At 39.9% G+C, this 72,089-nt stretch overlaps 3 protein-coding genes, 2 long non-coding RNA genes and 1 pseudogene across 5 annotated transcripts; 2 read left to right on the top strand and 4 right to left on the bottom strand.

The window, feature by feature from the left end:
* Positions 1–12,423: 12,423 nt before the first annotated feature.
* LOC133997273 (uncharacterized) lies at positions 12,424–12,872 on the bottom strand. Its single transcript, XR_009927274.1, has 3 exons — positions 12,772–12,872; positions 12,655–12,686; positions 12,424–12,569 (listed from the first exon to the last, which is right to left on the bottom strand). It is a non-coding gene; the product is annotated as an uncharacterized LOC133997273 (long non-coding RNA).
* Positions 12,873–17,421: 4,549 nt separating this feature from the next.
* LOC133997274 (uncharacterized) lies at positions 17,422–17,870 on the bottom strand. Its single transcript, XR_009927275.1, has 3 exons — positions 17,770–17,870; positions 17,653–17,684; positions 17,422–17,567 (listed from the first exon to the last, which is right to left on the bottom strand). It is a non-coding gene; the product is annotated as an uncharacterized LOC133997274 (long non-coding RNA).
* A 20,102-nt stretch (positions 17,871–37,972) lies between these two features.
* Positions 37,973–54,413, top strand: unc93a (unc-93 homolog A). The gene is made up of 8 exons (XM_062436816.1): positions 37,973–38,199; positions 41,984–42,165; positions 43,848–44,077; positions 48,128–48,256; positions 49,331–49,542; positions 50,203–50,338; positions 50,427–50,558; positions 52,274–54,413. Exons 1-8 carry the CDS (start codon positions 38,110–38,112, stop codon positions 52,555–52,557), a joined length of 1,395 nt encoding a protein of 464 aa, XP_062292800.1. The 5' UTR covers positions 37,973–38,109; the 3' UTR covers positions 52,558–54,413.
* A 3,162-nt stretch (positions 54,414–57,575) lies between these two features.
* Positions 57,576–59,320, bottom strand: LOC133997241 (tripartite motif-containing protein 16-like). Its single transcript, XM_062436814.1, has one exon. It carries the CDS (start codon positions 59,318–59,320, stop codon positions 57,647–57,649), a length of 1,674 nt encoding a protein of 557 aa, XP_062292798.1. The 3' UTR covers positions 57,576–57,646.
* Positions 59,321–60,623: 1,303 nt separating this feature from the next.
* Positions 60,624–61,767, bottom strand: LOC133998004 (tripartite motif-containing protein 16-like; annotated as a pseudogene).
* A 2,021-nt stretch (positions 61,768–63,788) lies between these two features.
* Positions 63,789–66,662, top strand: ptrhd1 (peptidyl-tRNA hydrolase domain containing 1). The gene is made up of 2 exons (XM_062436842.1): positions 63,789–64,007; positions 66,165–66,662. Exons 1-2 carry the CDS (start codon positions 63,795–63,797, stop codon positions 66,333–66,335), a joined length of 384 nt encoding a protein of 127 aa, XP_062292826.1. The 5' UTR covers positions 63,789–63,794; the 3' UTR covers positions 66,336–66,662.
* Positions 66,663–72,089: the final 5,427 nt, after the last annotated feature.

Here is a 72,089-nt window from a genome sequence, read left to right as displayed (position 1 = left end):
GGCGCTATTGAGCTGTTTTGCAACGCTCATTGCAGCAAGCCATAAAATATAAACAAATGTTGCCAGGTCTGATGTGTTCACAACTGTCGCTAATGTTTAACTACCGTACCGTGCACATGTGTAGTATCATTACAGCAAACTATAAAAATAAAACTAGAGTGAACTTTGCTCGAGTGGTGCAGCTCATGACTGTTTCAACTCGTAACTGCTTTTAGTAAACATTTATCACTAGATGCTTTAGATTTAGCTGTTTTTATTACTGGATAAACTCACATTTTGACCAGTTGATGACTTAACCCTCCTGTTGTCCTCGAGTCAAGGAAGGAAGGGAGGGAGGGAGAGAAGAAGGAAGGAAGGGAGGGATGAAGGAAGAAGGAAGGGAGGGAAGAGGAAGGAAGGAAGTGAGGAAGGAATAAGGAAGGGAGGGAGGGAGGAAGGATGGAAGGGAGGAAGGAATAAGGAAGAAAGGAAGGGTAGAACAAGGAAAGGAGGGAGGAAGGAAGGAGGGAAGGAAGAAGGAAGGAAGGAGGGAGGAAGGAATGGAGGAAAGGAAAGAATGAAGGGAGGAACGAAGGACGGAGGAAAAAAGAAGGAAGGAAGGTAGGAGGGAGGGAGGAAAGTAGGAAAGAGGGAGAGAGGGAGAAAGGAAGGGAGAAGGTAAATGTGTATAAAGGGTTTTTTACGGCTCTCAAATGTCAAAATGGGTCAAATGAACAGCATGTAAATGGTTAATTATGTGCATTTTAAGTCCGATCATATTCAGTATAAACCAAAGAGAGAGTGTCTGTGTCTTTTAGGGACTCTCATCTCACTCATTTGTCGTCTACTGTAAATAGAGGAGAGAAAAAAATAAACTTTTCCACAATGATTATTTGAATTATTGTCTCAACTAATTACTGATTACAGCTGTTCTGTTTGTGTTGGACTTATTGGCTGGATGTCTCCTTTATTTAGGGGTTGGAACAATAAGCATTAATAATAAGTTTATTAAAAATCTGATGTGAATCATATGGTGCTGATTGATTGATTACATGATTATATAACAAATATTTCATTGGTTTTAATGGAAGCCTGTAGAATTATATTCAATTATAATGATACATTTAACCCTCCTGTTGTCCTCGAGTCAAGGAAGGAAGGGAGGAAGAAGGGAGGAAGGAAGGGAGGAAGGGAGGAAGGAAGGGAGGAAGAAGGGAGGAAGAAGGAAGGAAAGGAGGAAGGAAGGGAGGAAGATGGGAAGAAGGAAGGAAAGGAGGAAGGAAAGTAGGAAGGAAGGGAGGAAGAAGGAAGGAAAGGAGGAAGTTAAGGGAGGAAGAAGGAAGGAAAGGAGGGAGGGAGGGAGGGAGGAATAAGGAAGGAAAGGAGGAAGGAAGGGAGGAAAAAGGAAGGAAAGTAGAAAGGAAGGGAGGAGGAAGGAAGAAGGAAGGAAAGGAGGAAGTTAAGGGAGGAAGGAAGGGAGGAAAGGAGGGAGGGAGGAAATAAGTAAGGAAGGAAGGTAGGAGGGAGGGAAGAAAGAAGGAAGGGAGAAAGGAAAAGAGGAAGGGAGGAAGGTAGGGGGGAGGAAAGAAAGAGAGAAGGAGGGAGGGAGGAAAGAAAGAAGGGAGGAAGGACAGGAAAGAAGGAAGGGAGGAAGGTAGGGTGGAGGAAATAAAGAGAGAAGGAGGGAGTGAGGAAAGAAGGAAGGGAGGAAGGAAAGGAAGGAAGGAAAGAGGGAGGCAGGGAGGGAGGAAGGAAGGACAGAAGGAAGGAAGAAAGAGAGAAGGAGGGAGGGAGGAAGGACAGACGGAAGGAAGGAAGGAAGGAAGGAGGGAGGAAGGAAAGAAGGAACAGTCAAAACAGACAGGGTCAATTTGACCCGGAAGGACGACACAAAGGTTAACTCTTTTTCTGCATGACTACTATTGGGTTTAAACTGAATTTATTTGTCTTAAAAAGGCTCAGATTTACAGATATGGACGCTGTCAGCATCTTCAACCCTTCAAGGATCAGATATCGTCTCAGTCTTTAAAAAAAAAACACACACACTCAACTAATATCAGTCAGACCGCAGTCGGGTTCACACACAGGTCTGAGATTCCAGGAGGGATTTGTGGCGAGAGAGCCTGAGGATTGGGTGAGAAAAGAGAGTTTGGAAGGGAAGGGGAGGACAGTGTGTGTGTGTGCGTGTGTGTGTGTGTGTGTGTGTGTGTGTGTGAGTGTGCGTGTGTGTGTGTGTGAGTCAGAGAGGTTTTTTCCCAGGCCTGTGCAGCAGTCAGACAGGTAGGGGTCTCGGGATTAGACAGTGTGACCCAGCTCAATCTGTAATAATGAATTCTTCCTTCACAGCTCTCACCGGCCTACATGAAGCATTAGTCCCACAGAAACATCAAAAGAAAGAGTAAAAAACCTCATAATATTCTCCTCGTTTTCCAATTTTCATGCTCGTGTTTAAGTCGTAACCTGCAGCATTTTTATAAAAACGTCTGATATGATACGAAAGAGCTACAACACAGATGTGATTTAATGTATAATACGGTTTATAAGATGTTTTAAAATATCTGATAACTAGTTTATTTTGTCAGAAATAGTCATGAGTGGCTCCACAAACTGAGAAAAGAGCTCCACCTGCAGATAGTTGAACAGAAAACTTCTACCACCACTGACAGTAACAGTGTTAAACAGGAGCCTGTTTGAGTTTTCACAGAGGGGATAAAAAGGCCAGTTTGACAGTAACTGGAAGGGCTGGAGAATGGGTCCTGACAGTTCAGATAAAGGAGTTTAGGGTGAACCCATAGACTGTATATAAGAAATGGACGTAACATCCGTGACGTCACCCATTGGTCAATGGACTGCTGCTCGGAGGCCAATAGTATCGGATCTGGTGCATGCTGGGAAAAATAAAAACAGTGATTCTACTTATATGGGTATCAGGAGGAGCATGAGGCGCCCTCCTGAACCTGTGAACCAATCAACCTGTCAATCACCACGTAGCCACGCCCTAATGCATACCCTGCTTTATCATCACATATAAAATCAGGGAGGCCAAAATGTCCCAAATGAACATCATACTGCATTGAAGAAGGCTTTAAACTAGCGATTGAGACCATAAACACATTTTGAAAACGTTTACTGAGGTTAGAAATCAAGTGAGAAGTTGGTGAATTCTCCATTGACTTGTATAGAGACGGAAGTCCTTTTGACACCAAAACGGTCGCCCCCTGGTGGCCTTTTGATAGAATGCAGTTTTAAGTTACTTCCGCATTAGCATCATTTCACCCCACCTGGGTGAACCAGTTATTTTGGTTGATTAGTTATGCAGGAGTTTATTATGAGTTTGGAGGTGAAGAGACTATAGATTCAGTTAGTTTTCTTCTTTATTGTGGCTGAAACAGTGCCCTGTAAGAAAATAGGGGGTTAGGGTTAAAATGTCCTTTTCTCAGCAGGTGGTGCTCAGCATGCTGAGCTCTCTGACACACAGAGTCGATGTGCTGGGAAAAGCATAAGGTATTTAAATGATTGAACTTGTTCTACCAGCGAGGCTTTGATAGTGAGAGCTTTAAAGTGTCATTCCTTCACTGCTGCAGGAGATGACTGAGAAGAGCTTTTCTTGGGGTGGGGGGTACTGTGTTTAAAATCAACTTACTGGATTGAAAACAACAATAATATACAAAAAAAACTTCCATAAAAGCAGCGTCAGGTTGATGTGCAGTCATGTGTGTGGGGGGGGGTTGGGGTGTGTTGAGTCCACCGGTCCTCCCGGGTCAAATTGACCCCATCTCTTTTGACTGTTCCTTCCTTCCTTCCTCCCTCCCTCTTTCTTTAATTGTTCTTTCATTCTTCCCTTCCTTCCCTCTTTCTTTGCTCCTTCCTCCTTCCATACTTCCTTCCTCCTTTCCTTCCTTCCTTCCTTCCTTCCTCCCTTCCTTCTTACTCCTTACCTTCTTTCCTTCCTGCCTTCCTTCTTCCTTTCCTTCCTTCCTTCTTTCCTCCTGTCCTTCCTTGACCTGAGGACAACAGGAGGGTTAAAATGGTGAGACTGGTCACTGCGCTTTAACTTGTAGGCAAACTGGACTGGATCCAGTCTCTCTCTCTGTGTATGTGTGTGTGTGTGTGTGTGTGTGTGTCACCAGGTTATTAACATGTGTGTTTTTAAGGACTGGGATTAGAGCTGAGTGCTTTTAACACTAACACACCTTCTTTTTATTCCTTTTGTGTGTAACAGAGTCCTCTAGTGGCGTACACTCTCTCCCACTGTCTCTACTATACACACACACACACACACAAACACACACACACACACACACACACACACACACACACACACACACACACAGACACAGACACACACACACACTTGCAAAGAGGTATATTATTGAAGTGCCCTAAGCCAGTCTGCTCACAGGGCTTTCAGCTCATATCTGAAGCAGAGCAGACATACCTATCTGTCTGCACTCTAATACCTGTAATTCTCTACCTCAGGGCCCAGCGGAGTGTGTGTTTGTTTTTACGTGTGTGTGTGTGTGTGTGTGTGTGTGTGTAGGTGTATTTCTTACTCCCTCATAGGTCCATTTATCCAGCCAATAAACACTCAGGTAGAGTAAACTGGTCACAGAAGTTAATTCAAACCAACCAATCAGACGCCTGCGTGGCTTTATGATCATATTTAACTGTATGCTTAGACTTTGTGTTTTAGTCATTTAGAAAGAATGTCACACACACACACACACACACACACACACACACACACACACACACACATACACACACACACACACACACACACACACACACACATACACACACACACACACACACACACACACACACACACACACACACACACACACACACACACACACAGCGGTATGTACAGTACATTATCTCTGTGAACTGTGAACTGCTGTTTCTCTCTCTCTCTCTCTCTCTCTCTCTCTCTCTCTCTCTGTGTGTGTGTGTGTGTGTGTGTGTGTATGTGTGCGTGTGTGTGTGTGTGTGTTTCTGTGTGTGTGAGTGTGTGTTTTTACAGTGACATGTCATTAATTGTATGAGATGAATAGATATCATACTGCTGTAATTAGAGTTAAAGTGACACGCGTCTACCTGTGAAAACAAGTTGCATAAAGTCTCCTGATGCTCTGGAGCTGTGTGAACTGTGATTAAAGGATACAACTGGGGATTGTCTTTGTCTTATTTTCAAGCAAATCTTCATGTTTGGAGCCAAAAAACGATTTACTTACAAGTATTGTTGTGTGTATCCAACACCCGGTGTGCAAATATCTCATTCCTCTGTGCTGTACACCTCAATTCAAGTCCAAGAACTACTGTATTAAAACACTGTCGATGTCTCAAAGGACTTTATTATGAAGCCAAGAGGTTGCTGTATGTAGTAGAAAAAGTACTGTCAATTAAAGAAGGGAGGAAGAAGGAAGGATGGAAGGGAGCAAGGAAGGAAGGATGGATGGATGGAAGAAAGGAATAAGGAAAGAAAAGAGGGAGGAAGGAAGGAAGGGAGGAAGAATGAAGGAAAGAAGTGAGGAAGAAGGAAGGAAAGGAGGGAGGAAGGAAGGGAGGAAAGGAAAGGAAAGGAAAGGAAGGAAGGAAGGAAGGTAGGAGGGAGGAAAGAAGGATGGAAGGGAGGAAGAAAGAAGGAAAGGAGGGAGGAAAGAAGGGAGGAAAGAAAAGAAGGAAGGGAGGAAGGAAGGATGGAAGGGGGGAAGAAAGGAAGGAAGGTAGGAGGGAGGGAGGGAGGGAGGGAGGGAGGGAGGGAGGGAGAAAGGAAAAGAGGAATCGAGGAAGGAAAGAAAGAAGGAAGGAAGGGAGGAAGTAAAGGAAGGAAGGAAGGAAGGAAAGAAGGAGGAAGGGAGGAAGGAAGGACAGGTGAAAAACACTGTCTCCTCCAATGTTTATAAATATATATATATATATATATATATTTTTTAAGCTTGGCATGTCTGCAGAGAAACACTGAAACCAGACAGACAGTTTCCCCTTTCTGCAGGTTGAGCAGCCTGCAGAAAGGAAGGAGGAGTTCCTGGGACGAGAAGAGACAAAATAATAAAAGAAAGAGACAGCGTGTGTGGGAGACAGAGATAGAAAGGGGAGCAAAAAAAAAAAAAAAAGAGGGAGTGTGGAGCGAGGGAGTTTGCAAAGCGCTGTGACGAAAGGCAGGTGGTAAAAAATAGAAATAAAAGGAATCTTTGGACGCAGCCTGGCTGTTCTTTCTTTTGTGGGTATAAAAAGGCAGCCGGAGATTGGAGGGTAACATTAAGCTGGAAATCACTCCTGGTGAGGTGAACTGAAATGTGTGTGTGTGTGTGTGTGTGTGTGTGTGTGTGTGTGTGTGTGTGTGTGTGTGTGTGTGTGTGTGTGTGGAGTACAAGTCTTGGTGAGGCGAAGGTATTACTCTTTATATAACACAGACATATCTAAATCCTCTGGAGCTCAATGTGTGTGTGTGTGTGTGTGTGTGTGTGTGTGTGTGTGTGTGTGTGTGTGTGTGTGTGTGCATGTGTGTGTGTGTGTGTGTGTGTGGGCAGATTTGAGCTCCTGGTACATACTTTTCTCCTTATGGAAGAACATTTGTTGGTAGAATATTGATAGGATTTTTGCAGGGTGACGTTTTTTGGGGGGAAGCTGCAGAGTTTCAACACTTCAACACTTTAAATGAGAGATACATCGTTCACTGCTCCGTCATCAGGGGCCGCACATGTTGATTCATGCAGTTTAAAGTTGGCATTTCACTCATGTTGTTTTACAGTGTTGGAACAGGTATTTAGTTTAGTTCGGTCATTGACCTTAAATACAATAAATAATCCTTGTTTTCTTCATCTCCCTAGAAATCTAGAAATAGAGACAAACCAAAAGGGAAAATAAAATAAAAAATAAAATAAATAAACAAATAAATATACAAATAAATAAATATATTAAATAAATAAATAAATACATTAATAAAAAGAATAAACAAATATATATAAATAAATAAATAAATAATTAGATTACAAAATGAATAAATGAATAAATAAATTAATAAAAATAATTTAAAAAAATATATAAATAAATAAATAAAAAATAGATTACAAAATGAATAAGTAAATAAATAAAAAAATTAATAAAAATAATATATACATTAATAAAAATAATAAAAGAATATAAAAATAAATCAATAAATAATTAGATTACAAAATGAATAAATAAATACATTAATAAAAATAATAAAAAAATATAAAAATACATAAATAAATAAATAGATTACAAAATGAATGAATAAATAAATAAATACATTAATTAAAATAATAAATACATTAATAAAAATAATAAAAAATATATAAAAATACATAAATAAATAGATCACAAAATGAATGAATGAATAAATTAATACATAAATAACACAGTTTAAAATTCTAGTTTTATCTATTGAGAACAGATAAACATGTGCAACAATATCCTTCAATGTAAATTAAAAGTTTGATTTAGGTAAAAATTCTACAAAGTGTCTGTGATCATTTTAAAGGGTGATGTTTCTGTTTGTTACAGCCTATTTAACACTAATTGTACCTGTTTTTCAGAACTGCTGGTCAGGAGAGATAATGTTGAACTTGTATTGCTTCCTGCAGTATTCAGGATTTCACCGATTGGGGTTAAACTTGATTCATGGACTCTACTGCCCCCTAGTGGCCACATGCATACCATACATGTGATGAGAGATGTGCTGTTCAGAGAATAACTTCAGGCCATTTAACAGTGAGAAAAATGTTTGATGGTTGGTGGTCCAAACTGTAGCACCACTTGATACAGCAGCAAAAAAATAAAAATAATAAAATAAAATAAATCTAAAAACAACACAACACACTATAATGTTCCCTGGTTTGTCCCATGTATAGTATATGGAGTAAGATTTGTTTCATAATGATGTGTGTGTGCTGATCGACAATCTGTGTGTAAATGTGTAATCTGTAAATATAAACACCTTCCACAAATACAAGCTCATAGAAAGACTGCGTGCTCTTACTTTGAAATGCAGAAATGACGTCATCAGTTGCTATCCGAAAATGGCCGAGTGATACGAGTTGATTTTCGTTCGGTCCGGCGGAAATGCTTTTTCATTTATCTGTTAATTAATTTAATGTATTCACAGATATTTTTTTTTATTTGTGGAATTTGTTTGTGTATTTGGAGATCCGTTTTATATTTGCAAAATATTTTATGAGTATGCAAATCTTTTGTTTGTATTTGTGGAAGGTGTTTATATTTACAGATTACACATTTACACACAGATTGTCGATCTGCACACACACACACACACACACACACAACATTATGAAACATCTCCATAAAAGAGAGACACCACCTATATTTTAGTTATTGTGTCTTCAGTCCTGATTTCACTGTAATCTGTTAGTTGTTGCAATACCTAAATATGACACTAGATGGCGCATTAAGCACTATACACTGCTCTGACTTATTTAACTTCTTATTTTAATAATGAAATGTACCCCAGATTAACTGTAATAGTCAAAGTTACTTCCATCATTTCTTATCCTGCATTTACGCATTTTAGTTTTTTCCTCTTCATAGTTATGTCTTTTATAAAGTATTTTTTAACACTTTACAATATTAATAAGAGGAATGCAGCTACTACCTGATATGGACTGAATCTATGTTCCTCTTCTGGAGCTTGGCATAAAGGAGGTCCAGATGTGGTGAAACAGCTGCAGAAAGAGCTCAGCAATGCTAAGTCTGCTAAAAACAACTTAGCTTCATGTTATTGTCTTGATGGCTGCAGCTACTTTAGTGTTTGCATTTTTCAGACGTTTCGGTGCTGATACTTTGAAACAGCAAACAGATAAAGCAATAAAAGGAATAACTCACACTGCATCCAGCTAGCCAGCTCTGTTTATCATAACAGCAGCGGAAGAAGCTCCGGGTCTCAGCTCCTCCATCACCTGCTGCTGCTGAAGCCGGTCCGGTCCAAACTGCTTTATCCTCTTTCTCTCTTCAAGTGAAAGTCTTGTGAAATTATGTTTTTGTAGATAAATTACCAAATAATCTTCTTTAATTTCCCGCGGCTCCACTTTAACGTCATCTCCTGAACCTACCGTCAACAGGTGTTTGAGTGACAGCAGCTGACGGGAGGGCGTGAATGACAGCCGGAACTGTCCAATCACAGTAGATTAAAAAACATGAAACAACAACAATTGGCTGCCAATAAAAGTGGGCGTGGGAAAACTGAAGGAGGCCAATCAGAAAGCAGTTTTTAACCCTTACTGTTCATATTCTACACCCTCATAGTATGTTCCAGTTTAATTTTGACCTGGTCTAAGAATCCCCTCATAAAAAGTGTCCATACCTAAATTTTGAACCACAGATCTGTTTAGAAAGCATCAATAGTCTGACTGATGAAAAAATGCAGCAGTTTTTGGTCTTGGAGCAAGTCGTCCAACTTGGCACAAGGTTACATCCATCGAAAGGATAAAGGTGGAGGCAGAGAGATGTGCTAAGGCAGTCTCACAGTCTAAACAGGGTTTAGTACAAGTGGCCTAGCTCCAAACTCACCTGGAGAGATCTGTGGAAGATGGAAAGAAGCTAAATCAGCTTCATCATCACGGCCACCTATGATGGTTTTCCGACACCCAGGAATCTACATCTGGGTTGGAGAAGATCCATCATGTCGCCTCTGCCAAACCCCAGCAACATCATAGCACATCCTACCGTCTCTCACATGGCCGCTACACCTGGAGGCACAACAGGGTCCTGCAACAACTGGACATTACCTCGGATTGAAAGATATCCACCACCAATGCCCTCCCTCCTCCGATGTCCGATTTCCCAAACACAATCTGCTTTGTGAAAGCTGGGCAACTTCTTGGAAAACCATCTGCAAAGGATGGAGTCGACCTCCTGGATGCTGCCCAGGACTGGAAAATGCAGGCTGACGTCGGCCAAAGGCTTATCTTTCCACCAGAGAACAACGAGGCTGGTCCTCCTGGTCGAGGTCAGCTGTAAAGGGGTTTATAGCCACGTCTAAGCTCCTGAAGAGGATGGGAGTTCGAGGCCAGGCCCGAGAGAGAGAGAGAGAGAGAGAGAGAGAGAGAGAGAGAGAGAGAGAGAGAGAGAGAGAGAAGCACATTGAAAATCAACATTGAAGTTAGAAGCTCCGGGGCAGGAATCTGTCATCCAGACGTCCACAGGCCCAGATTACCTGTGAGACGAGAAAGCACAGACAACTCTGGGGAAGAAGTTTAGGTTATTGAATGCATTAATAGTACATGAATGTTAATGAAGTCACATTTTAGTATCTACTTTAGTATCGGCTAGCTTAGAACCTCACCAGAGCAGATACCAAACCAAGTACCAGGTACTATCCCTAATGGAAATGGTCATTATGAGCACTTCTATGATTTTACACTGATGACAGGAGTTACCACACAGGGTGCCAACCATTAGGAGGAAACTAATCATTCATACAGATTTATACACCATGGGCACAGAAACAGGAGCGATTTGGTTTTAAGTATCTTGCCCAAGGACACATCAACATGTGGACCGGAGGAGCCGGGAATCGAACCACCAATCTTCCAATTGATTGATGACCGCTCTACCTCCTGAGCCACAGCTGCACCACAATGTGTCAAGCGACTCTATACTAAGACCACAACATACTTCCTTTCCACTTCTGCATTTCAAAGTACTTCCTTTTTTCTCACATCTTGTGCACAGGACATGTATTTACATTTATTGATTTCCTTCTAAAAAAAAACTTTCTTTAGCATCCCAATATTGGTTAAGACACATATCACATAACTGCAACATCTGACAAAGATCCTGTGAAACTGGGATGTAATCATGGATCACAAGGTAAAGAAATATGTTTCTGCATTCAGAGCAGCCATATTAAACTATATTAAGAATCAACAAGTGTACACTACCCTGGCAGGGTGTATTCGTGACAATGACGTGTTTGACCTCCTATTAATAAGAAGAGGAAGTTGAACGTGTGAAGATCGTTGCTCTCAACTTACAGAGTCTGTACAGTAGTTTGTGTTGTAGAGACATTCAGTCTGTTTTATTCTGTTTTCTGTCAGGTGTTGAATTCACTGTACATTGACAGAGTTCATCCCAATTTCATCCAAACTGTCTTTTTTAGCATTTCTGTCAATGACGTGTTTGACCTCATGAAAGGAAGAAGACGAGAACTGAGGAAGTTGAACGTGTGAAGATTGTTATTTAAGATAAATGTTTGCAGCAATGCAACTCTTCTTTTCTGTATATAGTTTATTAGAAAACAGACAGGATTCATGGTGATGTTTGACAGCACACATGAACAGACTGATGAAGAGTCAAACTTTGAGTCTAGATGCAACATGGTGATGCTGTAGCTGCTGGAAGGAACAGATGACATGATGTTTTAGTGGTTTGACACCTTTTAGTTCCTCATTTTATCTTTGCAGTTCATTTTTTCTGAGAAATGAGAGACGTGTGAAGTGTTTTGGTGAGAATGTGGAAACAACAGCAGCACAACACTGTTAGTACAAGAAATAAGTACAAAACACAGTAAAATTAAATGGTAAACATTTCTTTATTTGTATATTAAGTTGAAAAGAGATATGATAAAGAAAAGGCTGTTACTGACTGCAGGAAGACTCATTCAAACCAAATACATGTTAACAACAATGATAAATGAAAGTTACATTTTTTTCTTCTGTACACTTAAGCATGAAACTGAGCTGCAGCTGCTGCAACTTAAAACTTAAAAAGCTGCCAAGAAAGTCTAAATTAAGATTTCTCAGATTTAAGGGAGTTAAATGAGTGAAAACATAAGAAAAGTTAGAGACATAATGCAGAAAAATACATTTCATAAAACTTACACTATGCTTCTTACATAACTAAAAATAAAATCCAGATGTTAATATTCTTGTCAAACTAAAAAGTGTCTCAGGACACAAAACATATAAACATTTATCATTTACACTCCAGACAGCCTCCTTTGAACACAGTGCTACTAGTTAACTCACTACACCCCCTGCTGGACAAATGAAGCTATTACAACAATAAATCCTGAAAATCATCATAAAAACTGTCAAAATCTCAAAGTGATGTTATGATTCTTTCTTTATGTAAAGAATTCAACTACTCATGTAAAACTGAGAGGATATTAATGATATAACAGTCAGGGAGTCGTTTCTCTGGTGAGCTGATGTTGGTGTGGAAGTGGTTGATCAGTTCTCATAGTTCACCGCACAATCATCATATTCATCATCTTCATCATTCATCTCCTGTGAAAAACAACACAAAGAAACACAAAGTTGGACAAACTCATGCTGAAAACTAACAAATCACAACCCAACTTCTATGACCTATAGGTTTCTGCTGCTCCACATTCAGCACAATCAGAAATAATCTCACATATACAAATAAATGAATTTGAAAGAGTCTCAAACTCCCAGATTTTCCTCCCAGCTGACTGTTGAAGTTTTAAAACTGAACACAGGTCACAGTGGAGTCAGCAGACCCTGAACGCACCATCACATATTTACCTGACTGGCTGCTGGACCTGAACGCCTCGCTGTTCTGCTTCTTACTGAGTAAGAAACCTGCACAAACACAAACAGTGAGACATTCACAGTCCTGCATTACAGTAACATGGAAGTTATTAGTTGATTTTATACATCAACTCACAGTGTGGTCATCAGGTGGTCTCTGGTTCCCTGCTAAACAAATCAGAGGAACATTTCAGCTCTAAACTTACAGTTTGTGTTAATCAGACTGAACAAAGGTTGGTGAACATTTTCTCACCTCGAGCTCTGAAGTGACGAACAGTAACAACAGTGATGAGAACAGTAACAACAGTGATGAGGACGAATTCAACCACACGCATCACCAACATTATGTAGATCAGAGCAGAACAATCTGCACAAGCTGTAGAGTATTAATCACAGAAACAACATGAAAGTAAAGGAAGTTTGTACATGTTAAATATTTTGGCAGGTTGTCATATTTAAGAAGAAGGTTCATGTGTCTGTCACTTGAATTATATTTGAACAAATCTACTTATACAGGTGTATAATTGACATTCACAACTCCTGTTGATGAGTTAATGAACCAGTGTTAATAGATACAAATAAATAAAGCCACTTTAAACATTTACACATACTAACAAATAAAACAAAGTTTTTCTGTCTGTTATATTTCTGTTATGGACAATCTGTAAAGTGTTTGAACCTGCTTCTTACCTGTTTGTTCTGTTGTGTTTAAAGTTGATGGTTTCATCACATCAGTCGTTTGTGTCATTGGTGGTTTTGTTGCATCATTTCCTGGAAGAATGAACAAAAAAGAAATGAATAAAAAAAACTGCACAGTGACTAAACAAGGATGATTTTTTACCAAATGAAACCTCAAAATACTTCAACTACTTATTTGTCATATCAGAATAAAGTAATTTTAAACAGCTCATTATCTTCTCACCTGGTTTCTTACCTGACAACTGAGAGCTGAACTTATACAGCTGCACTTTTCCACTGCTGATATTTGTGACATTACACTGCAAAGGCTCATAATTTGATGTGTAAATAAAATGATCAGCCGACAACAACATAGTGGCTGAGCATGAAGACTGTGATGTCTTTACGTCTGTGGTATTTATGTCCCAGTCACTTCCTCTGTACAGCCACTTCACTGTGTGTCTGCACCGGCCATATGTCGACACAGAGCAGCCTAACTTCACCTTATCAGAGTCCTTATGTTCAGTCACTGGTAAAGATGGAGATATTGTGAGAGAAAGACAACAAGAGTAAAATTAACTTCATCACTGTGATCATAATTATTGTAATGTTTCAGTATATTATTTTAACAAGACAGTTTGAGCTGTAATGTTTCAGCATAGCCACTTAGCCGTTTGTCTAGCTCAACAATCAGGCTGCTTCCTCCCCTCCCAGTCTGTGATTGGCTGCTGGTTTTGTGGTTCATTTACATACACTGTGCCAACTAGAACGAGCGCACATGAAGTTTTGAGCGCTCATAGACGCATTCATAAATATAACATCATATGAACATATCAGTTGAAATTAACTTCATCACTGTAATCATAACTATTGTAATGTTTCAGTATATTGTTCTAACAAGACAGTTTGAGCTGAAAACGTTATGATGTAAATACTCACTGCTTACAACAGACAGTTCAACCACAGAGTCTTGACCTTGTTGTTGTCCTGATCTGTCGTACTGTCTGCAGAAGTAACGACCAACATCCTCAACTGTGACTTTCTTTATAACCAGAGAACAGTTCGCTGCAACACTCAGTCTGTCTGATTTAGCTTTGGCATTTTCACCAATCTGCCCAAGTCTAATTAGCTCTACTGCTGTGTTTCTTGAACCACTGAAGATCCACACAGTACTGTCACATTTATACTGATCAGTCATCACATTTTTACAGGACAAAGTGGCTTCATCTCCATCTCTGACAGTGATGCCGAGGAGACTTTGTCCAGTTACTGCTGTTGAGAATTTGAGAGAGAAATGTGATAAATGAACTGAAATAAGAATATGACTGAGTGTGAATGTTATAAATAAGTATCTTATTTGACTGTCTCAGTAAAATGAAGGTTAGTGAAGAGGATTTTTGTATCTTACCTGTAAACTGAAGCCCCAGAATCAGAAATAAAAACATTTTAATCCATCTGAGTTCAACCATCGTGCTTCTTTGTCTTTCTCTCTGTCTCGTTCTCTCACTCTCAACTCTCAAAATGCAGAAATAAACTATCTACTTCCTTTAATGAGCAAAGTGTCTCCTCCTCTTTGCGGCATCAGTCTTTTTTTCTCACTTGTAAATTAACAACTTTTTAGTCGGAGCATATTCACTTTAAATTGTAACGTTTTTGTAATTTACATGAAAGCTATCACTCACATCTGCAGTATCTTATATAATCTCCTATATCTATATAAGATCTTAAATTATAATCAGCCAAGAGTAAATACAAGAAGGATTAGATAGTGTAGAAGTTAAGGCTGTATGTGTCCATCCAATCACAACACACTTCCTCTACACTGCTGCATTTCAAATTACTTCCTGTTTTCTCACATCTTGTGCACAAGACATGTATTTACATTTATTGATTTCCTTCTAAAGAAACCCATTTTCTGTAGCATCCCAATATTGGTCAAGACACATATCACATAACTGCAACATCTGGCAAACATCCTGTGAAACTGGGATGTAATCATGGATCACAAGGTAAAGAAATATGTTTCTGCATTCAGAGCAGCCATTTTAAACTATATTAAGATTCAACAAGTGCACACTGTGTTCGGTACCAGGGTGTGTTTGTGACAATGACATGTTTGACTTCCTATTAATAAAAAGAGGAAGTTGAACGTGTGAAGATCGATGCTCTCAACTTACAGAGTCTGTACAGTAGTTTGTGTTGTAGAGACATTTAGTCTGTTTTATTCTGTTTTCTGTCAGGTGTTGAATTCACTGTAAGTTGACAGAGTTCATCCCAATTTCATCCAAACAGTCTTTTTATCAGCAAGAACAGAAGCTACAGACATGATGCCATGATGCATTTCTGTCAATGACGTGTTTGACCTCATGAAAGGAAGAAGACAAAAACTGAGGAAGTTGAACGTGTGAAGATTATTTTTTAAGATAAATGTTTGCAGCAATGCATCTCTTCTTTCTGTATATACTGTTTATTAGAAAACAGACAGGGTTCATGGTGATGTTTGACAGCACACATGAACAGACTGATGAAGAGTCAAACTTTGAGTCTAGATGCTCATAATGCAACATGGTGATGCTGTAGCTGCTGGAAAGAACAGATGAGATGATGTTTTAGTGGTTTGACACCTTTTAGTTCCTCATTTTATCTTTGCAGTTCATTTTTTCTGAGAAATGAGAGACGTGTGAAGTCTTTTGGTGAGAACCTGGAAACAACAGCAGCACAACACTGTTTGTACATGAAATAAGTACAAAACACATTAAAATTAAATGGTAAACATTACTTTATTTGTATATTAAGTTGAAAAGAGATATAATATAGAGAAGACTGTTACTGACTGCAGGAAGACTCATTCAAACCAAACACATGTTGGACTCCTGATAAACATGTTAACAACAATCATGAATGAAAGTTAAAATGATTTCTTCTGTACAATTAAACATGAAACTGAGCTTCAGCTGCTGCAACTTAAAAAGCAGCCAAAAAGTCTTAAAGTCAAAATTAAGGTCTAAATTCCTCCACTTGAAGCAGATTCAAGGAAGTTAAATGAGTGAAAACATGAGAAAAGATAGCGGCATAATGCAGCAAAAGACATTTCATAAAACTCACACTCTGCTTCTTACATAACTAGAAATAAAAGCCAGATGTTAATATTCTTGTCAAACTAAAAAGTGTCTCAGGACAGAAAACATATGAACATTTCTTATTTACACTCCAGACAGCCTCCTTTGAACACAGTGCTACTAGTTAACTCACTACACCCCCTGCTGGACAAATAAAGCTATTACAATAATAAATCCTGAAAATCATCATAAAAACGGTCAAAATCTCAAAGTGATCTTATGATTCTTTCTTTATGTAAAGAATTCAACTACTCATGTAAAACTGAGAGGATATTAATGATATAACAGTCAGGGAGTCGTTTCTCTGGTGAGCTGATGTTGGTGTGGAAGTTGTTGATCAGTTTTCAGAGTTCACCGCACAATCATCATATTCATCATCTTCATCATTCATCTCCTGTGAAAAACAACACAAAGAAACAAAAAGTCTGACACACTCATGCTGAAAACTAACAAATCACAACCCAACTTCTATGACCTTTAGGTTTCTGCTGCTGCACATTAAGCACAGGCGGGGAGTTCTGGTCCTCTGCAATGAGGCCAACGTGGAAGTAACTTAAAACTGCATTCTATCAAAAGGCCACCAGGGGGCGACTGTTTTGGTGTCAAAAGGACTTCCGTCTCTATACAAGTCAATGGAGAATTCACCAACTTCTCACTTGATTTCTAACCTCAGTAAACGTTTTCAAAATGTGTTTATGGTCTCAATCGCTAGTTTAAAGCCTTCTTCAATGCAGTATGATGTTCATTTGGGACATTTTGGCCTCCCTGATTTTATATGTGACGATAAAGCAGGGTATGCATTAGGGCGTGGCTACGTCATGTTTGACAGGTTGATTGGTTAACAGGTTCAGGAGGGCGCCTCATGCTCCTCCTGATGCCCATATAAGTAGAATCCGTGTTTTTATTTTTCCCAGCATGCACCTGACATTTTCAAAATGGCGCTGCTCAGATCCAATACTATTGGCTTCCGAGCAGCAGTCCACAAACCAATGGGTGACATCACGGATGTTTCATACATTTCTTATATACAGTCTATAATTCAGCACAATCAGAAATAATCTCACATATACAAATAAATGAATTTGAAAGAGCCTCGAACTCCCAGATTTTCCTCCCAGCTGACTGTTGAAGTTTTAAAAGTGAACACAGGTCACAGTGGAGTCAGCAGACCCTGAACGCACCATCAGATATTTACCTGACTGGCTGCTGGACCTGAACGCCTCGCTGTTCTGCTTCTTACTGAGTAAGAAACCTGCACAAACAAAAACAGTGAGACATTCACAGTCCTGCATTACAGTAACATGGACGTTATTAGTTGATTTTATACATCAACTCACAGTGTGGTCATCAGGTGGTCTCTGGTTCCCTGCTAAACAAATCAGAGGAACATTTCAGCTCTAAACTTACAGTTTGTGTTAATCAGACTGAACAAAGGTTGGTGAACATTTTCTCACCTCGAGCTCTGAAGTGACGAACAGTAACAACAGTGATGAGAACAGTAACAACAGTGATGAGGACGAATTCAACCACACGCATCACCAACATTATGTAGATCAGAGCAGAACAATCTGCACAAGCTGTAGAGTATTAATCACAGAAACAACATGAAAGTAAAGGAAGTTTGTACATGTGAAATATTTTGGCAGGTTGTCATATTTAAGAAGAAGGTTCATGTGTCTGTCACTTGAATTATATTTGAACAAATCTACTTATACAGGTGTATAATTTACATTCACAACTCCTGTTGATGAGTTAATGAACCAGTGTTAATAGATACAAATAAATAAAGCCACTTTAAACATTTACACATACTAACAAATAAAACAAAGATTTTCTGTCTGTTATATTTCTGTTATGGACAATCTGTAAAGGATTTGAACCTGCTTCTTACCTGTTTGTTCTGTTATGTTTAAAGTTGATGGTTTCATCACATCAGTCGTTTGTGTCATTGGTGGTTTTGTTGCATCATTTCCTGGAAGAATGAACAAAAAAGAAATGAATAAAAAAAACTGCACAGTGACTAAACAAGGATGAATTTTACCAAATTAAACCTCAAAATACTTCAACTACTTATTTGTCATATCAGAATAAAGTGATTTTAAACAGCTCATTATCTTCTCACCTGGTTTCTCACCTGACAACTGAGGACTGAACTTATACAGCTGCACTTCTATATTGCTACAATCTGTGACTTCACAATGCAAAGGCTTATAATTTGATGTGTAAATAAAATGAGAAGTCAACAAGGACATAGTGACTGAGCATGGAGACTGTGATGTCTTTACGTCTGTGGTATTTATGTCCCAGTCTCCTCCGTTAAACAGCCACTTCACTGTGTATATGCACTCATCATATATCGACACAAAGCAGCTTAATTTAACCTTATCAGAGTCCTTATGTTCAGTCACTGGTAAAGATGGAGATATTGTGAGAGAAAGACAACAAAAGTAAAATTGACTTCATCACTGTAATCATAATTATTGTAATGTTTCAGTATATTGTTCTAACAAGACAGTTTGAGCTGAAAACATTATGATGGAAATACTCACTGCTAACAACAGCCAGAACAACAAGGTCCAGACTCTGTTGTCTTCCTGATCTGTCGAACTGTATGCAGCTGTAAAGACCATCATCCTCAACTGTGACCTTCTTTATAACCAGAGAACAGTCCGCTGTAACACTCAGTCTGTCTGATTTAGCTTTGGCATTTTCACCAATCTGCCCAAGTTTTATCAGCTCTACTAATGCTGTGTTTCCTGAACCACTGAAGAGCCAGTCAGTACTATCACATTTATCCTGACCAGTCGTCACATTTTCACAGGACAAAGTGACTTCATCTCCATCTGTGACAGTGATGTCGAGGAGACTTTGTCCAGTTACTGCTGTTGAGAAATGTGATAAATGAAGTAAGAATATAACTGAGTGTCAATGTTACAAACAAACAGCTTATTTGACTGTCCCCATGTAGTAAAACAGTTATTAAATACAGTACCATTGGTCATGATGCAGATTTTTGTATCTTACCTGTAAACTGAAGCCCCAGAATCAGAAATAAAAACATTTTAATCCATCTGATTTCAACCATCGCGCTTCTCTGTCTTTCTCTGTGTCTCCTTCTCTCACTCTCAGCTCTCAAAATGAAGAAATAAACTATCTACTTCCCGTAATGAACAAAGTGTCTACTCCAATCTTTCTCAATTGTAAGTTACCAAACTTGTAACTTTTTGTAGGTGGAGCACATTAGCGTCCCTTTTCTATATATTCAATGTTTTTTTCCCCCATATTACAAGCAAGCATCTGTGGTATATTACATAACCTTATATCTTTATACATATAGGATTAGATAATAGAGGAGTTCAGGTTGAATGTCTCCAGTGACTTACCATTAAGACCACAACACACTTCCTTTCCACTGCTGCATTTCAAAATAATTCATTTAATGCCTTTTAAATATGAAAATATTGGTTTCTAACGTCCTGGCCACAGGACATGTATTTACATTTAAAGACAACTAAAATTTCTCTTTGACATTGTCTGTGGTGTCCCAATATTGGTTAAGACACATATCACATAACAGCAACATGTAATGAGCATAAAGTAGTTTAAAGGATGTTGTGTGTGTGCTGTATGTGGATTTAGTTTTGACTCAGGGGAAAAGAAAGCAGACATGTCCAAAAGCACCTGAGAGGTCTGGGATATGGCTTTTGAAAATCAGGTCTGAGTCCAGGACTACACCAAGATTTCTGGATTGCTTTGTGGTTTTTAACATTACAGAGTGAAGCTGAGCACTGACTTTTAATTGTTCTTCTCTGGATCCAAAAACAATTACTTAGGTTTTAAATGTGTTTAACTGGAGAAGATTCTGGCACACCCAATCATTGATGTGTTCAATGCATTCACTCAGTGCCTGTATTGGACTGAAGTCCCTTGGAAATATAGTTATATAAATCTGTGTGTTCTCTGCATAATTATCAGACACTCCATGATTTCACAAATGTTCAGATCACAACTATTAACATAAATAAATAATTTGACCAATCATCGTCATTTCCTGCAAGAGGTTGTGCCATGAACTCACTTCCTTACTATGCATTGTTAGTAATAATGTTGATATAGTTTATCACATAGGGACAGGTTAGCTGTTTGCATGATAATCTGATCTCTATGTGTGCAACTTTTAATCACGAGAGGTCCGCCGACATAAGTTAACTGCTAGCACAACCATTTAAAGCTAAACAAAGTGCAAGTGAAACACCGAGCAACTGACTGCGAGTAGCAACAAGTGTCCTCCGTCTAAGCACGGTGCATGCCTGCAGTCACAGTGGTCCTTGTATCTGTAATTTCATGATATCCACACAAACGACACATCAAATAAATCCTGAGATTTCAGTGATTCTAGCAGTGTACCTCCCATCACTGTCTTACCAAAACTGACTGAATAAACCCTGAAAGAAAAATCAAATCCCGTTGCAAATTTACAGCTACAAATTATGTCTTACCTTTGCTATTTTTGTGGTGTCTGGTCGCATATTACTACCAGAGAAAGCTATTCCAATGACTCTGTATAATTTTGAGTCAATTCAAGCTATTTTGCATTTATTTACATAGCATGGGGAATGAAATCTAGCTTCCCTGCATCCTCGTCTACAATGTGAACACACAGTCTTTGTCTCCATCTAGTGGTTGAATTGTGGTATTGTGCTATTATAATTATAAAGAGGGAAAATTGCAACTATCTTTTGCAACAAATGCCTAAAAACACAGCAAATGGCATTGCAATTTTTTTGAAAAGCTGCTGCGAAATAAAGCAATTTTGTAGTTTTCCATAACGCTAGTGGTAGCATGTAGATATTGAACAGAAGAAGCCCAGATTTGGAGCCTTGGGAACTACAGATGTCATTTTTGTTCACTCAGATGTGTAATTACCTAAAGACACAAAGCGGTCCCTGTCCTTTAAGTACAATTCAAACCAGTTTAGTACTGTACCAGAAAGTCCCACCCAGTTTCCCAGTCAATATATTAATATGTTGTGTCTCTGTTGTGTTGTAGAGACTGCGTCTGTTTTATTCTGTTTTCTGTCAGGTGTTGAATTCAGTGTAAGTTGACAGAGTTCATCCCAGGGGTTAGGGAGCACTTCTTTGCCTCACGCAGTGCAACGCATCTCCTTTGCATAGAGTTGATCAGGTTGTTGCGAAGTAGATGTGTTAGGGTTAGGCAAATGGTGGTCACACCAGATACTGACTGGTTTTCTGACCCCCCCAGACCCTCTGAATAAAGCCAAACTGCACATTTCAGAGTGGCCTTTTATTGTGGCCAGCCTAAGGCTCACCTGTGCAATATTCATGCTGTCTAATCAGCATCTTGATATGCCACACCTGTGAGGTGGGATGGATTATCTCAGAAAAGGAGAAATGCTCACTAACACACATTTAGACAGATTTGTGAACAATATTTGAGAGACATAGGTCTTTTGTGTATATAGACAATGTTTTAGATCTTTGAGTTCAGCTCATGAAAAATGGGAGCAGAAACAAAAGTGTTGCGTTTATATTTTTGTTCAGTGTATATTTGAACAAATCTACTTATTTGTAAAGATACAAATAAATAAAGCCACTTTAAACATTTACACATACTAACAAATGAAACAAAGTTTTTCTTTCTGTTATATTTCTGTTATGGACAATCTGTAAAGTGTTTGAACCTGCTTCTTACCTGTTTGTTCTGTTGTGTTTAAAGTTGATGGTTTCATCACATCAGTCGTTTGTGTCATTGGTGGTTTTGTTGCATCATTTCCTGGAGGAATGAACAAAGAAGAAATGAATAAAAAAAACTGCACAGTGACTAAACAAAGATGAATTTTACCAAATTAAACCTCAAAATACTTCAACTACTTATTTGTCATATCAGAATAAAGTGATTTTAAACAGCTCATTATCTTCTCACTTGGTTTCTCACCTGACAACTGAGAGCTGAACTTATACAGCTGCACTTCTCTATTGCTACAATCTGTGACTTCACAATGCAAAGGCTTATAATTTGATGTGTAAATAAAATGAGAAGTCAACAAGGACATAGTGACTGAGCATGGAGACTGTGATGTCTTTACATCTCTGGTATTTATGTCCCAGTCTCCTCCGTTAAACAGCCACTTCACTGTGTATATGCACTCATCATATATAGACATAGAGCAGCTTAACTTAACCTTATCACAGTCCTTATATTCAGTCACTGGTGAAGATGGAGATATTGTGAGAGAAAGACAACAAGAGTAACATTTACTTCATCACTGTAATCATAATTATTGTAATGTTTCAGTATATTGTTCTAACAAGACAGTTTGAGCTGAAAACATTATGATGGAAATACTCACTGCTAACAACATAGAGATAAAAAACGTCCAGACTCTGTTGTCGTCCTGATCTGTCGTACTGTGTGCAGGCGTACCAACCAGCATCCTCAACTGTGATCTTCTTTATAACCAGAGAACAGTCTGCTGCAACACTCAGTCTGTCTGATTTAGCTTTGGCATTTTCACCAATCTGCCCACGTTTAATCAGCTCTACTAATGCTGTGTTTCCTGAACCACTGAAAATCCAGTCAGTACTATCACATTTATCCTGATCAGTCATCACATTTTCACAGGACAAAGTGACTTCATCTCCATCTCTGACAGTGATGTCGAGGAGACTTTTCCCAGTTACTGCTGTTGAGAATTTGAGAGAGAAATGTGATAAATGAACTGAAATAAGAATATGACTGAGTGTGAATGTTATAAATAAGTATCTTATTTGACTTTCTCAGTAATATGAAGGTTAGTGAAGAGGATTTTTGTATCTTACCTGTAAACTGAAGCCCCAGAATCAGAAATAAAAACATTTTAATCCATCTGAGTTCAACCATCGTGCTTCTCTGTCTTTCTCTCCGTCTTCTTCTCACGCTCTAAACTCTCAAAATGCAGAAATAGACTATCTACTTCCTTTAATGAGCAAAGTGTCTCCTCCTCTTTGTGGCATCAGTCTTTTTTTCTCACTTGTAAATTAACAACTTTTTAGTCGGAGCATATTCACTTTAAATTTAACGTTTTTGTAATTTACATGAAAGCTATCACTCACATCTGCAGTATCTTATACAATCTCCTATATCTATATAAGATCTTATATTATAATCAGCCAAGAGTAAATACAAGAAGGATTAGATAGTGTAGAAGTTAAGGCTGTATGTGTCCATCCAATCACAACACACTTCCTCTCCACTGCTGCATTTCAAATTACTTCCTGTTTTCTCACATCTTGTGCACAGACATGTATTTACATTTATTGATTTCCTTCTAAAGAAACCCATTTTCTGTAGCATCCCAATATTGGTCAAGACACATATCACATAACTGCAACATCTGGCAAACATCCTGTGAAACTGGGATGTAATCATGGATCACAAAGTAAAGAAATATGTTTCTGCATTCAGAGCAGCCATATTAAACTATATTAAGATTCAACAAGTGCACACTGTGTTACCAGGTGTGTTTGTGGCAATGACGTGTTTGACTTTCTAATAATAAAAAGAGGAAGTTGAACGTGTGAAGATCGATGCTCTCAACTTACAGAGTCTGTACAGTAGTTTGTGTTGTAGAGACATTCAGTCTGTTTTATTCTGTCTTCTATCAGGTGTTGAATTCACTGTAAGTTGACAGAGTTCATCCCAATTTCATCCAAACAGTCTTTTTTTATCAGCAATAACAGAAGCTACAGACATGATGCCATGATGCATTTCTGTCAATGACGTGTTTGACCTCATGAAAGGAAAAAGACGAGAACTGAAGAAAATGAACGTGTGAAGATTGTTATTTAAGATAAATGTTTGCAGCAATGCAACTCTTCTTTTCTGTATATACTGTTTATTAGAAAACAGACGGGATTCATGGTGATGTTTGACAGCACACATGAACAGACTGATGAAGAGTCAAACTTTGAGTCTAGATGCAACATGGTGAAGCTGTAGCTGCTGGAAGGAACAGATGACATGATGTTTTAGTGGTTTGGCACCTTTTAGTTCCTCATTTTATCTTTGCAGTTCATTTTTTCTGAGAAATGAGAGACGTGTGAAGTCTTTTGGTGAGAACCTGGAAACAACAGCAGCACAACACTGTTAGTACATGAAATAAGTACAAAACACAGTAAAATTAAATGGTAAACATTACTTTATTTGTATATTAAGTTGAAAAGAGATATAATATAGAGAAGACTGTTACTGACTGCAGGAAGACTCATTCAAACCAAACACATGTTGGACTCCTGATAAACATATTAACAACAATGATGAATGAAAGTTAAAATTATTTCTTCTCTAAACTTAAACATGAAACTGAGCTTCAGCTGCTGCAACTTTAAATACAGCCAAGAAAGTCTTAAATTCAAAATTAAGGTCTAAATTCTTCCACTTGAAGCAGATTCAAGGAAGTTAAATGAATGAAAACATAAGAAAAGATAGCGGCATAATGCAGCAAAAGACATTTAATAAAACTCACACTATGCTTCTTACATAACTAGAGATAAAATCCAGATGTTTATATTCTTGTCAAACTAAAAAGTGTCTCAGGACACAAAACATTTCTTATTTACACTCCAGACAGCCTCCTTTGAACACAGTGCTACTAGTTAACTCACTACACCCCCTGCTGGACAAATGAAGCTATTACAACAATAAATCCTGAAAATCATCATAAAAACGGTCAAAATCTCAAAGTGATGTTATGATTCTTTCTTTATGTAAATAATTCAACTACTCATGTAAAACTGAGAGGATATTAATGATATTACAGTCAGGGAGTCGTTTCTCTGGTGAGCTGATGTTGGTGTGGAAGTGGTTGATCAGTTTACAGAGTTCACCGCACAATCATCATATTCATCATCTTCATCATTCATCTCCTGTGAAAAACAACACAAAGAAACACAAAGTCTGACACACTCATGCTGAAAACTAACAAATCACAACCCAACTTCTATGACCTTTAGGTTTCTGCTGCTCCACATTCAGCACAATCAGAAATAATCTCACATATACAAATAAATGAATTTGAAAGAGCCTCAAACTCCCAGATTTTCCTCCCAGCTGACTGTTGAAGTTTTAAAACTGAACACAGGTCACAGTGGAGTCAGCAGACCCTGAACGCACCATCACATATTTACCTGACTGGCTGCTGGACCTGAACGCCTCGCTGTTCTGCTTCTTACTGAGTAAGAAACCTGCACAAACACAAACAGTGAGACATTCACAGTCCTGCATTACAGTAACATGGACGTTATTAGTTGATTTTATACATCAACTCACAGTGTGGTCATCAGGTGGTCTCTGGTTCCCTGCTAAACAAATCAGAGGAACATTTCAGCTCTAAACTTACAGTTTGTGTTAATCAGACTGAACAAAGGTTGGTGAACATTTTCTCACCTCGAGCTCTGAAGTGACGAACAGTAACAACAGTGATGAGAACAGTAACAACTGTGATGAGGACGAATTCAACCACACGCATCACCAACATTATGTAGATCAGAGCAGAACAATCTGCACAAGCTGTAGAGTATTAATCACAGAAACAACATGAAAGTAAAGGAAGTTTGTACATGTGAAATATTTTGGCAGGTTGTCATATTTAAGAAGAAGGTTCATGTGTCTGTCACTTGAATTATATTTGAACAAATCTACTTATACAGGTGTATAATTTAAATTCACAACTCCTGTTGATGAGTTAATGAACCAGTGTTAATAGATACAAATAAATAAAGCCACTTTAAACATTTACACATACTAACAAATAAAACAAAGTTTTTCTGTCTGTTATATTTCTGTTATGGACAATCTGTAAAGTGTTTGAACCTGCTTCTTACCTGTTTGTTCTGTTGTGTTTAAAGTTGATGGTTTCATCACATCAGTCGTTTGTGTCATTGGTGGTTTTGTTGCATCATTTCCTGGAGGAATGAACAAAGAAGAAATGAATAAAAAAAACTGCACAGTGACTAAACAAAGATGAATTTTACCAAATTAAACCTCAAAATACTTCAACTACTTATTTGTCATATCAGAATAAAGTGATTTTAAACAGCTCATTATCTTCTCACTTGGTTTCTCACCTGACAACTGAGAGCTGAACTTATACAGCTGCACTTCTCTATTGCTACAATCTGTGACTTCACAATGCAAAGGCTTATAATTTGATGTGTAAATAAAATGAGAAGTCAACAAGGACATAGTGACTGAGCATGGAGACTGTGATGTCTTTACGTCTGTGGTATTTATGTCCCAGTCTCCTCCGTTAAACAGCCACTTCACTGTGTATATGCACTCATCATATATCGACACAAAGCAGCTTAATTTAACCTTATCAGAGTCCTTATGTTCAGTCACTGGTAAAGATGGAGATATTGTGAGAGAAAGACAACAAAAGTAAAATTGACTTCATCACTGTAATCATAATTATTGTAATGTTTCAGTATATTGTTCTAACAAGACAGTTTGAGCTGAAAACATTATGATGTAAATACTCACTGCTAACAACAGCCAGAACAACAAGGTCCAGACTCTGTTGTCTTCCTGATCTGTCGTACTGTATGCAGCTGTAAAGACCATCATCCTCAACTGTGACCTTCTTTATAACCAGAGAACAGTCCGCTGTAACACTCAGTCTGTCTGATTTAGCTTTGGCATTTTCACCAATCTGCCCAAGTTTTATCAGCTCTACTGCTGTGTTTCCTGAACCACTGAAGAGCCAGTCAGTACTATCACATTTATCCTGACCAGTCGTCACATTTTCACAGGACAAAGTGACTTCATCTCCATCTGTGACAGTGATGTCGAGGAGACTTTTCCCAGTTACTGCTGTTGAGAATTTGAGAGAGAAATGTGATAAATGAAGTGAAATAAGAATATGACTGAGTGTGAATGTTACAAACAAACAGCTTATTTGACTGTCCCCATGTAGTAAAACAGTTATTAAATACAGTACCATTGTTCATGATGCAGATTTTTGTATCTTACCTGTAAACTGAAGCCCCAGAATCAGAAATAAAAACATTTTGATCCATCTGATTTCAACCATCGTGCTTCTCTGTCTTTCTCTCTGTCCTTTTCTCACACTCTCAGCTCTCAAAATGAAGAAATAAACTATCTACTTCCCGTAATGAACAAAGTGTCTACTCCAATCTTTCTCAATTGTAAGTTACCAAACTTGTAACTTTTTGTAGGTGGAGCACATTAGCGTCCCTTTTCTTCTAGTTTTTTTCCATTTTATAAGCAAGCATCTGTGGTACAGTGCTGTGAAAAAGTATTTGCCCCCTTACAGATTACTTTTCTTTTGTTCATATTTGTCACACTTAAATATTTCAGATCATCAAACAAATTTTAATATTAGACAATGATAACCTGAGTAAATAAAAAATGCAGTTTTTAAATGATGATTTCATTTATTAAGGGAAAAAAGCTAATCAAACCTAGAATCGGACCTGTAGAATCAAGAAATCACTTAAATAGAGCCTGTCCGACAAAGTGAAGAAGGCTGAAAGATTTCAAAAAGTAACACATCATAGAGAAAGAAAGAAAGAAAGAAATTCAAGAACAGATGAGAAACAAAGTCATTGACCTCTATCAGTCTGGAAAGGGTTAAAAAGCCATATCCAAGGCTTTGGGACTGAAGCGAACCACGGTGAGAGCCATTATCCACAAATGGAGAAAGCTTGGAACAATGGTGAACCTTCCCAGGAATGGCCGGTCTACCAAAATTACTCCAAGACCTGCAGGCCTCACTTGCCTCAGTTAGGCTGCGTTCACACTGCAATCCAAAATCCGACTTTCAGCCAATCTAGATTGGAACCAGATGGGTCTTATGAAGTCTGAACAGTCATAAATCACATGAAATCCGATTTTTGCAAACCAGATGGAAACCACCTTTGGGAGGTAGTTTCAAATCTCATTTGGACAGATGTGTCTGAGTCTGAACAGCTCCAAACACTCATATCGGATTTGACTGTCCGTGACGTCTCTCTACGTCTCTACGCTACGTCACTCTATGCGACACCAGACCCGCTTATTCCAGTTGTTGTTGCTAGCTGATATCAATGGAGGCTTATTCAAGTTGTTGTTGCTAGCTGATATCAATGGAGGCTTATTCCAGTTGTTGTTGCTAGCTGATATCAATGGAGGCTTATTCCAGTTGCTGTTGCTAGCTGATATCAATCGAGGCTTATTCCAGTTGTTGTTGCTAGCTGATATCAATGGAGGCTTATTCCAGTTGTTGTTGCTAGCTGATATCAATGGAGGCTTATTCCAGTTGTTGTTGCTAGCTGATATCAATGGAGGCAATGGAGGACGTCGAAAACATCAGTCCTTGGACAGAGGACTGATGTTTTCGAAGAAGAACCAAATTCTTAATCTTTGGGGAGATGGCTCCGTTCAAGTGAAGCTCGAGGGTTTGTTGTCGCTGTCGCAATTATATGACATCACACAATACACGCTGGATGACGCCTCCGCTCCGACGACGTTGCCACAGCAACCTGTCAGATTGGTTATTAATGTGGCCCAGTCTTGCTAAAAACAGTGTGGACAGTCAGGCCTAAAAATTTGATTTGAGAAGAATTCAGATTTGAATCAGATTTGCCTGCAGTCTGAACGCAGCCTTAAAGTCAGTGTTCATGATTCAACAATAAGACAGAGACTGGGCAAAATTGGCATCCATGGGGGAGTTCCTTATGTTGACACAACTTAACTCAGTCAAAGCAACAAGATGACTTGACTGAGTTAAGTTGAGTCAACACAATTCTTTTTTCTTTTTTTTTTACAGTGTTGGTGCTCGAGACAGAAATGGAGCAACATTGCAACTTTAAAATTACCCCTGTATACAAAACAAAAAAGCAGCTAAAACAATTAATATATGCACTATGTTTAATGTCTTTACTTGATTTTTCTATTCAGTAATCTTGCGTGTACTGTTGTATATTTATATTATATATTTATATTATATTTATGCATGTATTTGTTGCTCTTTGTTGTTGTTATTTGAAAAGACGTACACTCTACTTGAACCCTGGCATGAATGAATTTGTGATGTCTTGTTCGACCATGTGGGCCGGGCATATTCATCTGCATGATAATAAAAATCTCAATCAATCAATCAATCAATCAATCAATCAATCAACTATACATCTCATACATGTCTGTGTGTGGAATATATACTGAAGCTCTACATGTGCTCTAACTTTTATCATTTTATCTACAAAAAATGATCATGCAGTTAAATGTTACTGGTTCACATTAAAATATTACTTAACAAACACATTCTTTAATAAGTTATTCGAGTAGGTCGAGTCTGTTCTGGTATATTCAGACTCATAGAAAAATAACATTTATATTTAACAGAACTTTTAAAAACTGTTTATCTATTTGTATCTTATCAAAATGTTGCTTAGCAGTCACTTCTGATAAGGACTTTCCAACAGATAACAATGTATATAAATCAGACTGCATCACTTCTCAGGTATGCATAACTGTGGTTTAACAGCAGGGTGGAGACATACATAAGGAATCTGTTAAAACATATCTGATAATAAAAACACAACTCCTCACACAGCTGAACACTGGTGTCATAACAACTATACACTGCTCATTCATGTCATCAGTTTCAGTTCATACAAAACTGATCAGGTTAACTCAGTGGATAGAAGAGTCAATCAAACATTTCTCCTAATCTATATCAGAGTTTGTTCCGCATAATTTATGTAAACTACTATTTCCAATGTAAACCGTCCAAAGTCAAACTTGTTGTCAGTGTAATCAACACATCGTTGTCATAGCTACTATCATTTTATGATCTAATGACTCGCTATGTAACTCAGTGTGTCTTAACTATTTATGGACAGCTGGCAGTTCGGATCCCTCGGTGACGTTTGACACGCACTTCCTTACGTTTTTAGCAGCTATCAAAAAACGTCACAGATATTTATTTTTTTTAAATCACACTAATGTGTATAACTCCAGTGTATAATGGAGTGTGTAAACAACTGTAAACAGGTGTGAATGCCCCTTGGCCTCAATTGGGGCGCCCTCATAACCATGGATGGTTCTTACTGTTTAATCCCAGGAACATTGAACTTTATGTTGTAATCTCAGGAGCATTGCACACTTGTATATACACGGTCGCCCATAAAATTGGAATAATTTATTTTTCAGACACATTCCTTTCTTTATTTTCTATTTATACTCATCAGTAATCACCTTTGACCAGGTGCAATGCGATTGAGCAATACAATGTTGAGAATATATAAATACACTTTATCTATCAAGAATAAATCACATTGTCACAATAATTTCATGGAAAGAGGTAAAAAATATTTTATTCCAACTTTATAAGCGACCGTGCAGTATCAGGAATGTATGTATATTGCAGATTTATATAAGTTTATTTTACATTGTATATATAGTATTTTATTTTTAAAAATCATTTTCACTATTAGGTGGCTACTGTTATAGCAGTTTTTGAATTTCTCCCTATGGGCATCAATAAAGATACCTTACCTCAAAAGCTGATAGGGAGCCTCTGCTCAACCTATCACTCGATTCCTCCCAGTGGTCACTCGCGGTATTGCATCTTAAATAAAAATCATTGTCCCCATATAGCACCATTATAAAAGAGATGACTGTAAAACTGCTGACAGGATCAATTATGACTCTTTATGTTCTGAACTTTTGATCCATGGAGGGTCCTTCCTCCCTCCCTCCTTCCTTCCTTCCTTCCTTCCTTTCTTCCTTCCTTCCTCCCTCCCTCCTTCCTTCCTTTCTTCCTTCCTCCCTTCCTTCTTTCCTTCCTTCCTTCCTTCCTTCCTTCCTTCCTTCCTTCCTTCCTTCCTTCCTTCCTTCCTTCATTCCTTCTGTCCTTCCTCCCTCCCTCCTTCCTTCCTTCTTTCCTTCCTCCATCCCCCTTTCTTCCTTCCTTCTGTCCTTCTTTCCTCCCCTCCTTCCTTCCTTTCTTCCTTACTTCCTTTCCTTCCTCCCTTCCTTCTTTCCTCCCTCCCTCCTTCTCTCTTTCTTTCCTCCCCCCTACCTCATCCCTTTGTTCTTTCCTCTGTCCTTCTTTCCTTCCACCCTTCATCTTTTCCTTTCTCCCTACCTCCCTCCTTCCTTCTTTCCTTCCTCCCTTCCTTCCTTCTTCCTCCCTTCCTTCCTTCCTTTTTAGATTTAAAAATCTGTGACATCACATCACAATTTAAAGCCTGTGGGCAGAGTGGGAAACAATACTACTCAATCAATCAATCAATCAGACTTTATTTGGATCTGATGAATGCTATTATAACTCTCATAAATCTGCAATGAAACACCCAAATAGAATAAAAGATAATAAAAGATGAATAAAATATAATAAATGAATAATAGAATAAAGTCACTATCAAATAAAGTGGGTAAAACCAGACGTGTGAGGTGGGTTTATTAAAAGGAAAACATAAATTGAACACATCACTCCTGCCCTGCAGCAACTTCATTGGCTCCCTATCAAATCCTGCATTGACTTTAAGATTCTACTCCTCACTTACAAGATCCTTCCCAACCTGGCACCATCATATCTCTCTGAACTGATTCACCACTAAACACCCTCCCGAACTCTCCGATCCTCCTCTGCCAACCAGCTCTTTGCCCCATCTGCCAACTTAACTACCATCATGGGGTCAAGAGCTTTCAGCCGATCTGCCCCCCCGCCTCAGGAACTCTCTCCCACCAGACATTTGCACTTCGGACTCTGTCTCCACCTTTAAATCCCGCCTGAAAACGCTCCTATTCAGAGCGGCATACTCTGTCTCACACTAACTATGCATCACATTCTTGTTTATTTATTGTACTGATGCACTTTATAGTCACATTCATATTTATTCTTTATCTTTGCACTAAATGTTACCTGATTTATATTGTTTGATGTACTGTTGTTGTGTTATATGAGCCTTGTAAGGTGTCCTTGAGTGCTTTGAAAGGCGCCTTTAAATATAATACATTATTATTATTATTATTATTATTATTATTATCATAAAAATAAATAAAATAATAAAATAATAAAACAACTAAGAGGATATGTGATGAAGTAAAACCAGACATAAAAGGTAGAAAACAATCAGGAAGGATAAAAAAGGATAGTCCAAGTAGTAAAAAACTGGCTAAAATATAAAATAAAATACAGATGAATAAGTAAAATAAAGTTGAATTAAAAAGCCAGATTAAAAAAGGTATAGGTCTTAAGTTTGCTTTTAATAATATCAACGTTCTTTATTGAGCATGTGCCATTTTTGGACAACACATCCATGCTCATGACCCAACTTATATTCATTTTTAAGGTTATTATTTCTTTAATGATGAATGTTTCTATGTATGTAAAGTAAAGTCAATCAATCTGAGTTTGACATCACTCTGATTACTCACCATCGAAACTTGGGGAAAGGTTCATAACACTCGCCATAAACTTGGCAAACTGCACCTTTACAGTCATCCAGCGGAGAGGTCTGACTGTAAACCAGCAGGAGGGACGAAGAACCATCACGATCACAGTCCAACGTCCAGTTTAAACCAGTTTGTCCTGATGCCAACAGGGCAGCTCCCAGTCTCACTAAGAAGGGACTGAATGTATAGTGAGTAACAAATTACTCACTGGTGTCTTTTTATTAGTGACCCTGATGCTTTTAATAGCGGTGACATCATAGTCTTACTGTGTTGGCATTCAGAGTAATTAAGGCGTAATTAAGGAAATAGCTCCTGACTTTGGAGGAGGGAACGGTTTATATGAGTAGATGATTTATATAAGGACAGACTCTAACTCAAAATCTTGTGTTTGCTGTGGACTTCTATGGTTTCTATGCAATCCTCATCTGGACAGTTTCACACAACTGGCTGATTAGACTCGGCTCAACCCGTTTCCTAATCTGCTGTAACCTATTTTTCTATCTGTGTACTCTGTTAACGTGACTCTGCATTAATTTAGCTTTAAAATAACCATTTAAAACTCAAATACAGTCATTAAGTACTTGAGTTTTGTACTTTCACTCCACTCCCATATTTACTTTTTACTGTGTTACATTTTATTTGACACATGTTGTTACGAACTACTTTTACATTAAAAAACACATCATAAACTTATAAAATACAACATGTGATTAGAAATTAAACCTTTTGTTTTGTTTTGTGACCACTAATTATAAAAGAGCTGTGTATGATTTCACCTCTAAACTTCTCAGATGGTTTTATTTAAATAACTTTTTTAGGCCCCTTTTATAATGGTGCTATATGGGGACAATGATTTTTATTTAAGCTGCAATACCGCGAGTGACCACTGGGAGGAATCGAGTGATAGGTTGAGCAGAGGCTCCCTATCAGCTTTTGAGGTAAGGTATCTTTATTGATGCCCATAGGGAGAAATTCAAAAACTGCTATAACAGTAGCCACCTAATAGTGAAAATGATTTTTAAAAGTAAAATACTATATATACAAAAATATCCCCAAAATATCCAATATTTCACAAAAAAGCAAAGATTGAAGACTTTAAGTACACTCTGCTTTTACTACTGCTTATAATGAGTGAAATTATAAGTAGGGATGTCCGATATTATCGGCCCTCCGATATTATCGGCCGATATTCACTTGAAAATGTAATATCGGGAAATATTGGTATCAGGTTTTTATAACCGATGTTTGTTCTGTAGGCTTCAGCATTTCCGAGCCTGCATGAACGCAGCATGGGACATTTACCGACGAGCGCTTGATGACGTATAACAACAACAACATGCTAGACTCGTGGGTCTCTAACCGTGGCTAACCGTAGCTAACCGTGGCTAACCGTGGCTAACCGTAGCTAAACGTGGCTAACCGTAGCTAACCGTGGCTAACCGTAGCTAACCGTGGCTAACAAGTTCATAGCGTCCACCACCATGAACACGAACACACAAACAGAAGGTTTACCTCCTCGTTGTCATTTTCTCTGTTATGCTTTCGGCGAGTCGCCTCTGTGACATCACCGTCAGAGTCCGGTGGGTCCTATCTGGGTCCTACTCTGCAGAGTCCGGTGGGTCCTATCTGGGTCCTACTCTGCAGATTCCGGTGGGTCCTATCTGGGCGGGATCTGGGTCCTACTCTGCAGAGTCCGGTGGGTCCTTTCTGGGTCCTATCTGGGTCCTATCTGGGTCCTATCTGGGTCCTACCTGGGTCCTATCTGGGTCCTTTCTGGGTCCTATCTGGGTCCTATCTGGATCCTATCTGGGTCCTATCTGGGTCCTACCTGGGTCCTACCTGGGTCCTACCTGGGTCCTATCTGGGTCCTACCTGGGTCCTACCTGGGTCCTATCTGGATCCTATCTGGGTCCTATCTGGATCCTATCTGGGTCCTATCTGGGTCCTATCTGGGTCCTATCTGGGTCCTATCTGGGTCCTATCTGGGTCCTATCTGGGTCCTATCTGAGTCCTATCTGGGTCCTATCTGGATCCTATCTGGGTCCTATCTGGGTCCTATCCGGGTCCTATCTGGGTCCTACTCTGCTGGAGACACAACAGCTGAGAGGAGCGAGTGAGAGGACGTTCCTATAAAAGATCCCGCCTCCAGAAACGGGGCTTATGTCTGTGGTTCTGAACTATTTCCAAGTGTTCCTACGGATAGTAAATGACTGCAAAGCAGCATAATAAATATGGCAGTGATATATTGGCTCTTTTTTCCAGAACTTAAGTTGAAGTTGTTCTCTTATTTTGCACAGACAGTGTTTACACGTGGAGCCATGTTGCATTTATGTTTGCATCCAGTGGAGCATCACAGTAAAATTAAGCATAATGTGTTAATTCAACAGTAGGAGATATGTTATGATGTTACCTACAGTAATAGTTTTGGTGTAAAAATCCTATATCGGTATCGGAAATTAAGAGTTGGGGAATATCGGATATCGGCAGAAAAGTCAATATCGAGCATCCCTAATTATAAGGAATAGTACAACTTAAACTCTTTTATCTTTAAGTTTGATTTACTTTATACTACTTATACTTTTTTATGATGGAAACCCCAGAAAGCAGCATTTACACCATTGCTGAAACCTGTACAAATTAAATCATTTGTTGTTTGTTTTGCGGCTGCTTGGTTCAACATGGTTAGGAATGATCTGATAAAGAGCATAATAAAAAAAACTGATTTATCTAGATTAGAATATAAAAGATAAAAATGACCAAACTAAACACATTTTGAATCAGAGCATTGTCTCAACATGAGTTCAGTGTCATCAGTGTTAAAGTGAAAGGTTAACAGAACATCAGGCTGAAGCTGGGATGTTTCATTCTGAGAGTACAGCTGAGATAACAGACAGCAGACTGAAGGGTCGGCTGTGTCTTCAAATAACAACAAGCTATCATGTTGTTAAGACCGAGCTGAGCTACAGTAATGCTGGTCGTAAAATAAAAAAGAAGGAGCAACAATATAATGCTCCGTGTCATTGTTCCTGTATGTACAGTATGGGCGTCAGTGACAAATAAGGGACAAACAAATAAGTTTTAACCTTCATGTCGTATAATACAATACAAAAATATGTTAAAAATAGCTTTAACATAGTCAAATTGACCCCGTCTGTTTTGACTGTTCCTTCCTTCCTTCCTTCCTTCCTTCCTTCCTTCATTCCTTCCTTCCTTCCTTCCTTCCTTCCTTACTTCCTTCCTTCTGTCCTTCCTCCCTCCCTTCCCTCCTTCCTTCCTTCCTTCCTTCTGTCCTTCCTCCCTCCCTCCTTCCTTTCTTCCTTCCTTCTGTCCTTCCTCCCTCCCTCCCTCCCTCCCTCCTTCCTTTCTTCCTTCCTCCCTTCCTTCTTTCCTTCCTCCATTCCCCTTTCTTCCTTCCTTCTGTCCTTCTTCCCTCCCCTCCTTCCTTCCTTCCTTTCTTCCTTCCTTCCTTTCCTTCCTCCCTTCCTTCTTTCCTCCCTGCCTCCTTCTCTCTTTCTTTCTTCCCCCCTACCTCATCCCTTTGTTCTTTCCTCTGTCCTTCTTTCCTTCCTTCCTCCCTTCATCTTTTCCTTTCTCCCTTCCTCCCTCCTTCCTTCTTTCCTTCCTCCCTTCCTCCCTCCCTCCTTCCTTCCTTCCTTGACTCGAGGACAACAGGAGGGTTAAAAGCAGCATCAGTTTTGTTAAAATCTACATTTAGTATTTTTGTTGGTTTTATATCATTTGAAATGACATTTGCAACATTTTTTAACCAAAAGTAAGACTGAATGCTCCTGAAAATGTCAAATGGTGTAACCACAAAAGAATGATACATATTAAATGATGTAATATTTAGAACAATTGTATTCCATTACCTTTATTTAATATAAAGTTATAATGTAAGATCATGCCAAACTAGTTGATATGGTGTTTTATTGACTATTTACTGTTTTTAAGCAAGTTGAATTATTTGGTACAAAGTTTTTATGGTTACACCACTTAGACATTTTTGCCATAATCCTCTAATATATTGTCTCTAAATGGATTATAAGCAGAAATTTGATGCTGGGTCCACAAAAAAACAATGTGTGCAAGTTATTCATACGTTTATATTCATATTTTAACCCTTTAAATTTAAAATAAACCACATGGACATAAAAAAAAACCCCATCATCGACCCAGTGAAGGATGGATGAGAGCTGCCATGTATGAGACTGTAAACCCTGAACCTGAGACTGATGAAGGGATGAATGGAGGAAACGAAGGCAAAGACAAAAGTTCCCAGGAGGAAGGAGAAGGAGGAGGAGGAGGAGGAACAGTGTTTCTGGTAAACGTGTTGATTACTCAATGAGCCGAGATAGTGACTGAAGGGAGTTTACGGCCTTTTACTGTATATGAGCAACAATGTTAAAAATGGAAATGTGGGAGGAAATGCAGAGACCCAATGATAAGGGCTCTACTGTGTGTGTGTGTGTGTGTGTGTGTGTGTGTGTGTGTGTGTGTGTGTGTGTGTGTGTGTGTGTGTATATATGTGTGTCTGTATATGTGTGTGTGTGTGTGTTTTTGTGTGTGTGTGTGTATATATACGTGTGTCTGTATATGTGTGTGTGTGTCTGTGTATGTGTGTGTGCGTGTCTGTGTGTGTATGTGTGTGTGTGTATATATGTGTGTCTGTGTGTGTGTGTGTGTGTGTGTATATGTGTGTCTGTATATGTGTGTGTGTGTGTGTTTTTGTGTGTGTGTGTGTATATATACGTGTGTCTGTATATGTGTGTGTGTGTCTGTGTATGTGTGTGTGCGTGTCTGTGTGTGTATGTGTGTGTGTGTATATATGTGTGTCTGTGTGTGTGTGTATATATGTGTGTCTGTATATGTGTGTGTGTGTCTGTGTATGTGTGTGTGTGTGTGTGTGTATGTGTGTGTGTATGTGTGTGTGTGTGTCTGTGTGTGTGTGTGTGTGTCTGTGTATATATATGTATGTCTGTGTGTGTGTGTGTGGGCGTATGTGTGTATGTGTGTATATATGTGTGTATGTATATGTGTGTGTGTCTGTGTGTGTGTGTGTGTGCGCGCGCGTGTGTGTGTGTGTGTGTGTTTCTCTGTGTGTGTGTGTGTGTATGTGTGTGTGTGTGTGTGTGTGACGGGGCTGGACTTTGTTCTCAGTCATATCAACACTTTGAGTTAATCAGAAACACAATCATTTCCAGCAGAGAGCCTCCTCTGAGCTGTTGCTGCTGTCTGAAGTCATTGATCCTGACATATATCTCTTAAAGGTGGAAGTTCTGGGAAGATAATTAATTCATTTTTTAATTTTTTAAAAATTTTTTTAAAAGGCAGCCATGATCAGCCGTAACTTCAAGAATGTGATTGTTGTCTCTGTCGGGTTTCTGTCTCTGTTCACGGCTTACGGAGGCCTGCAGAGCCTACAGGTAAGCAGACGACTCTAATACATCATTATTTAAGCCCTTAAATGTCATTAAAAAAAAAAATTTAATTATGATTAAATGTGCATTAAAAATACTGAGGAGTTGAAGTTAGCAGAATGGGGATTAAAGAAGTTCATTTATGGGCTGATACATGCAGGTAGAAAGCTAATTAACCCTTAGATACTGCTTATATCTCTTTATATAATAGAGCAGAAAGAGTGTATTCTTCAGTTCTTAAACATTATATATTGGTCCAACATTACATCATTTCAATTAATAACATTAAATGTGAATAAACAGTATTTTTGTAAGGTGGTTTTTGGGTTAAAGACTCAACAAAAATTCATATCAGCTGCACAAAAATGTTGAATTATTTCCATTTTTGTATATTCTGGGTCTCATTAAGATAAGTCATCACATTTCTGGCTCAATTGACTTTTTTTTTAAGGTGTTTTTTTCCCCTTCTTTTAACCTTCCTGTCGTCCTCCCGGGTCAAATTGACCCCGTCTGTTTTGACTGTTCCTTCTTTCCTCCCTTACTTCCTTCTGTCCTTCCTTCCTCCATCCCCCTTTCTTCCCTCCTTCTTTCCTTTTCTCCTTCCTTTCCTTCCTTCCTCCCTTCCTTCTTTCCTCCCTCCCTCCTTCTCTCTTTCTTTCCTCTGTCCTTCTTTCCTTCCTTCCTCTTTTCCTGTCTCCCTCCCCTCCTTCCTCCTTCCTCCCTCCCTTCCTTCCTTCCCTCCTTCCTTCCTTCCTCCCTCCTTTCCTTCCTTCCTTCTTTGCTCCCTCCTTTCCTTCCTTCTTCCTTTCTCCCTCTTCCCTCCTTCATTTCCTTCATTCTTCCTTCCTCCCTTCCTTCCTCCCTCCCTCCCTCCTTTCCTTCCTTCCTTGACTCGAGGACAACAGGAGGGTTAAATATAAAACTGGGTCAAATTAGACCCTGAACAGTATGTAAGGGGTTAAGGGAATAAAAAAGTATTATTTGTGCCATTATTTAGTTGTAGAAATGATTTTGTAACTAAACTAATGATGCAATCAGCTCATAATGACACATGGATTTCCTCCACATGATAGTAGATTGACTAATTAAAGTATTGGTATCAGTATTACAGTATAAAGATTGGATCAGATGTGTGTGTGTGTGTGTGTGTGTGTGTGTGTGTGTGTGTGTGTTAGATTTTCTACAGTTTCTTTGATAATTAGATGAGAATTCATCCTTTTCCTTTCTCCCTCCTTCTCTCTTTCCTCTTTTCCTTCTTTCCTTCCTTCCTCCCTTCCCTTTTTCTTCTGTCCGTCTTTCCTTCCTTCCTCCCTTCCTCTTTTCCTCCCTCCGTCCTACTTTCCTTCCTTCCTTATTTCCTCCGTCCTTCCTTCCTTCCTTTCCTTCCTCCCTTCCTTTCCTTCCACCCTTCCTTCATTCCTTTCCTCCCTTCCTCCCTCCCTTCTATCCTCCCTCCCTCCTCCCTTCCTTCCGTCTGTCCTTCCTCCCTCCTTCTCTCTTTCTTTCCTTCCCTCCTTCCCTCATTCCTTCCTTCCTTCCTTCCTTCTGTCCTTCCGTCCTTCTTTCCTCCCTTCCTCCTATCCTTACTTGACCTGAGGACAATATCAACAAAACATACATACATACATAAAAAAGTGTTGTAAATCCTATCTTTTCCTTCCTTCCTTCCTCTTTTCCTTCCTCCCTCCCTCCCTCCCTCCCACCCTCCCTCCCTCCCTCCCTCCCTCCTGTGTTATATTTTCTAAAGTTTCTTTGGGAATTAGATGAGAATTCCTCCTTAACTGCAGAATATAAAGAGTAGAATAAAGAGCTAGAGAGAAATCATCCAAACATTGAAGCTTTTCTTTCAGTGGTGGATATAAATCATTTTACATGAGGGGAGGAAGAGGATTTGGCAGGATGACATCATGAGGTGTCGGTTGGACATACTCGGGTCAATAAAAAAAAAAGATGTGAAGCGTGTTAAGTAAATTAATTTATTTCAAGATGAGGAATAAGGAAGGGAGGGAGGAAGGAAGGAAAGGAGGGAGGGAGGGAGGGAGGGAGGAAAGAAGGAAGGAAGGAGAGAAGGAAGGAAGGGAGGAGAGAAGGAAGGAAGGAAGGAAAGGAGGGAGGGAGGAAAGGAGGGAGGGAGGGAGGGAGGAGAGAAGGAAGGAACGAAGGAAAGGAGGGAGGAAAGAAGGAAGGGGGAAGGTAGGAGGGAGGAAAGAAAGAGAAGGAGGGAGGGAGGAAAGAAGGAAGGAGGGAGGGAAGGGAAGGAAGGAAAGAAGGAGGGAGGGAGGGAGGAAGGAAGGAAGAAAAGGGGATGGAGGAAGGAAGAAGGAAGGGGAGGGAGGGAGGAAGGAAAGAAGGAGGGAGGGAGGAAGGAAGGACAGAAGGAAGGAAGAAAAGGGGATGGCGGAAGGAAGGGAGGGAAGAAGGAAGGAAGGGAGGGAAGAAGGGAGGAGAGGAAAGAAGGACAGGACGGATGAAAGAAGGAAGGAAGGAAAGAAGGTAGGAGGGAGGAAAGAAAGAAGGAGGGAGGGAGGAAAGAAGGAGAGAGGGAGGGAGGAAGGAAGGAAGGACAGAAGGAAGGCAGAAAAGGGGATGGAAGAAGGAAGGAATCATGGTCGCACCACATGACTTTTTTTAAGGCCAGTGCCAATTAATCTTTTAAACCCACTAAAATCACTTAATTTCACATTTATAATATGAACTTTCAGGTAAACAACATTCTGAATGTTTGAACTACTTCATTAGATATGCTTGTTTTTATTATTCTACAATTGAGTTGTTGCACATCCTTATACGTCATTGACCCACTCATGAAAGAATATATTACTTGGTGACAGAAAATAGTAAATTACTGAGTTACAAAGTGTGTCATTGTACTGAAATGTGTATAAATAGAAATAGAGTCATGTCAGTCTTCATTCCCAGCAGTTTGTTTATGTCTCTTTCTCATCCTCCTCTTCACCTTCCCTCGTTTCATGTTTGTTGTCCTCTGTTTTTTTACACAGTTGGTCTCGTTTGTTCCCTCTTTTCATTTTTTATCAGAAGCACAAACAAGCTGCATTTACCTATAGTCAAGATCTTTGTTTAACCTTCCTGTCGTCCTCCCGGGTCAAATTGACCCCGTCTGTTTTGACTGTTCCTTCTTTCCTTCCTTCCGTCCTTCCTTCCGTCTGTCCTTCCTCCCTCCTTCTCTCTTTCGTTCCTTCCTCTCTCTTTCCTACCTTCCTGCCTTCCTCCCTCCCTCATTCTTTCCTTCATTCACTCCTTCCTTCCTTTCCTTCCTCCCTTCCTCTTTTCCTTTCTCCCTCCCTCCCTCCTTCCTTCTTTCCTCCGTCCTTCCTTCCTTTCCTTCTTCCCTCCTTTCCTTCCTTCCCTTTCTCCCTTCCTTCCTCCCTCCTTTGCTTCCTTCCTTCCTTCCCTCCTTCCTTCCTCCCTCCTTTCCCTCTATCCTTCCCTCCTTCCTTCCTCCCTCCTTTCGTTCCTTCTTCCTCCCTTCCTTCCTCATTCCTCCCTTCTTCCTCCCCTCCATCCTCCATTCCTCCCTCTCTTCCTTCCTCCCTCCTTTCGTTCCTTCTTCCTCCCTTCCTTCCTCATTCCTCCCTTCTTCCTCCCTTCCATCCTCCCTTCCTCCCTCCCTTCCTTCCTTCTTCCTCCCTTCCTTCCTTGACTCGAGGACAACAGGAGGGTTAAAGAACATAAACGTAACGCTTAAGTATTTTCATTACTTATTTAACTGACCTTCCCTGAGCCATCATCATCCTCCTCCTCATCATCATCATCCTTTCCGTCCCCACAGAGCAGCCTGAATGCAGAGGATGGGATGGGCGTGGCGTCTCTGAGCGTCATCTATGCCTCCATCATCATCTCCTCCATGTTCCTGCCTCCCATCATGATCAAAAACCTGGGCTGTAAATGGACCATCGTTGCCGGCATGGCCTGCTACGTCTCCTACTCCTTTGGAAACCTTTACCCAGGATGGTAATTAACCCTGCTGTCGTCCTCCCGGGTCAAATCGACCCCATCTCTTTTGACTGTTCCTTCTTTCCTTCCTTCCTCCCCCTTTCTTTAATTTTTCCTTTGTTCTTCACCTCCTTCCCTCTTTCTTTGCTCCCTCCTCCTTCCATACTTCTTTCCTCCCTCACTTCCTTCCATCCTTCCTTCCTTCATCCTTTCCTTCCTCCCTTCCTTCTCTCCTTACTTTCTTCCTCTTTCCTTCCTTCCTCCCTCCCTCCTTTCCTCCCTCCCTTCCTCCTTTCCTTCCTTCCTTCCTTCCTTCCTTCCTTCCTTCCTTCCTTCCTTCCTTCCTTCCTTCTATCCTCCCTCCCTCCCTCCCTCCTTACTCCTTTCCTTTCCTTCCTTCCTTCTATCCTCCCTCATTACTCCTTTCCCTTCCTTCCTTCCTTCCTTCCTTCCTTCTGTCCTTCCATTCTTCTTTCCTCCCTTCGTCCTGTCCTTCCTTGACCTGAGGACAATATCAACAAAACATACATACATACATACATAAAAAAGTGTTGACAATCCCTATTAGTGTGAGCAGGTCTAGACTGTACTATTTAATTTCATTTAGAGAGACCCAACATTCCCCCAGGAGCAGCACTTGGTGACAGCGGCAAGGAAAAACTCCCTTTTTAAGGAAGGAAGAAACCTCAGGCAAAACCGGACTCTATGTGGACGAACATCTGCCTCGACCGGTTTGGGTCAAGGAAGATGGTCATCCACCTAATAAAAGGCAACCAAAGAAATATGCCAATCTTTCCAGGACGTCTAACCCAAAATAAGCCGTGTCCTACACAGTCTGTTCTTCACAAAAGAAGGAAAAAGTCAGCATCTGGTAGACAATAGCAACTAAGGAAAATAGAAACAGATTCTCAAGAGTCTTTTGGGTCAGTGACGCAACCATGACAAAACATTTACCCATCAGCACAAAATGTAAAAAAGAAAAAGTGCTGCTGAGCCTGATGGGAGTGTCATATAAACAAAAATTATGACGTGGATGAATTTTTAATGGGACATCTGAAAGTGCGAGATGAAATATCAGGGGATCACCAAAGTCATTAGGATTCATTGCATAGATCCATCAATGCCTGTAAAAAAAAAAACCTTAACTAAAGAAAAGTACCAAAGTCAGAAGGACCATGAATGTCTGTATATAACTTTAACTTTAAGGGAATCTGTCCAACAGATGATGAGATATTTCAGTCTGGACCAAAGTGGTACATCGACCAAATGACAAGCAATTTCTAGTAGAGTCCGAACACTAACATGGCTAAAAAAAAAAAGAATTAATGTGGAAGGTTTCTGTATTTTTTGGATTAAATATCTTTAGAAGGTTTACATGCAAACTCCTCAGACTGGATTTTGATTGATGGATTTGTGAGGGAGAATTATTGATGTTTGAGGACTTCGGACATGCAGGTCAGCCAACTAAAATAAGATTGATGAATGAAAATAAACTTAATTACATTGCAGTGATGTTCAGTCTTCATAGACCAAGCTGAAACCTGCAACTGTAAAACCTCAGAGAGACACTAGATTAAGAGCATTGAGAATCAAAACGCCTTTAAAACAGCAATAAGACCATGGGACACTAACTGATCATGGCCAGAAAAAATGATTTTCTCTTTGCTCTCTCTCTCTCTCTCTCTCTCTCTCTTTTACAGGTACACCCTCATCCCCACCTCCGTTATCCTGGGTTTGGGTGGTTCTCCTCTGTGGTCGGCTAAATGCACCTACTTGACCATCTCCGGTAACTTGCAGGCTCCCAAGGACGGCAAAAAGGGCTCGGATGTCATCAACCAATATTTCGGCATCTTCTTTTTCATCTTTCAGTCGTCTGCTGTGTGGGGGAACCTCATGTCGTCGCTCATCTTCGGACAGGACACCAATATAGGTAGGAACATGACCGAAACTGTGTAGCAGCATGGGGAAAACTGATAATCTGAACTACTGAATGCTGGTTTACTTCATTCATTATTCTAACGTAGGATTCACTTAAGTATCTGATGAATACCAGATATGCTCTCTTAAATAATAATAGAAATAGGGCCTGATTTACTAAAAGGTCTGCGTGTGTAATAACGTGTGCAAACTTGACATCACCCGCAAAAAATGTGCAAGCTGATCTACTAACGCAGTGCACAGAGGTTTGCATCTTTCAACTGTGCAAGATAGTACGCGCTGTTTATTTAGTACGTTTGCCATAATGAATGTAATATTAGTAGTTTACCGTAATGAATGTAATATGAGTCGTTTCAACCCCAGTGTGCAAATTACAGGGAGGAGAAAATGCTAACATGTTATCTAGCACACGCATTGTGATTTACCAAACCTGAAGGTAATGTTACTGACGCTAACTGTGTCTATAAATAATACCTTTGAAGGACAGGTATTAACCTGCTGTTACCATGGATACGAGGAGACGGAGACACAATGACAGAATACACACAGGACGGATGTTTTTCCACCTGTGTTAATATTTTGTGGTTTTACTAACATTGACTTCATCACTAATACTCTCCCATATGTGGGTTTCTCTGGTAATATTAGTTGTTGTTATAACTCAATATATTAGTTAACCTCTTCCACTAGAACCTGATCACATTTCATTCAGAGTTTGCAGCTTTCTGCTCGTCCAAACTCTTCATAAAGACACAAAACCCTCATTTAAATACTGCTGGCTGCACCTGTTGCACCTGTTTTCATTTACAGTTATTCTTAGTAGATCACCCGCAAAACGCACACAAACTAAACACACAATCTATTGCACTGTGCTAGTAATTTAGTACCCACTATTTGGGATCTTAGTAAATCAGGCCCATAGAGTCTTAACGTACTGTCACATTAACAAAGCTGTCTCGCATTTAGCCTCCAAAATGGGTGGGATGTCACAGTTCCTGGTAATAAAGAAGTGCACAGGTGGTGAGTCAGTTTATGGTCTGGTAAAGACTGTAATATTCTACAAAACAGGGTGGTGAAAACACGTGAAAAACAATCTCAATTTCCAAACACAGTGAGGTCAAATTACAAACAGAAGAGTGGGAGTGCTACCTGGAACTATTAAATCAATTGTAAAGAAGGTGCTCTTTGGCTAAGGGCTGGAACAACTTTGAAAATAGGAAGACACCAAGGCACTCCTCTTGGAAAAGATAAAATGCCTTTATTTTAAGGGCAGTACATGTTAAAAACTGACTTCTAATCGTTTCGGATAAGGAGCCTTCGTCAGTAAGTGAGCAATGAATCTGCAACAAGTCAGGTTAAAAAAAACAAGTGACATCCAACAGGTGTGGACAATCAACAATTAGCCAGTGGCAGACTCAGACAAAGGAAGCCAGAACTAGAGTTTGTCTGTAGCTGCCCACTGGCCCTAGCACTTAGGATGGGTTAAATGTAGAGACTGAATCTCATTGTACAGCGCTATGTGTGACAAATACAGTAAAGTACCCTAACCCTAACCAAATGGGTGTGTTGTGTAGACACTACAAGCCTGCAGATTGACTGACTTTGGAGATCTTGCGATTCAAAGTTCCCCTTTGGTTCAACTTTGACTTTGACCCCTTTTTTTTGTCCTATAGAGATTCCTACTCGCTTGGGGAGATACGAGGCCCCCTGCTGTTCACCTGTATTGTGTATTTAGTTGTTTGGTTGCCCTGTGTGGTTCTATGTCCTTAGTCACAGGCACTGACAGGAGAATTAACCTACAATGCACGGGGAGAAAAAGCAAACTCCACACAGATACCTAATCGGGTATTGAACCCAAGACCTTCTTGCTGTGGGGCAACAGTGCTAACTACCAAGCTACCATGCCAGTTAGGTGTAGACATGAGGAGTGGAATGGTAAGGGTCAGGGGTCGGGATGTGTCGGGTAACATGCCAGTACAGATGCCTACAGTCAGGCCTTTCCTCATGTCAACTGAAGAAGGCAGATGTTTGAATTAATCTGTTAGGTGAGGTTAAACACAAAATTATTCAAAAACTCGCAACATTTATTTGAAGACTAGACGAGTTGTTGACGTTGCTGATTCTAGCAGATGTTTGCTTCATACAGTTTCTTTTTTTTTATTGTGTTTTTGGGCTTTTATTTGACAGTACATGGCATAGAGGCCTACAGGAAACAGAGAGGTCTCAAAGGTTCCTCATCAGTCATTAATAAATCAGTGGTTAAGGGAAAGGTAGCAACACAAAAGAGTAAAACACCACAGATTACAAAAAGTGACAAAGTAAATCCTCCACATTGGTGTTTTTCCCATAAATGTGGCCATTGTAGCTCTATGGGTCATATTATAGATATCAGAGAGGACTTGTGCAAAACTGAGTAAATTAGGGTCAGCTGCTGTTATCTTCATGAATAAAGAAATGATATAAAATCAAAGGAATAGCATACATATGTAGGACAGAAGTGTATGTGAATGTTCATGTGGTTGACCTGCCACACAAAGGCATGCAACTAATCAGTCCAATAAACCAATACCCCCCCCCCCCGTCATATAGAAACCAAACTGCCCTTAGCTTCATAACTGATAGCCTATTGGTTTTATTCTATTGGTTAAAGATTCTGATTGTTGTTATTATGTGTGATTTCAGTTTGTTTTTGACTTCCTGTGCCTTTTCACGTGTTTCTACATCAACCTTCACCTTTCACACACACACACACACACACACACTGAAGGAACCCATCAGCGGGCAAGGTTTAACTGGCCTTTTTATGGGCCAGTTCAGTTTACAAGAGAATAAGAACGGGTGTGTGATAAAAGGTGATGATGACAAGTGCACAGTATATTATTTTATGGTGTACATGCTCTCCGGCTTATCAGCTCATGTGGTGACGACACACACATTGAGGTGCATTTCTGGGAAGGGCAACATGACAAAGCTATTTAATACATTTTTTATATTCTTCCTGGATTAAGATAACCTGTTTAGATTGAAGGTTATCTGTTGTAGTGAAGTTAAACTATACTATATTTAAGGTAATGATTGTTTTATCATAAACTCATTGTGTAAAAAGAAGAGAAACACTGAAGAGCTGGACATTCATGTGTTCTCATGAAAAAATAAATGTCCTAACACTTCATTGTCAAGTGGTTTACTCCAGAAATGACTTTAAAAGGAAACCTAAGTAAACCTAAATCTCACCCAAATTAAGATATTTTCAGTACCAACACTTTTTAACGGCACCCTCTAGGGATGGAGATCTAATGAATGTGACAACCAACACAGTTCTCCTCTAAATTTGATATGACATGAAAGTGGTATCATCATCCTTTAGAGCCTGTATATGTTTGAAGCATAGACTGTATATAAGAAATGGACGTAACATCCGTGACGTCACCTATTGGTTTGTGGACTGCTGCTCGGAAGCCAATAGTTTCGGATCTGAGCAGCGCCATCTTGAACATTTCCAGTGCATGCTGGGAAAAAACAGGGATTCTACTTATATGGGCATCAGGGGGAGCATGAGGCGCCCTCCTGAACCTGTGAACCAATCAACCTGTCAATCACGACGTAGCCACGCCCTAATGCATACCCTGCTTTATCGTCACATATAAAATCAGGGAGGCCAAAATGTCCCAAATGAACATCATACTGCATTGAAGAAGGCTTTAAACTAGCGATTGAGACCATAAACACATTTTGAAAACGTTTACTGAGGTTAGAAATCAAGTGAGAAGTTGGTGAATTCTCCATTGACTTGTATAGAGACGGAAGTCCTTTTGACACCAAAAAGGTCGCCCCTGGTGGCCTTTTGATAGAATGCAGTTTTAAGTTACTTCTGCGTTGGCCTCATTGCAGAGGACTGGAACTCCCCGCCTGGTTTGAAGCCACATAGAGTAGAAATAAAAAGCATTTCCATCATGATTAAAAAACTTTCTTTAATTTTTCCTAAGTGAGTTTGTATTAATCCAAGTTAATCATTTTGTTTTTAATTGTCTTTTTCTGACAGCTAACATCCCAGAGGAGCAGCTGAAGCACTGTGGAGCGGCTGACTGCGGCCTCGTCATCAACACCACCGGCACCGCCCCCACCAGACCGGCACAGGAACTAGTGTGGACACTCGTTGGATGCTACATCGGTAAATCATTGGTTTCCTGTGGCTTTTCCTGTTGATTTCACAGCAGGGGTAAACCATGGATGTATAAAGAGAGCTGGATACACCATTAGAGGCGGAGCTCTGTTCATTCCTATGAAAGTTATTCAGGAATGCATGCAAGCGCCCAGGAAGAGTGCCAGGCTTTGACGCCAATTTGACAAAACAGCCAAACTGTGTAATTACAACAAGATGCAAGTGGGCCCAAAAATACTCATACATTGTGAAAGAAACATTTTTCTGAGTATGACAAACCACAAAATGATTAATTTTACTATCAGCATTTGATCTGTTTGATCAGATCACATTTCAAAAGTGCAGAAGAGCCCCATGATTAATAGTTTTATCCTCATTCAAGTTAGCTCGAGCCGGCCTGGTCTGCTGAGTTCGCTAGTACGCTGCCTTGTGGGCCCAATAATACAGAGGTAAAATGGAAGAAGAAGGACATTATATGGCTTGACGCACCATTGAGCAGCTTTCATAGGAACGAACAGGGCCCTGCGTGTGTTTGTGTGTTTATTACTGTCTATTTTTAAAATGTTTATATGCAGGCGCAGCACAGCAAATTTCCTTGTACTTCTTGTGCAATGACAATAAAGTCTATTCGTCTTTGTCTAGCGCTATATACACTTCTTTTTATACACTCATGGGTGTACCAAGCCAAATGCTGTAAAAAAAAAATTGCCCAATGTTGCTTCCTGATCATTGGGCCCATGGAGCATGCTGGATAACTTCCAGTTTAGCTTCCTGCTAACTTGAATGGGGGATAAAACATTTGTTTTCTAAATGTTATCAGAGCAAATGGATCGAATTCTTGGGTTGTGACGCTAAAAGAAGTGTATCACCAATTTTACAGCTGCTCCTTCTCAAATGATTGTGTGCAGGTAAAATGCCCGGCACACTTCTTGCAGGCTTCAAGTAAAAAAGCTTGCATGTAAAGCTAAATGGGTACATTTCTGATCAATTATCAGGGTTGAAATAATCAGATAAACCAGTTGCACATCAGTGTGTTGCACTTTTTCAGCTATCTAAATGCTTTCCATCCTCTGTGTGTTGTAGGTGTGGGTGTGCTAGCCATGATCATTGTGGCAGTGTTTCTGGACAATATTGACCAGGAGCATACTCGCGAGTTTCGTGGGAACCGGGAGCCGTTCTGCCACACGTTCCTAGCCACATTCAGACTGCTGAAGGACTGGAGGTTGCTGACCCTCATCCCCCTCACCATGTACAGTGGCTTCGAGCAGAGCTTCCTCTCCGGGGAGTACACAAAGGTGAGGGGATCTTCAGATGTGAAATGAGCTGCCATCATATATCTAAGACACTGATCAGACACTGGTGTTTGTTAATGTGACGGGTTGTCACGCCTTTTATTAGGCATGAGATAAGATAAGATAAGATATTCCTTTATAAGTTCCATGACGTGGACATGTACAGCATTAAACAAGTAATAGGGGACAATAGGACAATAGGAAATATAGTAATAATTTAACAGAGGACGCATAAAAATAGCAACAGTATAAACCAGAGGAATATTGGTATTGCACAATCACAGTGATACCTAATGATACTCACCTGAGTGAAATACTGATAAATTTTCTCGACATACAGAGACTGATCTGACATCTCTTCAATATAAAATTTGCTCATTCTTAATGTTTCATAGTGTATTTAACTGATTTATTGTACTGAACATATAAGAGAATGAATGGCGGTCAAACACTCAACAAAAATGTCTATTAGAAGCATAAAAATGTTTTTAATATTCCCATTTTTGGATATTTTAAGTTACGTCAGGAAGGGCCTTCAAATTTCTGGCTAAAAGCAAAAAGTTTTATGTTTTTTTCTCTTCTTCTCTCAGATATAAACTGGGTCAAATTAGACCCTGACTAGTACGTAAGGGTTAAAAACCTTCTTGCTGCATTTCCTTGCAGAACTATGTGACGTGTGCGTTGGGGATCCACTATGTCGGCTTTGTGATGATGTGTTTTGGAGCTTCCAATTCGCTTTGCTCTTTTCTCTTTGGGAGACTTGCAAGGTACAGTGGGAGAGCTCCACTCATCTGCCTAGGTAAAATCTCTCTTAAATTAAGTTTGTTTTTTAACCTTTTTAATAAACCACCCACTTCCATCTAATTGTTGAATTTGTCCATTTTCAGCTGCACTGTCCAACTTCGGCTGTATCATTGCTCTGCTGTACTGGCGGCCTGATCCTGACCAGCTGCCGGTCTTTTTTGTATTTCCTGCTCTGTGGGGCATGTCAGACGCTATCTGGCAAACTCAAACCAATGGTAAGAAACTGATGTGCAGTGTGGATGTCTAATGCAGGACGTTGAGTTTTTTTGTTCCTGTAAATTCATGATATGTACAAGATTAAGCCATTCTTAGTGGCTCTATTTCAGTAGCTGCAAGATGCCACAACTCCAAGATTGAGATATTTCCCTGAATTATTCACAATGTCTGATCTGCTGGGAAACATGAATGTTCTTAGAAGATTTCGTGTTAGTTTAGTCCATTTCAGTGTGGACCAAAGTGTTGGCTCAGCTCACCAACCATCCCTAGAGCCTCACCGTTAGCATGGCTTAAAATTAACCTTCAATCATACAAGGTCCACTTACTATCTTACTCCAGAGCTTTAATTAGCATCAGTCTTCATCAGTGAATGGAGTTGTTAGGAGCCAACAGAACTATCTCCGAAACAACTGAGCCAACACCTATTTTATCATGAAAACAGATTTGGCTGAACGTTCTGGAAATGCCTGGGAAAAGATACGATCAGATCAGATCAGATAAGATACTTTATTGTCAAAATTACAACAAAAGTTATCTCAAGACACTTTTCACGTAGAGCAGGTTACGATACTAGTACCAATCCAAGTACCCTTAAAGTGATATCGATACCAATTGAGTACCTCATTCGATGCCCATAACAGACGTGTAGTGTAGCAACACATCACATGCAACATTAAATCGAAGACAAAACACTTGTGTTGATTGGCTGTGAGCAAGTTCATACAAATAGTCATATTTTCTAGCTCTAGAGTAGGTCTAGACTGTACTCTTTAATTTAATTCAAAGAGACCCATTGATTGCATTCCCCCATGAGCAGCACTTGGAAAAACTCCCCTTTAACAGGAAGAAACCTCAAGCAGGACCGAACTGTATTTGGGCGACAATCTGCCTTGACCGGTTGGGGTAGAGAGAGAGAGAGCGGGAGGGAGAGAGGGAGGGAGAGAGAGACAGAGATAGAGAGAGAGAGAGAGAGAGAGAGAGAGAGAGAGAGAGAGAGACAGAGATAGAGAGAGAGATAGAGAGAGAGAGAGAGAGAGAGAGAGACAGAGATAGAGAGAGAGATAGAGAGAGAGAGAGAGAGAGAGAGAGAGAGAGGGAGAGAGAGACAGAGATAGAGAGAGAGATAGAGAGAGAGAGAGAGAGAGAGAGAGAGAGAGAGAGAGAGAGGGAGGGAGAGAGAGACAGAGATAGAGAGAGAGATAGAGAGAGAGAGAGAGAGAGAGAGGCACAGTAACAACAACAATGATAGTAATGGGAGTATGACATAATAATAATAACAGCATAGATCTTATTTGCTCTGCTTGTCAGTGGACATTCAGTTAAGATCATTTTGGTCAAGGACTCTGGAGTCTATTTCCACAACTATTGATCATTGAAACTCTATTTCAAGGTATAAACTCAACTACTGGATTTACCAAGATGTTTCCAATGGCAGACAAGAAATATCCAAGCAAAATTTGCAGATTGCCTTGAAATGTATTTGGCACATTTATACTCCCCAGAAGATTAACCTTTTTTTCATTTTGGACATACCATAATCACTAATATTTCATTTAATACATCCCCACTTTAGTATTGTAGAATGCAAGAAAAACTGCAGACTTTTGGTGGCTAACGATGATTATGAAATAATATAATAACTGGACATAAAACTAATTATTATGGTTGAACATAATTTGTCTTGGTGATGTTTTGTCTGCTTTCTGTCCTACAGCTATTTATGGCATCCTGTTCCCCAGGGAGAAAGAGGCAGCGTTTGCGAACTACCGTATGTGGGAGTCTCTTGGTTTTGTCATCGCCTTCGCCTACAGCACCTTCTTGTGCCTGGAGTATAAACTGTACATCCTTCTAGCAGTTCTGGTGCTGACCATGGTCACCTATCCCATAGTGGAGTACCATGAATATAAGAATCCTACGCCGCCCATTGAGGAGGGGGCTTACACATCACACAAAGGACAGATAGATGAGGACAATATCATAAGCCAGACACAACTATAAACACTACATGTCAAGTGTTTTAAAAAAATGTTTATTATTGACCCTGGTCTGGCCGTTATCTGCCGAAAATCAGGTGTCTGATGCTGATGCCACTTTGTTGAAAAATACTTGATAATGCCACACTGAATAAACTCAAAGATATGTGATGAGAACAATGGAGGGATATTAAAGGGGCAGTCAGAAGCTTGTCTACGTGCTTTGACAGGTAACACTGACTTTATTATTATTTTTTTATTGCAGCCTTCCCCTGAAATCCCTTGTGGATTAGTGACCTCTCATGTGGTGGGTTTTTATCCACCCGTTTTTTATGCACAATTTAACATTTTGCACATGAAAAACTTTTGAAAAAAATATTTGGCTGACATGGAAAAGTTCATGTAAAGATAAAAGATATAAAGATAAAAGCAAAATTCAAGGAAGACAGATGATGATCAGTCATTTCCACATAAAGATAAAGGACATTTTTACAAGATAAAAACATAAAATCATAAAAAGAGAAGCCTGTGTTTACGGACATTAAGTTTTCTGACTGGAGCGCTTTATAATTATGTCTTTAATTACTACACCATCTTCTTCTCTGATGGTTTTGTGGCACCTGACTGGAAAATTTGCTGCAGCATGTGTTCATCTTGACAAACCCAACTCATTATATTCACATAATGGATTGGAAAACCACAACACAAAATACTATGTTTACACTATAAATTAAATGATCTGATCTCGTTTTCTATGGTAGGTTATCTCGGACGAGCCCCCAAAAATGTTACGATCTCAAGAGTGTTTAAAGGATGGGGGGAGTAACAATTGAGATAATCTGGGAAAAACTATTGGATGACTGAAATATAAATATAAATACAAAACCAATAGTTTATTGACTACTTAACCTTTGTGTTGTCCTCCCGGGTCAAATTGACCCCGTTTGTTTTGCCTGTTCCTTCCTTCCTTCCTTCCTTCTGTCCATCCTTCCTCCCTCCCTCCTTTTCTCTTTCTTTCCTCCCCCCTACCTTCCTCCCTTCCTTCTTTCCTCTGTCCTCTTTTTCCTTCCTTCCTCCCTTCCTCTTTTCCTTTCTCCCTCCCTCCCTCTTTCCTACTTTCCTCCCTACCTCCTACCTTCCTTTCCTTCTTTCTTTCCTCCATCCTTCCTCCCTTCCTTTTTTCCTTTCTTCCCTTCCTTCCTCCCTCCCTCCTTCCTTCCTCCCTCCTTTCCTTTCTCATTCCCTCCTTCCTTCCTTCCTTCTTCTACCCTTCCTTTCTTCCCTGACTCAAGGACAACAGGAGGATTAAAGAAGTTAAGTTTTTGTTAAGTTTTTGTATGTATTTGTCCATATTTTACTGTATAAGTTTTTATGTTGTATGTCTTGCAATAGGAGGGCCACCCAACAATAACTTATGAGTTTTATTGGCTCCTCCTGCACATTTCTCTTTTGTTAGTTATTGTTTTCTTTTCCTAATCTCACAAAATTCTGCTTGTATTATTTTTTTCTTTTATGTGCAATAAATCAAATGTAAATCTAAATCTAAAGAAGGGATTGGCAACTCAATTACAATTAACAGAAAGCGAGCTTCACCAAGAAACAAAAACAAGAAACCTATCTAGTTGTTAACTGAAAAGTGAAAGTTATCCATTAACAAGAAGCACTATCTGAACTCAACCATAAGAACACAAACGGGTGACTCACTGGTACCAGCTACACCTCTCCTTGGAGCTTTTATACAGATTTTCCTAAGGCACAAAGCAGTATTGTTTCATATATTTTTTATAAATGTTGCTCTACTGTAACCAACATACTGAAATGATATTGTATATGTAAATCTTTAAAGTTGAAAACTGCAGAATTAAACACATTTCCAAGATAGACGTGTTGAAGTCTTGTGTTGTAAAATGATTTATATACTGGTGTCTCATCATGCCAATCTGTCCAAAACTACTCTACTCAGAACTACTGTACTCTTAGCTAGACTACAATTTCACTCCATTTGAATTTTTTTTTGTTCTTGTCCATTGTTAAACTTCTTCTGTGTCTTTTTATCCCATAGAAAAGCTCTGGGAAACAGCTGTGTGCTGCTCTTTAATGGAGATGGGCCAGATATACTTTTGCCAGACCAACCAGTTAACAGTTAATCTAGTTATCAGTTTACATAGAGACACCACAAATATTGCACACATCCACAAACATTGCACACATCCACAAATATTGCACACATCTCTTGATAAATACATGAAGTAAAAAATAAAATACAGTGCATTGCAATGAGTTTTTAAAATGATTGACTTTGCAGTAGGGGACTCTGTATCATCTGCTGAGGGCAAGAGCTCAAACTCTGTATGGAGGACATGTGATGGGTCAATCAGGATCCTCTGAGCTTGCCTAAGAACAGACTGCTCATATATGGACTGAAGGGGTTGGTATTCACTCCTTCCCATTACCTTCATAGCGGTGTGGACCAGGCAGCTAGTTTATTTTTTTGTTGCCATACCATGCTGACATCCCATACCTAAATAAGCTTTCTAATACAGCCTGATAAAATAAAAAAATGATCCTGTGGTTCACGCCGTACACTCTGAGTCTACGTAAGAAATACAACCTCTGCTGTAGACAAGAGCATACATTGTCAACATGGACCTTCCAGCTGAAGGTGTCATCCAAGTGAATGCCAAGATACTTATGGCGCTTTTCCACTACACCGTTCCAGCACGACTCGCCTCGACTCGCCTCGGTTCTTTTTGCGTTTCCACTAGGGAAAGTACCTGGTACCTGGTCCTTTTTTAGTACCTGCTCTGGTGAGGTTCCAAGCGAGCCGAGCCGGTACTAAAATGTGACGTCGACACACTGCTGGCCGCTGATTGGTAGTTGTCGCTGGAAGCGTCATGAGCCGTCCCACACAAGAATTAAACCCGGCATTTTTAAATACTTGCAGCAGCGTTACAACCATAGTTACAGCCATACGGCTCAATTTTCTTGCTTTGTGTGAGACAAAAAGCCACATACAGCAGCAAGTACACCACTGCCTCAATGTCCTCCATTGTTTATGTTTTGTGTCGCGTATAAAACGAAGTCACAGCAGTTTCGCGGAGCCGTGCTATGACGACCCCGCCCACGTTGAGTAGGTACTTTTTTGTAATGGAAAAGGAACCGTGCCGAGTCGAGGCGAGGCGAGGCGAGGCGAGGCGAGGCAAGTCGTGCTGAAACTGTGTAGTGGAAAAGCGCCATTATATGAACAGACTTGATTAATAAGTGTGTCATGTCCCCACTGATCTTGGATCCAGAACCATCTCTTTAGTTTTAACCACATTTAAAACAAGATGGTTTGCATCACACCACTGCACAAAGTTTTCTATTTCAGAGAAATAGGCTGATGTTTTGTGTCTTTGTGGACAGGGTACTGCTGCTCTCCAGTGGCCACCCGCAGTATTGCAGCATTCACAACAATGATGAGGACTAACTGGAATTGTTTGGCAAAGATACACCTGGTTGACTGCTCAAACTTTTCTTTTTTCCCCAAAAAACACCAAATTCACAATACAGAAATACAACAATTGTGATATGATTTTTTTTTTTAAGTTTTAAGTTGGCAGAGGAGTCCACTGAGTCCACACATCAGTTCAAAGAAAATGTACTTCTGTTATTGATTGATTGACAGCAAATGGAAAAAGAAAAGGTAAAGGATTGTTAACCAACATACAGCATTTCTTTATTCTTTTACCTATGATAGAAATAAGCTCAGGCTAAATATAGACTGTGTAGGATGATGAACACATTAACAAAAAAAAAAAGAATTTCCAGCTGTGGAAAGTAACTAAATACATTGACTCAAGCACTGTACTTAAGAACAATTGAGTATTTCAATTTGTTGACACTATGCTTCCATAATTTTATAATTTATACTCGATTACATTTATTTGACAGCTTTAGATATCTATCAGATCAATATTTTACAGATAAAACCATTTGATCAGTTTGTTATATATGTATTTTTTTTTATAGATTATTCTACAGTATATGATAGAAAAATTTAATACAAGACTGAGGCAAAGACCAAGTTCAAAAGTCAAGTTACTTTTAATTCTTGCAAGAAGGAGCAGATCGAAAATACACAACCATCCACGATGGGTCATATAGAAAAATGCTCGCCAGGGCAGTCCTGATGAGTGAGATTTATACTAAACAAAGGAAACAAATCATTCTTGTCCACCACGTTATCAGGGCACCAGGTGCTGGGCTGTTTCTTCTCTGTACCCTCCCGTTCCTTCTCTCCGCGACCTTCACATTCTCTTAGTCAAAACAGTTCACAAACACAGGCTTGGAAATCTACTGCTTCTTTAACCTTTTAGCTTCGTGGCCTCTACTCCACACTTGTGGAATGCAAGGTATAATGCACACACTTTTAATCATGTACTATAGTCATAAAAATAGTCACGCTAACCATTCTACTACATATTCTAATATAAAAGTACAATCAATGGATATAAGACATTAGTATAATTGGTTATAGGAACATAAAATGAATAAGACATTTGTATTTTCCCATCAGTATAACATGTTAACAGTAGCTCCAGAAAATGAAAATAACAACAATTTTATTTATTATGTAAAGCTTCAGATTGTTCACACATCCAAACAGTAAAGTCTGTTCAATGATTTTAATGTTTAGATTCACTTCATCCACACAGTTAGTTTAACCCAGGATGTCACCTATGTACATGAACATTTATTTATAAATTTGTGAATATGATCAAGGTTGTCCTGCTTTTATCTCTGTTTAAGAAACAACAACACATAATTACTTCAATTCAGACATGAAACTAATATTTAGAACAAAGAGAAGTTTACATTTTCTGCAGATGTCAGTGAAGGTTAAAAACATCCTCACGAACAGTGATGGCCTCCAAAGATAAATCAACAACAACAACACACAGGAAGAAGTGACATCCGAAGAAAATGAATATGTCAACAAAACATACATAAAGTTAAAAAAAAGTGTTGACAATCCCTATTAGCATGACAGCTAATCTCTGTGCAGTTCAGAAACATGGAGACAAAAATATGGAGAATTACAACACAGAATCTGACACATGTCTGAATTTTGTCTATTTCAGTTTACACAACTCAGCTGGAGCTCCATAATAAAGACAAAGTCCAGCATAGAGAGGCTGAGTGAATGTGGTCTGGACTCTGTGGAGGAGAGTCATGGTTTCAGAGACGCTGTAGAAGGACAGAATACCTGCTCTGTGATCCAGGTACACTCCGACTCTGGAGGAACGAGGACCTGAGACGGAAGTTTGAATGTTGTTGAACCAAAATTCATAACCATTAGAGGGACAATATAGCATCCAAGATTTGGCATTGTGTCCAAACCCACATTCATTTGAGTCTCCTGCTCTGCTGATATTTTTGTATGCAACTGCTACACCGACTGCTCCTGTCCCTCTCCAGTCCACCTCCCAGTAACAACGTCCAGTCAGACCCTCTCTACTCAGGACCTGACGCCATACAGTGAATCTGTCTGGGTGACTAAAGTAAGACTGTTGTTGTCTCATTGCTTCGGCTTTTCTGTTCCCCTCAGATAATAACAGATATGAGTATGCTGTTATTGGATCCAGAGTGATTTTACATGAATATTTTAAGAACTCAGCTTTGGTCTTGGGCCCTGCTTGTGGCAGTAAAACATCCACTTCAGTCCTTGTCAGTGAGATGTTTGTCCATTCCTCCCTCAGGATGTCCTGTAGTTTATCTCTGAGCTGTGAAACAGCTGCTGTCACATCCTCAAAGTATCTCAGAGGATGGATATTGATGCTGGGTGAGTCTGTAGGTTCACTGAGTTGTGACACTGAGGGGTAGTTGTGTAGAAACTGGTTGTGATCCTCTGTGTGTGAGAGCTGCTTCAGTTCAGCGTCTTTCCTCTTCAGCTCAGTGATCTCCTGCTGCAGCTTCTCCTGAAGCTCTTTGACTCGACTCACTTCTGTTTGCTGCTGGGATCTGATCTGCTGCTTCACATCAGAGCTTCTTTTACGGATGTGACAGATCAGCTCAGTGAAAATCTTCTCACTGTCCCTCACTACATTATTAGCAGAGCGATTGACTGCCACCACCTCCTGTTGAAGCAGCTTCACATCTTTCTCTCTGTTCTGGATTCTCTGCTGGATGTTTAGTCGACTCACCTCGAGCTCTCTCTGCCTCTGAGTCCTTTCTGCTGCAGCTGAGACTGTGTCGTGGCCTTTATGTTCATCCACAGAGCAGAGATAACAGATACTCTGCTGATCCGTGCAACAGAACATCTTCATCACCTCATCATGACGGGAGCAGATGTTCTCCTGGAGCTTCTTGGAGGGCTCCACCAGCTTGTGTTTTTTAAGTTGACCAACAGTGTTGTGAGGCTGGAGGTGATTTTCACAGTAAGAGATCAGGCACTGCAGACAGGACTTGAAGGCTTTCAGCTTCCTCCCAGTGCAGACATCACAGGCCACATCTTCAGGTCCAGCATAGCAGTGATCAGCAGGAGCAGCTTGGAGTCCAGTCTTCTTTAGCTGCTCCACTAAAGCTGCTAACATGGTGTTTTTCTTCAGGACAGGCCTCGGTGTGAAGGTCTGTCTGCACTGAGGGCAGCTGTAGATATTCCTCTGATGCTCCTCATCCCAGAATCCTTTAATACAGCTCATGCAGTAGCTGTGTCCACAGGGAATAGCCACCGGATCCTTCAGTAGATCCAGACAGATTGAACAACAAAAGGTTTCTTGGTCAAGCTCAACTCCTTTCTGCGCCATTTCAGCTCTCAGTGGAAATGACTGTCCGAGTTTCACTTTCTGAGAAGTGAAACGTGTGAGCTCTGATCTGAACAACATGTGGCTCAATAGTAAAAGCAGCCTGATAACTCTGTACTGCATGACATGTTGGTTAAACACATCTTCCAACTGTAGATCTGAAGGGGAGGAAAAAGGAAATATGAGCTCAGAGTGGAGATTGTTGTCCTTGAGAGCAAGAAAAAAAGGGAGGAGTTATCAAGCACTGATTCATTCCAGTAGTAGGAGCAGTTTTAAAGGGATACTGGCTGTGTTGCACCCTCAAAATGAACTGAAAGAAAGATGTGTCGCTGTGGGCTTGACCACTGGGGCTTGTGGATGAAGTTAAGTGTTTTGACACTTAGCATCCACACAGCATATTCTTCTTCACTTGAACCCTCAGAGCCTGCATGAGGAATCTGAGTCTTTGTTCTCAGTTTTTGTGTGTTGTTCTTTCCTTTTTTTATGGTCTTTATTTTGTTCTTTCAGGTGTAACAAGGTACAACAATCAACATGGTATGGACAAGGTAATAGAGGATTTCTGGGTAAGGTTCTCTCCCTACCTTCTCCATCCAGGAGTTTCAAAACATACATTGGACTGTTTGTTCCTCTTCTTTCCTTGATCTCAGAGGAGATCTTCCTTCCTGATTATTATTATGATAATTACAGTTTGATTGTACATTTCTAAATCAATTTATAAAGTGATGAGAACTAAATATTTATGATGAAGGAAAATCTGCTTGTGTTTAAGAAACAGCAGACACAAATACATCAATACAAACATGAAACTATTTTCCACCATTGGTTGTCAGTTTTCCTGGTCATAGGTTATCAGTCTATGATGACCCTCTAGACTGGCAATGGTGCAACATGGCCTTTGCTAGGCACCATTATTTCTGAGTCAGCTTAGCCGATAAAATAAAAATAACATGGCTTTTCTTTAACTTTCATCACCTACTAATTCACACTAACTTCATATTATTCCTACCACATGGTGAAGTGTACCTGGTAAAAGCTTCACCCTCCTCATATTGCATTTCCTTGGTATTTGTGGTTTTGCTGATCTATGCAGTATTTGATTATGCAGTGTACAGTGTTGCTTACACAAAGAATCACTCAGTGTCATATTGCTTATACATCAAATCAACTAATATCAGACCAAACTGACACCAACATTTCCAACAATAGCCGACATGGATAAAAACACACAGGAAAAAAGTGACATTTAGAGGAAACTGAAAATATCAACGAAACATGCAAAAAGTAAAAGACGTGTTGACTATTGCTATTAGCTTGACAGCTGATCTCTGTGTAGGTCAGAAACAAGGATAAGAATTACAACACAGAATCTGACACATCAAGTCTGAAATGACTTCTGTCTATTTGAGTTGACAAAACTCAGCTGTGGCTCCATAATAAAGACAAAGCCCAGCATAAGTGAATGTGGTCTGGACTCTGTGGAGGAGAGTCATGGTTTCAGAGATGCTGTAGAAGGACAGAATACCTGCTCTGTGATCCAGGTACACTCCGACTCTGGAGGAACGAGGATCGGAGACAGGAGTGTGAATATTGTTGAACCAAAAATTATAAATGTTAGTGTGACAATTTAACATCCAAGATTTGGCATTAAATCCAAATCTACATTCTCTTGAGTCTCCCCCTCTGCTGATATTCTTGTATGCGACTGCGACACAAACTGCTCTCCCTCTCCAGTCCACCTCCCAGTTACAACGTCCAGTCAGACTCTCTCTACTCAGGACCTGATACCAATCAATGAATCTGTCTGGGTGACAAGAGTAAAACTGTTGTTGTCTCATTGCTTCGGCTTTTCTGTTCCCCTCAGATAATAACAGATATGTGTTGGCTGTGTTTGGATCCAGAGTGATTTCACATGAATATTGTAAGAACTCAGCTCTGGTCTTGGGCTCTGGTTCTGATGGTAAAACCTCCATTTCAGTCTCTGTCACTGAGATGTTTGTCCATTCGTCCCTCAGGATGTCCTGTAGTTTATCTTTGAGCTCTGACACAGTTGCTGTCACATCCTCAAAGTATCTCAGAGGATGGATATCGATGCTGGATGAGTCTGTAGGTTCACTGAGTTGTGACACTGAGGGGTAGTTGTGTAGAAGCTGGTTGTGATCCTCTGTGTGTGAGAGCTGCTTCAGTTCAGCGTCTTTCCTCTTCAGCTCAGTGACTTCCTTCTGCAGCTTCTCCTGAAGCTCTTTGACTCGACTCACTTCAGTTTCCTGCTGGGATCTGATCTGCTGCTACGCATCAGAGCTTCTTTTCCGGATGAGACGGATCAGCTCAGTGAAGATCTTCTCACTGTCCTCCACTGCTTTATCAGCAGAGAGACTGACAGCCTCCACCTCCTGTTGAAGCAGCTTCACATCTTTCTCTCTGTCCTGGATTCTCTGCTGGATGTTCTGTTGACTCACCTCGAGCTCTCTCTGCCTCTCAGTCCTTTCTGCTGCAGCTGAGACTGTGTCGTGGCCTTTATGTTCATCCACAGAGCAGAGATAACAGATACTCTGCTGATCAGTGCGGCAGAACATCTTCATCACCTCATCATGACGAGAGCAGATGTTCTCCTGGAGTAAGTAAGGTTTTTGTTGTAGCTGTCAAAGGCTTATCCTACGTAACTGGAAGAGTCCACATAGGCCAGAGTTTATAGAGAATGGCCTTAAGTCGAATGTAAGGTTTCTTCCCTTCCTGTGTGTGTGTGTGTGTGTGTCCACCCCACAGTTTGCAGTAGATCCAGGGAGCTGATGACTGACGGCTGGGGCTGAATCAGGCTGATTGGTGTGGGGCGGCTCCCGTGAGAGTGATGAGGATAAAGAGCAGGTGTGTGCTGCCCACGGGGGCAGGCACCTTGGATCATTATTATACTGTTGTTCTGTGCATGAGGTTGTATGTTGAGTTACCCAGAGTTGGGCCAGGTTGAGGTAAATACCTGTAGCTGCATTGTTTTCTACTGTGTTATCTTTTGCTAGGTTTAGGGGTGCTGATCCTGTGTATTTCGGTTTTCGTTTGACCCAGAGTAGGTAGTCAGGTTCTTGTTTAGTATTATTCTATTTGTTGTGTATTAGTATTTAGGCAGTAAGCTCCGTTTTCGTTTGTAAGGAGTTCTCTTTTCGTTATCTTTATTTATTTATCAGCACCTGGCGGCCCTTTTCTGTTGCATTCATTATTTTCTCATCACGTGTCAACTTTAACTTTAATAAATACCACCATATTTCACAATCCATTCCACCGGGTTTGCTGTGTTACTTTCCCTTTTCCCATACGAGCTGGGGTTCGTAACAAATGGCATAAATTCATGACACATTTATGAGGCTTTTATTGTTGCTCCATTGAGAGCATTTTGACCTACTGCATGTGTGTGTGTGGTTGTCCAGCTGCACAGCTGCAGAGAGGATAGCGCTCCAGAGGGTCATCACCACAACCCAGAAGATTATCGGCTGCCCTCTCCCCTCCCTGAAAGATCTGTACAGTTCCCGCTGTTTCAGGAAAGCTCGCCATATTCTCAGGGACTCATCACATCCAGGACACTCGCTGTTTGAGCTGCTGCCCTCAGGCAAATGCTACAGGACATTGAGAGTACGCACAAATAGATTACACAACAGCTTTTACGCTAAACCCATAAATGCACTAAACTGCATTAAATAATGGCGATTATTTATTTATTTTTGTTTTTTGCACTTTAAAGACGGCATCTCAATTTCATTGTGCTTTGTATAATGACAATAAAGACTTTCTATTCTATTCTATTCTAAAAAATATTGAAAACATGAATGCCAGGGTAAATAATAATGCAAACAAAATTTCATCGCAACATCTTGAGAGAGGGTATTATAGTATGTTGATGAACAAATGATGTATATGTCTGTATATAAGTATGTGTGTGTACAAGAAACATAAGATACTGGGTGGGGTAAATGTGGAGCTGCCTTTTTTCTTTTCTAGTTGTTGATTTTTTGTGGTTTGTTTCTTTTTTTTGTTTTTTCTGCAACTTTCTCAATGACTGAATTCATTATTGTATATTTGGATTAAGCATGTTTTATCCTTGGCTGAAATGAATAAGAATTTATATTACAAAAAAAACAAAAAAAAGGTAAGTAGTGAAGAGAATAATTAGGTAAAAGAAGAATAAACAACAATCCTTTACCTTTCTCAAATGTAATAAGTTACATTACTTTGATTAAGTGATTGAAATAGTTACATTACTTATTATATTTTAAATAGAGTAACTAGTAATCTGTACTATTACATTTCCAAAGCAACCTTCCCAACCTTGTTTATAGCAGAGTGGGAAATGGTGAACAGGTGTTATTTAGTTAGTGGAGGTTCCAGTGTAAATCCACCAGGTGGCGACATGCACATTAAAATTAAAGTAATAGTCACAGAAGAAGAAGAAGCTGAACCGGAAGTAAAAACAAACTCCTGTCCCAGGCTGAACATGGCAGCTTCAGGAGCCGCCGGTTCTCCCAGCAGGTTGGTGCAGTATGTTGTTGTCCGGTCGGACCTGGTTCATAAGCTCTCGTGGCCCCTGGGAGCCGTGATAACTCAGGCCTGTCATGCTGCTACTGCCGCCATCCACCTGCACTACGGGGAGCCGGACACCCAGCAGTATCTGGCCGAGCTGGACTCTATGCACAAAGTAGTGCTGGCGGTAAGACACATGCATGTTATTTTTTTATTCCTAGGATGGTGAAGCCACGCCCCGCCCTACTCTGCAGCTGTTTGACATGACTTCGCCATCCTAGGAATAGAAAATAACGCTCGTCACGTCAAATTTCAGTCAATTTAAGGCTGCTATGAATCTACGTGCACATCTAATAAGATTTTTTTTTTTTTAGGATTATTATTTTAAAATTACAGTGTTGTAGTGACTCATATAATTCTAATTTAGTTTTAGTTTTAAATTGAGTTCTTACTATTCTTTTTATTGTTTTTATTTATTATTATAGCCTATTTGTGCATGATTCTATTGGTCAACTGTGGATGTTTTTAAATGTGCTTTACTAATAAATCTTTACTTGACTTGACAGCATATTATATCAATAAAGAGTCATTTTAACACCTGTTACATACAGTTCAGGGTCAAATTTGGCCCATTTTTGCACCAGTTTTTCTTTTACCTGGACTTTTTTTTAATGTGACCCATAGTTTAAAAAAAAATAATAATAAAATGCATTAAATAAAATAAAAAAATAAAAAATCATCTCCAGCTGATACATATTTTATACATGCAAATGTACAAAATTAAATAACACATAAGGTAAAATTACTTTGCCATCCTAGGAAAAAAAAAATCACATACACAGGTTAAACCGCCTCATAAGATTGTTTATTATTATTATTTTTAAATGACAGTGTTGTATTGACTCATATATTTCTATATTACCCCTTTTCCACTGAGCTGGAGCTAGAGCTTGCTGGGAGCTAGAGCTTGACTAAGCACCTGCTCTTTGCTTTTCTACCGCCAAAGCTCCAGGCCCGAGCCTCAGAACGGGAGCCAGAGCGAGCACCAAGTCTTTGCTGGTCTAAAGCAAGACCCGATTACGTCAGCGGACTGGGGGCGTGGTTATGTGAGCAGGACTCAAGAATGAGATAAAGTCATATTTAGGCAGAAATAACCTTTCAGTAACTGTATTTGGCCTCAAATCAATTTTTGGCCGGTGAAAATGCCTTATTTTGTGTTATAATGGTCCTTTAAAAGAGTTCCAAACTGTCCTGTGAGCTCTAGTGTTTATATTATGAAGCTTATGAATGAGATCAAGTCATATTTAGGCAGAAGTCAGCTTTCAGTAACTGTATTTGGCCTTTAATCAATTTTTGGCAGGTGAAAACTGTTCGTTATTTTATAGGCGTATGTAACCCTCCCATAAATCATGTCTTTTATAGTCTTGTCTCCAAATAGTAGGCATAAACAATAATATTAGATATAAAACACATCCCAACATGGGAATCAAATACTACGTAGGGCCCAGATCAGATAAAAAACAATGCAGAGTCACGAGGATCATTGCAAAAGTGATAATTTCTTTACTGAACACACACCCATAAATCACATTCATTATAGTCTAATTTATAATTGCGGACGTACAGTTGTATGTAAATGCATATTATGACCGTTTTAGCGCTACCGCTCAACGGACTGCTGTGCGTGCTCCCGCGGCCAGAAATCAGATTCTGGCAGACGATCACGTTTTGGCGCGACACCGTTCCTGTATTTCTATGTAGGCTTGCAAACACATGAACAGCACTTGCATCGCGGCCGCAATTTCCTCCATCTTCGTCGTCTTCTCCTCCTTCTTTGTTGTCTTTTGTTTTCTTCTTCTCCTTCTTTGTTTTCTTCTTCTTCTTCTTCGTTTCCGGCGGGCTAGATGCCTTGCGGCATGTTGCTGCCTCTCACTGGTGAATCATGGAAGTGCTTCAAAGGCGCACGCTGGCTACGTTATACAGTGACGTAATCGCGTGGCTCCTTGCCAGCTCCTTGCCGGTAGAAACACAACAGGTTCGTAAGAGTTGCTCGGGTTAACACCAACTGAGCACTCGCTGTAGCACCAGCTCCCAGCAAGCTCTAGCTCCAGCTCAGTGGAAAAGGGGTATATGAGTCGTTCAGGGTTCGTTTTGCTGTTGGAAAGCAGCTGTGATTGAATCTGGTAGCCCGGGTTTTTTTTTGTGATCTTTAGCGCCCCCCAGAGGGCAGAAGGTGGAACAGATGGTGACCAACAAACCCCTGGATTCAATCTGAACTAACCTCTTTTATTAGTTTTAATTAAAAGACATCCATTCATTCAAAGTGTATGTTATGTGTCTCCAGGCTCCAGATGAAGCCGCTCTGTCCGGTCTATCGGAGAATCTAACACAAGCCGGCGTTTCACACAAGCTTTGGATCGAGCAGCCGGAGAACATCCCCACCTGCTTGGCTCTGAGGCCGTACCCCAAAGAGACTGTCCATCCGCTGCTACGCAAATTCAAACTCTTCAAATAACCAATAACCTGGAAAGATAAAACGTCTGCAGAGAACGTCATGACAGCGGCGAAGGAAGCGGCGGAGGCATGATCACGATATCTGATGTCATCTGCAAGAAAGAGGAGATGTGAGAGTCGTGCTCTGGCTGGAAGATATGAAGGACGAAAAATGACATAATAATAAATAAATACACATAAATATGAAAAATGCATAATAAATAAATACATATATTTTACTCATTAACATAAGGAGACAGAAATACAGAAATAAATGTATAAATAAATAAATACACAAATAAATACATGTAGAAATGTAAAATTTGCCTTTTTCACGACTAAAAAATATGTATTTATTAATTTATTTATTTATTTATGTATTTATTGTTAGGTCATTTTTTGTCTTTCATAGTAAGAAACACAGTAATAGTGCCAAAGCCTCCAATCATCAGCTGGATTAATTTGATCAGCTTGTTGTTTTTTTGTGTATTTATGATGCATAAACACTCACTGGCCTCTTTATTATTATCATTATTATTATTATTATTATTATTTTTATTTTTTATTATTAAACCTGTTTAATCTTATTCAATCCAGCTCTGATATAAATTCTATTTTTATGACGTTTATACATTTTCAGTGTTTGTTTACATTGTTAAGAAGCTGATAATTCTACTTTATGTTTATTATTGAGGTCAAAGTGGGTGATGTTGGTGTATTAAGGTATGAAGAACCTGATAATGTAATAATAATATCCTGTTAATGTAATAAAAACCCTCATAACTCAATAAAAAATGTAATAAAGTGCATTTCCTGATAATGTAACAATCTCTGTATAATGATGATGTAATAAATTATTACATTATTGGGTTAACCTTATTTCTGCAGAACCTAATAATGTAATAATTTCCCAATATTGTAATAATATTATTGGGAAATGCACCTTATTATTATGCATTATATTGACTGGTGTTCCTATTATTTTGTCCACTCCATTAACATACATGAGAGGGAGCAAAATGTTAGGAACACCAGTCAATATAATGCAACTCAGTACAGAAACACCACTTAGTGTTTTTGACAATATTAACAAAAAACTGAAAATGTACGATGGAGAATTAGGGCCAGGCAAAAAAAAAAAAGTCCGGCATAAAAAAAAGAAGAATGAACTCAACTTCCTGCGGAGGCTTGACCACAGCACCGCAGGATCAAACCAAGCTAGTAGAGCGACTGACTGCTAGCAGCTTTATTCGTAACTGATAAATGAATCATATCAATAATGTAAAGCCAATTCATTCTCTTTTCTTTTCTTTTGCCTGTTTTTTTGGGGGGGGGTTTGTGCCGGATTTATTTATTATTCTGGGTTTTTTTTTTCTTTCTTTTTTTACCTGTGTTTTTTTTATTTCTTTCTTCTTGTGCCAAACTTTTTTTTTGCCTGGATTTTTTTTTTTTTTCTGGAGTTTTTTTGTGCTGGACTTTTTTTTTTTTTCATGTGCCAGACTTTTTTTTTTTTTTTAACCTGTGTTTTTTTTTTCTTTCTTCTAGTGCCGGGCTTTTTTATTTTTGTGCCTGTTTTTTACTTTTTTAATTTTCATGGCGGAAATTTTTTTTGGCCTGTTTTTTTTTTTTTTTTTTTTTTTTCTTGTGCCGAACTTTTTATTTTATTTTTATTTTTTGCCTGGTCCTAATACTCCGTCGTAGAAAATGTATAAACTTCATAAAAGTAGAATTTATATCAGTGCTGCTGTTATTGGATTAAATTAGATCACACAGGTGAAGCTAATGAAGAAGTTTTGGACCAACTGCTGGTTAGAAACAGGTTGACTTGTCGCCATGGAAACCTGATAATGTAATAACTCCCAATAATGTAATAAAAAAAATGTTATTACAATATTGGGAAATTATTACATTATTAGGTTCTGGAAAAATAGGTAAACCCAATGATGTCATAATTTATTACATCATCATTATTATACAGACATTGTTACATTATTGGGAAATGCACTTTATTACATTATCAGGTTTTATTACATTATCAGGTTTTACACGCCATGAAAAATGTTTACATATAATTAATTAATCTTTGTTTAATGCAGCATAGAAACGTGATGACATGTCAACAATCCTCAGTTTGAGTAGGTTAAAGGTTACAGTGAAGTTTGTGTCATTTTATTAAAGCTTTATAATCATCTGTGTTTGTGTCTGAAACTACTTTGTTTGTTTGTTTGAATATAAGATAAAATATTCCTTTAATCCTTTTTATGAATGAGAGGGCCGGGTCAAAATGACCCCGTCTGTTTTGACTGTTCCTTCTTTCCTTCCTTCCTTTCTTCCTTCCTCCCTTCTTTCCTTCTTTCATCCCTCCCTCCCTCCTTTTCTCTTTCTTTCCTCCCCCCTACCTTCCTGCCTTTGTTCTTTCCTCTGTCCTTCTTTTCTTCCTTCCTTCCTCCCTTCCTCTTTTCCTTTCTCCTTCCCTCCTACCTTCTCTCTTTCTTTCCTTCCCCTTTTTTCTCCTTTCCCTCTTTCCTTCTTCCATCTCCCTTTCTCTGTTCCTTCTGTCCTTCCTTCTTTCCTTTCCTCCTTCCCTCCTTCCTTCTTCCTTCCCTCCTTTCCTCTGTCCTTCTTTCCTTCCTTCCCTCCTTCCTTCTTTCCTCCCTCCCTCCTACCCCACTTCCTTCCTTCTTTCCTCTAGCCTCCCTTCCTCCCTTCTTCCTTCCTCCCTTCCTCCTTTCCTTCGTTCTTCCTCCCTTCCTCCTTCCTTTCCTCCCTTCCTCTTTTCCTTCCTTCTTCCTCCCTTCCTCCTTCCTTTCCTCCCTTCCTTCTTTTCCTTCCTTCCTTCCTTCCTTCCCTCCTTTCCTTCTTATAAACATTATGAGCCTCTGCAATTATGTAAAGTTAGTGTACTTTAATGAGAAGACAGCTGGTGTGTTTAGTAAGTAAAGCCGATTCTTTATGGTCTTTATTTAGACCAGTTTCTCCTCCTCTTCCTGCTCCTCCTCTTCCTCTTTAGATCAGTTTCTCCTCCTCTTCCTCTTTAGATCAGTTTCTCCTCTTCCTCCTCCTCTTCCTCTTTAGATCAGTTTCTCCTCCTCTTCCTGCTCCTCCTCTTCCTCTTTAGATCAGTTTCTCCTCCTCTTCCTCTTTAGATCAGTTTCTCCTCTTCCTCCTCCTCTTCCTCTTTAGATCAGTTTCTCCTCCTCTTCCTCTTTAGATCAGTTTCTCCTCCTCTTCCTCTTTAAATTAGTTTCTCCTCCTCCTCCTCCTCCTCTTCCTCTTTAGATCAGTTTCTCCTCCTCTTCCTCTTTAGATCAGTTTCTCCTCCTCTTCCTCCTCCTCTTCCTCTTTACATCGCAGCACACAGTCGTATGTATTGTGTATTATAACGTTGGAAGCACTCGACCTCGAGGCTGCTTTATAATAGAGGTGTTCACTCTGGACACAATCATGTGAGGAGGAAGAGGAGGAGGAAGAGGAGCAGGAGGAAGAAGAGGAGGAGGAAGAGGAAGAAGAGGAGGAGGAGGAAGAGGAGGAGGAAGAGGAAGAAGAGCTTTGTGTGTCTGGACTAACAGCAGCAGCATCTTTATATTAATGTGAGTATTTTATCTTTATTATAATCTTCTATCAGAACCAGGAAGCTTCTTCCTCTATGTTGTTTTTTATTTTACACTTTTAGGGAAAAAGTGAAGCTTTAATTTATCAAATATTTTTAAAAAGTTATATATATATATATATTGCACTAAGTTTCAGGGTTTAATCTTCCTGTCGTCCTCCCGGGTCAAATTGACCCTGTCTGTTTTGACTGTTCCTTCTTTCCTCCCTTCCTTCCTTCCTTCCTTCCTTCCTTCCTTCCTTCCTTCCTTCCTTCCTTCCTTCCTTCCTTCCTTCCTTCCTTCCTTCCTTCCTTCCTTCCGTCTGTCCTTTCTTTCCTTCCTCTCTCTTTCCTTACTTCCTTCTGTCCTACATTTCTCCCTCCCTCCTTCTTTCCTTCCTTCCTCCCTTCCTCTTTACCTTCCTACCTTCCTTCCTCCCTTTTTCCTCCCTCCCTCCCTCCTTTCCTTCCTTCCTCCCTCCTTTCCTTCCTTCCTCCGTCCTTTCCTTCCTCCTTCCTCACTCCCTCCTTCTTTCCTTCCCTCCTTCCTTCCTTCCTCCCTCCCTCCTTTCCTTCCTCCTTGCCCCCTTCCTTCCTTCCTCCCTCCCTTCCTTCCTCCCTCCTCCCTTCCTTCATTCCTCCCTCCCTTCTTTCCTCCCTCCTTTCCTTCCTTCCGTCCTCCCTCCCTCCCTTCCTTCCTCCCTCCTTTCCTTCCTCCTTCCCCCTTCCTTCCTTCCTCCCTCCCTTCTTTCCTCCCTCCTTTCCTTCCTTCCTTCCTTCCTCCCTCCCTTCCTTCCTCCCTCCTTTCCTTCCTTCCTCCCTCCTTTTCTTCCTTCCTTCCTTCCTTCCTTCCTTTGTTTCTTCCTTCCTTCCCTCCTTTCCTTCCTCCTTTCCTTCTGTCCTACATTCCTCCCTCCTTATTTCCCTCCCTCCTTCCTTACTTTCCTTCCTTCCTCCCTTCCTCTTTTCCTTTCTCCCTCCCTCCGTCCTTCCCTCCTTCCTTCCCTCCTGTCCTTCATTCCTCCCTGACTTCTTTCCTTCCTTGCTTGCTTCCTTGCTTCCTTCCTTCCTTCCTTCCATCCCTCCTTCCTCCCTCCCTCCTTCTTTCCTTCCTTCCCTCCTGTCCTTCCTTTCTTCCTTCCCTTCCTTCCTTCCTTCCTTCCCTCCTTCCTTCTTTCCTTCCCTTCCCTCCCTCCTTTCCTTCCTTCCTTCCCTCCTTTCCTTCCTACCTCCTTCCTCCCTTCCTTCCTCCCTCCCTTCCTTCCTTCCTCCCTTCCTCTTTTCCTTTCTCCCTCCCTCCCTCCTTCCTTCTTTCCTCCCTCCCTCCTTCCTTCCTTCCCTCCTTTCCTTCCTTCCTTCCTCCCTCCCTTCCTTCCTCCCTCCTTTCCCTCCTTCCTCCCTCCTTTTCTTCCTTCCTTCCTTCCTTCCTTCCTTCCTTTGTTTCTTCCTTCCTTCCCTCCTTTCCTTCCTCCTTTCCTTCTGTCCTACATTCCTCCCTCCTTCTTTCCCTCCCTCCTTCCTTACTTTCCTTCCTTCCTCCCTTCCTCTTTTCCTTTCTCCCTCCCTCCGTCCTTCCTTCCTTCCTTCCCTCCTGTCCTTCATTCCTCCCTGACTTCTTTCCTTCCTTGCTTGCTTCCTTGCTTCCTTCCTTCCTTCCTTCCATCCCTCCTTCCTCCCTCCCTCCTTCTTTCCTTCCTTCCCTCCTGTCCTTCCTTTCTTCCTTCCCTTCCTTCCTTCCTTCCTTCCTTCCTTCCCTCCTTCCTTCTTTCCTTCCCTTCCCTCCCTCCTTTCCTTCCTTCCTTCCCTCCTTTCCTTCCTACCTCCTTCCTCCCTTCCTTCCTCCCTCCCTACCTTCCTTCCTTCCTTCCTTCCTTCCTTCCTTCCTTCCTTCCTTCCTTCCTTCCTTCCTTCCTTCCTTCCTTCCTTCCTTCCCTCCTTTCTTTCTGGATCATGGGGAAAGAAATGTGTTTTTATGTATATAGTCTTTGTAGGGGAGAGCAGGGCTGGGTGTTACATTCATTATATATATCGGCCTCTAGAGGGCGCTGTTGTTATAAAGTGTTGGTGCTGAAAGCTTCTTAATTTAGGTGAGATGTTACTGTTTACACTGAGGTGACAGGATGTTTAGTGTTTCTCTTCTTTTACACAATGAGTTTATAATAAAACTATTATTAATATTAAACAGTA

Source organism: Scomber scombrus, chromosome 17 (assembly GCF_963691925.1).
Source record: "Scomber scombrus chromosome 17, fScoSco1.1, whole genome shotgun sequence".
NCBI classification, from domain to species: domain Eukaryota; kingdom Metazoa; phylum Chordata; class Actinopteri; order Scombriformes; family Scombridae; genus Scomber; species Scomber scombrus.
This window is presented reverse-complemented; position numbering and strand designations above follow the sequence as displayed.

Coding starts and splice junctions, on each gene's coding strand:
- unc93a (XM_062436816.1), top strand. CDS start 38,110: ATGATCAGCCGTAACTTCAAGAATGTGATTGTTGTCTCTGTCGGGTTT. Junction 42,166..43,847: donor GGAAACCTTTACCCAGGATG/GTAATTAACCCT, acceptor TCTCTTTTACAG/GTACACCCTCATCCCCACCT. Junction 49,543..50,202: donor TCTCCGGGGAGTACACAAAG/GTGAGGGGATCT, acceptor ATTTCCTTGCAG/AACTATGTGACGTGTGCGTT.
- LOC133997241 (XM_062436814.1), bottom strand. CDS start 59,320: ATGGCGCAGAAAGGAGTTGAGCTTGACCAAGAAACCTTTTGTTGTTCA.
- ptrhd1 (XM_062436842.1), top strand. CDS start 63,795: ATGGCAGCTTCAGGAGCCGCCGGTTCTCCCAGCAGGTTGGTGCAGTAT. Junction 64,008..66,164: donor TGCACAAAGTAGTGCTGGCG/GTAAGACACATG, acceptor ATGTGTCTCCAG/GCTCCAGATGAAGCCGCTCT.